Source organism: Orcinus orca, chromosome 3 (assembly GCF_937001465.1).
Source record: "Orcinus orca chromosome 3, mOrcOrc1.1, whole genome shotgun sequence".
NCBI classification, from domain to species: domain Eukaryota; kingdom Metazoa; phylum Chordata; class Mammalia; order Artiodactyla; family Delphinidae; genus Orcinus; species Orcinus orca.
Genome location: NC_064561.1, coordinates 92757756 through 92829844, shown reverse-complemented (window position 1 = coordinate 92829844; position 72089 = coordinate 92757756). Strand labels below are relative to the sequence as shown.

The window sequence follows — 72089 nt, the reverse complement described above, 5'->3', positions numbered from 1 at the left end:
GAGCCAGCAGGTCTAGTGGCTGCTACTGGTTCCATGTGGTCCACTCCAATATACAAAATTCGAATCATTTTTTCCCTGTAAGGAGATTAACGTTACCAAATCTCCAAAGATCCTAGTTCCCCAAAAGTGCTATCTTCAGATACAACAGCATTAGTTATGTGTTGTACATTGATTGCATTTACTTCATACCAAATTTTAAGAAGGGCATTGGATACCTGACATGTATCCAGAGGCAAGTAACAAGAATGGAGGAGGTTTCTCAAATTATCATATCTGAGGAACATGTGACAGGCTTGGTGATATTTGGAGAAGAAAAAGAAACACTTAGTGAGTTCACGCTAACTATCTCTAAATATTTAAGACAGTCATGTTGAAGACATTTTCTGTATAATTTAGGAGGCCAGGAAGGAAGCAGAACTAGAACCAAGAAACGGAAGTAAGCACCAAGGACAGATATTTTAACAAATGTAAGAAAGAACCCTCTAGTAATTGGAGTTGTTTGAAAATTAAATGAGCTGCTTTGAGAACTGCATAAGCACCCTGTCATTGGAAGCAAACGATCAGAAGGTGAAGGAACATTAATGAAAGATAGAGGCTCTTTCAGAGAAAATTGGACAAGGTGGCCTTTAAGGCCCTTTCCAGCTCCTCAGCACTTTGATGGAAAAGTAGAGATCTCTTTTCATTTTTTTTCTAGCTCTTGCTCTTGCCCCCATCCTCCCTCTACATCTCCTTCCCTTTACTTCTCCGTCTCCTTCTTGTAGTTTACACATGAGAACCAAGGGGACTCGGGAAGACGTATGAGTGCTTTAGACCTCACTCCTGTCCCAGTGTTGCCTCTCTCACCCCCTCCATTCCCATTCATTGCTATTGATAATCTATGTTTTCCCCAGTCTAATAAAACGTGTGGGGGGCAAGAACAGCTTCAAGTCCTCTTTCTTTTCCCTTCCACCAGCTCACCACCTCAAGCCACTTCTTATATATAAATTCTGGAGTCATTATGGCATGCACCTATTTTTACCAACAGTAGCTTCCAAAACTTGGAGTAATGATTAGTCACTTTAAGATAGAAATGAGTCATGTCTGAGTACAACATTTCTATGTTTAACAAAGTCATGCTTCTTGTTAATGAAGAAAATCATGATGGATATTTTGTGGTCCAAAGAATCTGTATCAAAGGAAGAAAGGAAACAGGAATCTCAGTGATGGGTTATTGCTAGGAACACTTCCTCTTATTTCTCTCCAGGAAGATAGGATACAGATTCTGGCCTGCAGTTCATATACATATCTGATGTTCTCTCTGGGCAAGATACTCAATGACTCTATAACTCCAAGCTTGAGGATGGCACCAAGGGATCCCTGAGAATATAAGCCTTCCCTTGGCTGGAACAGTTTCTCCCTTTTCCAGGCACACCCAGCCTGACTTTATGGAAAGTAATTTTGTTCCCAGATAGTATCATTGTATTTTCTCTATAAAAATAAGTGGGGGAGGCGGAGTCAAGATGGCGGTGTGGGAAGACGCAGAGTTAGCGTCTCCCCACAACCAGGGTGCCTGCCGGCCACTGGTGGGGGACTCTGACGCCCAAGGAGACAGGAGGAACCCCAGAGTGAACCAGTAGGACATAGGGGAACTAAGTGGGTTGGAGAAGTGGAGGCCAGACAGGATCGGCACCCCTGAGGCCGGGGAGATTAGGAGAGGCAGGTGGGAGGGAATCTCCTGGAAGAGCCAGAGAGGAGTGAAGGGCGATCACCTGGCCCACTTGGTCCAGGGAGCCTGCTGAGCTCCCAAGCCGGTTCCCCACCTCCAAAGCTGCATCAAGGCCACGTGGGTCCTTGGGGGCACAGGAGGGAAGCCAAGGGGAGACCAGGAGAGGCAGGCGGGAGGGGCCCTGCCAGAGGAGCAGGAGAGGAGCAGAGGGTGTTTGCCCCTCCCACTCAGGCTAGGGGAACCTGCTGAGCTCCCAGGCCAGTCCCCTGCTCTCCAAGGCACACCCACCCCCTCCCACCACATTGGTCCTGGGGGCATAGGAGGGAGGCTGGGGAGATCAGGAGAGGCAAGTGGCAGGGGCCCTCACAGACCCCAGACCAGAGGAGCAGGAGAGGAGAGGAGGGCGTTTGCCCGGCCCACTCAAGCCCAGGAGCCTGCTGGGCTCCCAGGTGAGATCCCCTGCCCTCTGAGACCAGGGGTGGGGGGCACACCTGAGCCCTTTCTGGTCCTTGAGCCTAAGCCCCACCCCCACAGCCCCCAGGGCCTTTTGCAGCCCTGTGGGTCCTGAGCATTGGCCCCACCCACTGCCCAAGCGTTGCCCATGCTTAGGCCCTGCCCTCCACAGCCAAGGCCTTCCCCCACCCCCTGCCCTTTTTTATTTCTTCTTTTTTCTTTTCCCTCCTCCTCTTTTTTACTATTGTGGTATTGATGTACCTTCCACTTTTTGATTCATCTATATTTTTATTTTTACATTTTTTCTAACATATCTGTTAGTTTCCTAGTCTAATTTTATTTTTTACTTTATCATTGTTCTCTTGTGTTTTTTTTCTGCCACCTCACGTGGCTTGTGGGATCTTGGTTCATGAGCCTGGGGTCAGGCAGAAGCTCCTGCGGTGGGAGCTCCAAGTCCAAACCATTGGACTAACAGAGAACCTCAGAACGCAGGGAATATTCATCAGAGTGAGGTCTCACAGAGGTCCTCATCTCAGCACCAAGACCCAGCTCTACCCAATAGCCTACAAACTCCAGTGTTGGAAGCCTCAGGACAAACAACCAGTAAAACAGGAACATAATCCCACTCATAAAAAAAAAAAAAAAAAATAGAAAATGAGACGACAATAAAAGTATGTCACAGATGAAGGAGCAAGGTAAAACCTACAAGACCAAATAAATGAAGAGGAAATGGGCAATCTACCTGAAAAAGAATTCAGAGTAATGATAGTAAAGATGATCCAGAATCTCGGAAATAGAATGGAAGCATGGATTGAGAAAATACAAGAAATGTTTAACAAAGATCTAGAAGAACTAAAGAACAAACAAACAGAGATGAACAATAACTGAAATTAAAAATACACTAGAAGGACTCAATAACAGAATAACTGAGGCAGAAGAATGAATAAGTGAGCTGGAAGACAAACTGGTGGAAATAACTGCCAAGGAGCAGAATAAAGAAAAAAGAATGAAAAGAATTGAAGACAATCTCAGAGACCTCTGGGACAACACTAAATGCACCAACATTCAAATTATAGGGGTCCCAGAAGAATAAGAGAAAAAGAAAGGGCCTGAGAAAATATTTGAAGAGATTATAGTGGAAAACTTCCCTAACATGGGAAAGGAAATAGTCAATCGAATCCAGGAAGCACAGAGAGTACCATACAGGATAAACCCAAAAAGAAACATGCCAAGACACATGTTAATCAAACTATCAAAAATCAAATACAACGAAAAAATATTAAAAGCAGCAAGGGAAAAGCAAAAAATAACATACAAAGGAATCCGCATAAGGTTATCAGCTGAATTTTCAGTGGAAACTCTGCAGACCAGAATGGAGTGGCAGGATATACTTTAAGTGATGAAAGAGGAAAACCTACAACCAAGATTACTCTACCCAGCAAGGATCTCATTCAGATTTGGCAGAGAAGTCAAAAGCTTTTCAGACAAGCAAAAGCTAAGAGAATTCAGCACCACCAAACCAGCTTTACAACAAATGCTAAATAAACTTCTCTGAGGGAAACACAAGAGAAGAAAAAAGACCCACATATCAAACCCAAAACAATTAAGAAAATGGTAATAGGAACATACATATCAATAATAACCTTGAATGTAAATGGACTAAGTGCCCCAACCAAAAGACACAGATTGGCTGAATGGATACAAAAACAAGACCCATCTATATGCTGTCTACAAGAGACCCACTTCAGACCTAGGGATGCATGCAGACTGAAAGTGAAGGGATGGAAAAAGATATTCCATGCAAATGGAAATCAAAAGAAAGATGGAGTAGCAATACTCGTATCAGATAAAATAGACTTTAAAATAAAGACTGTTACAAGAGATAAGGAAGGACACTACATAATGATCAAAGGATCAATCCAAGAACATATAACAATTATAAATGTTTATGCACCCAACATAGGAGCACTTCAATACATAAGACAAATGCTAGCAACCACAAAATGAGAAACTGACAGTAACACAATAACAGTAGGGGACTTTAACACCCCACTTACACCACTGGACAGATCATCCAAACAGAAAGTAAATAAGGAAACACAAGCTTTAAATGACACAATAGACCAGATAGATCTAACTGATATTTATAGAACATTCCACCCCAAAGTGGCAGAATACAAGAATACACTTTCTTCTCAAGTGCACACAGAACATTCTCCAGGATAGATCACATCTTGGGTCACAAATCAAGCCTGGGAAAATTTAAGAAAATTGAAATTGTATCCAGCATCTTTTCTGACCACAACACTATGAGATTGGAAATCAATTACAGGGAAAAAAAAACTGTAAAAAGCACAAATACATGGAGGCTAAACAGTGTGCTACTAAATAACCAAGAGATCACTGAAGAAATCAAAGAAGAAATCAAAAAATACGAAGAAACAAATGGCAGTGAAAACAGTATGACCCAAAACCTGTGGGATGCAGCAAAAGCAGTTCTAAGAGGGAAGTTTATAGCAATTCAATCTCATCTCAGGAAACAAGAAAAATCTCAAATAAACAATCTAACCCTACACTTAAAACAACTAGAGAAAGAAGAAAAAAGAAAACCCAAAGTCAGCAGAAGGAAAGAAATCATAAAGATCAGAGGAGAAATGAGTGAAATAGAAACGAAGAGAACAATAGCAAAACTCAATAAAACTAAAAGCTGGTTCTTTGAGAAGATAAACAAAATTGATAAACCCTTAGCCAGACTCATCAAGAAAAAAAGGGAGAAGACGTAAATCAATAAAATTTGAAATGAAAAAGGAGAAATCCCAACTGACAATGCAGAAATACAAAGGATTATAAGAGATTGCTACAAACAACTATATGCCAATAAAATGGACAACCACGAAGAAATGGACAAATTCTTGGAAACATACAATTTTCCAAGACTGAACCAGGAAGAATTAGAAAATATAAACAGACCTATCACAAGTAACGAAATTGAAACTGTAATTTAAAATCTTCCAACAAACAAAAGTCCAGGACCAGATGGCTTCACAGGCGAATTCTATCAAACATTTAGAAAAGAGCTAACACCGATCCTTCTCAAACTCTTCCAAAATATTGCAGATGGAGAAACACTCCCAAACTCATTCTACAAAGCCACCATCACCCTGATACCAAAACCAGACAAAGATATCATAAAAAAAAGAAAATTACAGACCAATATCACTGATGAACATAGATGTAAAAATCCTGAACAAAATACTTTCAAACAGAATCCAACAGCACATTAAAAGGATCATACACCATGATCAACTGGGGTTTATCCCAGGGATGCAAGGATTCTTCAGTATGCACAAATCAATCAATGTGATACACCACATTAACAAATTAAGGAATAAAAACCATATGATCATCTCAATAGATGCAGAAAAAGCTTTTGACAAAATTCAACACACGTCTATGATAAAAACTCTCCAGAAAATTGGCATAGAGGGAAACTACCTCAACATAATAAAGGCCATATATGACAAATCCACAGTAAGCATCATACTCAATGGTGAAAAACTGAAAGCATTTCCCCGAAGGTCAGGAACAAGAAAAGGATGTCCACTCTCACCACTCTTACTTAACATAGTTATGGAAGTCCTAGCCACAGCACTAAGAGAAAAAAAAGAAATAAAAGGAATACAAATCAGAAATGAAGAAGTAAAACTGTCACTGTTTGCCAATGACATGATACTATCCATAGAAAATCCTAAAGATGCCACCAGAAAACTACTAGAACTAATCAATGAATGTGGTAAGGTTGCAGGACACAAAATTAATGCACAGAAATCTCTGGCATTCCTATACACCAACAATGAAAAATCAGAAAGAGAAATTAAGGAAACATTCCCATTTACCATTGCAACAAAAAGGATAAAATACCTAGGAATAAAGCTGCCTAAGGAGGCGAAAGACTTGTACTCAGAAAACTATAAAACACTGATGAAAGAAATCAAAGATGACATAAACAGATGGAGAAATATACCATGTTCTTGGAATGGAAGAATCAACATTGTGAAAATGACTATACTACCCAAAGCAATCTACAGATTCTATGTGATCCCTATCAAACTGCCAATGGCATTCTTCACAGAATTAGAACAAAAACACCTCACAATTCGTATAGAAACACAGAAGACCCTGAAGAGCCAAAGCAATCTTGAGAATGAAAAACAGAGTTGGAGGAATCAGGCTCCCTGACTTCAAATTATAACACAAAGCTACAGTAATCAAGACAGTATGGTACTGGCACAAAAACAGAAATATAGATCAATGGTACAGGATAGAATGCCCAGAGATAAACCCACACACATATGGGCACTGAATTTGTGACAAAGGAGGCAATAACATACAATGGAGAAAAGACAGCATCTTCAATAAGTGGTGCTGGGAAAACTGGACAGCTACATGTAAAAGAATGAAATTAGAACACTTCCTAACACCATACACAAAAATAAGACCAGACACTATTAAACTTTTAGAGGAAATCATAGGAAAAATATTCTTTGACATAAACCACAGCAAGATCTTTTTTGACCCACCTTGTAAAGTAACAGAAATAAAAACAAAAATAAACAAATGGGACTTAATTAAACTTAAAAGCTTTTGCACAGCAAAGGAAACCATAAACAAGACAAAAAGACAACCCTCACAATGGGAGAAAATATTTGCCAATGAAACAACAGACAAAGGAGTAATCTCCAAAATATACAAATAGCTCATGGAGCTCAATATCAAAAAAAGAAACAATCCAGTTAAAAAATGGGTGGAAGACCTAAATAGTCATTTCACCAAGGAAGACATACAGATGGCCAAGAGGCACATGAAAAGATGCTAAACATCACTAATTATTAGAGAACTGCAAATCAAAACTACAGTGAGGTATCACCTCACACCAGTCAGGATGGGCATTATCAAAAAAGCTAGAAACAATAAATGCTGGAAAGGGTGTGGTGAAAAGGGAACCCTCCTACACTGTTGATGGGAATGTAAATTGATACAACCACTATGGAAAACAGTATGGAGGTTCCTTAAAAAACTAAAAATAGAACTACCATGTGACCCAGCAATTCCACTACTGGGCATATACCCTGAGAAAACCATAATTCAAAAAGAGACATGCACCACAATGTTCATTGCAGCACTATTTACAATAGCCAGGACACGGAAGCAACCTAAGTGCCCATCATTGGATGAATGGATAAAGAAGATGTGGCACACATATACAATGGAATATTACTCAGCCATAAAAGGAAATGAAATTGAGTTATTTGTGGTGAGGTGGATGGACCTACAGTCTGTCATACAGAATGAAGTAAATCAGAAAGAGAAAAACAAATACTGTATGCTAGCAGATATATATGGAATCTAAAAAAAAAAAAAAATGGTACTGATGAACGTAGTTGCAGGGCAGGAATAAAGAGGTAGACATAGAGAATGGATTTGATGACATGGGGTGGGAGGGCAAAGCTGGGGCGAAGTGAGAGTAGCCTCGACATATATACACTACCGAATGTAAAATAGTTGGCTGGTGGGAAGCAGCTGCATAGCACAGGGAGATTGGCTCGTTGCCTTGTGACCACCTAGAGGGGTGGGATAGGGAGGATGGGAGGGAGGCTCAAGAGGGTGGGGACATGGAGACTTGTGTATGCATATGGCTGATTGTCTTTGTTGTGCAACAGAAACTAACATGGTATTGTTAAACAATTATACTCCAATAAAGATCTATTAAAAAAAAATAAGTGGAATGAGTGATGATTAGGAACCTTGAAAAGTGTAACTTTTTGTTTAATTGCCATCACTGAGTATCCATTGCCCTAACAGTTCTCAAAGCAAGCCCTGTAGTTTTCACAGATGATTTGCAACTAAATAAGGTTTGGAAATGCTTCATCTTCTATTATTCTTGGAGAGTCAAAATGCACATTAATATATTTAAAACACTGAGAAGTCCTACAGGAGGGAGAATTGTTTTAATATGTTTAAACTAACATTTCCTCAACTTATTTGGCCAGGCAAAACCATTTTTTCAAAGACCATTAGTGGTACAGGACACTATTCTTCTGCTGGATATAGATGAGAAATGCTACATTATAACAAACCAAAGCTGGTACAGCATACATATAGCCCAGTACCCGACCTTAAATAGCACCCAACAGACATCTTAATTAAATCTTTTAGTTTGCATCTACCTGGCTGACAAAGTTAAGGATAACAATGACCAATTGAGTTGAATATTTGAGCCAAATAATCTCCTTTCCCCAACATATAGAACATATGAGGTAATATTGGAAAGATTTTTTTACCTTTTAAGAAAATTAAAATTTCAAATTATAAAGCAGTAAGACAAGAATTTACATAGGATACCTACATTAGTGCCTCTTCCTTGCTCCATCTCTCATGGGGGCAGTCAGCACAGAGATTTAAAGTGGAGATATTGTGACCAATTATATACTTTGTAAGTCTATTGGAAGTGTCACCTATAGTTTGGGGGTTGTCTCCTGCTGATATTGCAGAACAATTAGACCTTTCTACCACAAGTTCATGCAAAGCGTGAAAAAAAGTATCCATTTAAAAAAATACCATGTGGTTCTTTGTTTTCCTACACCCACTTACTTGAATTTTCCACTTACTGTGTATATTGTGGGAAATTTCTGGTTTTTCTCTGCTTTACTCATCAAAGTGTTATTTTTAGAGGTAATTTAGAACTCTCAGATGCCCAGAAAATCTATTTTCAGCTCTATTTTACAGAAGAGTCAAAAGTTTCATATAGTTAAGTGTAAATGAAATTAAGCACTCAAAATGTAAGAGAGTCTAATTTGAAACACAGATTCTCCAAGTTATGAATATGTTCCAAGGTTGGCAGAATATATGATCACATCTCTAAGGATTGCCATTTATACTCCAACACAAGCAGAGGTGAATTAATGCCTTTTTAGCCTGATAGCTAATAAATTGCTTTAGGTGAGGACATTTTGAATGAGTTCAATTTTATGGTGAGCTTACTAGTCACACTGATAAGCTGACAGTTCCATAGACTACAGAACTTTCTATCCTCTCCTTATGGAAATCCAGGGACATAGCCCTGGAAATAGGAATGCAGAATTTAGTAATATGGACTGGCGTGTTAGAGTAAATATTTGGAGCACTCAGTAGTTGCAGATACCACTTATTAAGCAATTACCTAGTGTTAGGTGCTGTGCTAAGCGTAATATTAATAACAATAGCTAATATTCAAAGCATGCTTATTCTGTACTGGGCACTATGATGAACACTTTACGTGCATTTTCTCTATTGATCCTTACAATTATAAACATGGACGAGCCTCATTTAAAATGAAGAAACTGAGACAAAACCCAGAAATTTTCCAGTCACATGGTTAGTCTAGAGGGATTAATAGCTGAGTCCAGAGGGATTAATTCCAAGCTACTTGTTTTCTCCTTGGCTATCCTTGGGATCTTCCTTTTTATTCCTGAAACGTGAACCAATGCCTCTCCTGTCTCAGTCTGTTTTGGCTGCTATAACAAAATACCATGGACTTATGAACAACAGGAATTTATTTCTCACAGTCCTGGAGTCTGGAAGTGTGAGGTCAGGAAGCCAGCATGATTGGGCGAGGGCCCTCTTCTGGGAAGCAGACTTCTTACTGTCATATAGTGGAAGGGGCCAGGGATCTCTCTGGATCCTCATTCATAAGGCACTAATCCCATTCATGAGGGCTCCACCTTCATGATTTCAGCACCTCCCAAATGTCCCAACTCCTAATATCATCACCTTTAGGGGCTGGGATTTCAACATATGAATTTTGTGGGCACTCAGACATTCAGACCATAGCGCGTCTCATCCTTCCTTGCACTGGTAGCCTTAGTCTTTCAGTCTACAGAACTCTTGAAGTTCAAAGAATAGTACTTGAGTTCTAACAAGTGCCGTGAAAACAGATATGACTCAATTCTTTAAGCTTCAGAGAGAATTAGTCCAAATTTCATTACAAAGTTCTTTAATTTTTTTCTGAGGATCCTGGGAGTGAGGCTGTTTTATTTATCTATTGCAGCATAACAAATTTTCTTAAAATTAGTGGCTTAAAACAATAATAATTATTGATTATTTCCCAAACTTTCTTTGAGTCAGTTAGGAAATGGTGGAGATGGCCTTACTCTGCTGCACAATGTCTGGACTCTATGCTGGAAAATGGGAAGATTGAGAACAGGAATCATCAGGCTGTATGCCCACAGTTTTAAGAGTTGATGCTTGCTCGTTGCTTAGCTGAGGCTGTTGGTCAGAATATAACCACACATGGCCTTTCTATGGTGCACAAGATTCCTTCCAAAATGGTGGTGTGGTTCTAAGGGAGACCCCCTGTGAGAAAGCAAGAGCCAGGTGGAAGCCATATTGCCTTTTTGGACCTAGCCTCAGAAGTCATGTGGCATTCCTTCCCCCGTGTTCTAGTGGGTGAGGCATTTATAAGGATCTACCAGGTTCGAGGAGAAGGAACACAGACTCCATTTCTTGAGGGATATGTATCAACATCACATTGTAAAAAGAGCATGAGGGATGAGGTATATGTTGGTGTGGACTTGTTTGCAAAGTAACTCGCAACAGGAAGCAAGAATGAGAAATTTTAAAATTTTCCAAGTCACTGATGACCCTTAGCTCCTGCTTTTACTGAGTTAGTTCCACTAATAAATTGTCTTTTTTATGTCCTCTCTCTATTCTCTACCACATACAATAAGACTTGAAATCAAGCCTGCTTCCATAATTTACACACACAAAGAAATACACTCCCTACCAAACAAACACTCACAAGCAAAAACACTCATTAAAGTCTTTTCTGTGTAGCAGACTTGACTGAGGCTTGCAGCAATGGATGGTATTTACATTGCAGCCAAACAACTTAAAATAGAATATTGGAAAACCCTAACATGAAAAGCCCTCTGGATCCTTTCCTATGTTCCAGGGCTCTCCTCCCTGGTTTCCTCTGTTTTCTTATCTATCCCTTCTCTCTCAGGAGTAATAACTTTAAATGCCTTCCATTTTCTTATAAAAATTAATTCACATTAGCTCCGCTGAATCTCCATACCCTATACTCAGCACGTAGACTCTCTCTTGTGTACGAAGACCCACTAGTGTATTCTGCTAAACCACACAGGCCATCTAAATCTAAGCCTCACCCTTGCTCCCTCCTCCACCTCTTTCTGCAAAAGGAAAAGCAAAGAGATTTAGTCCTTCATTTGTATGAATTGTTCCCTGTTTTCGCCCCTAGCTTCTCCATGGAAAAGGCAGAAGTTGCTACATTCATTTGTGGTTTTAAATAACATTTTCCCCCTCTGCATTGCACTAGCATGCATTGAATTGCAGCCAGCACTATCCACTTAAGTTTTCCATCTCTAATTTCCATAACATTCAGGGAAAGCTTCAGCCTCAGACTTTATGAATATGCTTCAGAACAGATCTTCTGAGGCAAAAATCACCATTCAATCAAGAGAGAGCCTCCAAGTCCCCATTTATAATGAAACCAAATAGGTGAACTCCACTTTTGTCCTCTCTCCTATAGCACAATTCTGGTTCTGTTGCACAATTCTGGTTCTGTTTGGGTTCCCTTTCCAAAGTCTATCCTTTGATCTTAGGAACTTTTAGAATTAGATTGACTCAGGAGAGGAAATATCTAAATACGATGGAGATGCTCTCTGACTAGTTCCTAAATAGCCAGATTCTGGAAGAATATTGCTTCCCATTTGGCAACTATAACACAAATTCCAACTATTTTCTCCATAGTCATGTCCTCACTACTCCCATAACCTTCTTCTTAGCAAATCTACCCAAACCCTCTCCTCTCCATTCCCACAGCCATGCTGAGAGGGAGTGCACCACATGATTCCACACGCTTGCCTACAGAGAAATAGTTTATGGTGGACGACGGGCTCAAACTCATCCAATCAGATGGTTTTCCTAGGACAATGGGATAGGACTAAAGGATAGTAGCTAACATAGTCTGAGCAAAGCAGAGCAAACCTCTCAGCAACAGCAGAGCACAAAGCAGATGCTGAGAAGTTTGACATGGATGCAAACCATTTGGCTTCCAGAACTGGAGAAAGAAATCTAGTTCCCCAAAGGCACCTAGTTCCTGCTTCCAGCCCCTTGAGGGGTCTGACTCTTCCTCTCGCCCCTGGGTTGGCTGAGATATCCCCAAAATGAAACAATAAGCTGACCCTTATTGCTTCAATCACTTTGTAACCAAGCAAACAGATTATTCTACACGGAATATTAGAAAGAAAATGGAGAGATATTTTTATTTTCATTAATTTACTTACCTACTGTCTTCTGGGCATATATATTGTAAGTAGTGAAGAATTATAAATCAAGGAGTTTCAATAAAGTGTGGTTGATGTTCCTCTCTGGTACTCTAGGACTGTTAAAAGGATAGAACATACTTTAATACTGAACGAAATGTCATTATGAACTTATCCTAGGTAATCAAAGAAATTTCTCAAGAAATGGTATGCTACTGAAGTATCTCTAAAGATATTTTGCATGAATTAACCCTTAGACAGTGAACTTTAAGGAGCCTCCATAGCAGGGCTTTGCAAGATGCTAAAGATTATGCTACTCGACAGTTTTCTCAAGAAATCTCTATCAGCTCCTTGGGGTGAGCATCACAGCAAAAACAAACAAACAAGCAAACAAATAAAAACAAACTTGTAAAGCATTTCTGAGAAATGTGTGCCCATTTCAAGAAATGGGGTCAAATGCATTAGTAAATTAAGAAATGGAATGGATTTGGGGAAAGCCTAAGTCACAATTGGAGCTGGACTCTGTATGAAGCTGCATGTATAATTCTTTATGTAAGGAATTCCTACCACTGACTGACAATGGGCCATGTAATGCACAAACAGGACATGGTTCAGAGGAAAGGAAGTAGGCTCTACAGTCACTAACTGTTAAGCAAGCTATTTAAGCTCATTGAGCCTGTTTCCTCATTTGTAACATGAGGATAACAGCATTATTTACTTCAGTGGGATATTGTGAGGGTTTAACAATACAGTGCACGTAGAGCACTTGGCACATGCGCTGATGTGCTCAATAAATCTCATAATACTTGTATAGTGGTTGTTATCTTCATTATTACAACTCTATCTGGAAATTCTGGTGCAATTTTCCCGGTATACGGAGAGCCTGATGTGCTGGCTGGAGACTGGCAAGCAACTTGCCTCTCCTCACCCAGACCACTCAGTTTCTGATGTGTGTTTGTATGTGTGTGTGTATGTGCTTGCACACACGCTAAATTGATCCGTGCTAAATCCTGTAGTTTCTGCCATCAGGCTTCAGTTTCTTTGGCTTTCTTTAGCTTGCTTTATTCATGGACAAAACAGGAAAACTGTTTTGATATTTTTCTGTCTAACCTTTAAAATTACCCACAAAACAATCATATTCCTGGACCTCCCTTAGCCTATTTGTCTCAGTTATCAGCCTCTCACATGAGCCCTCACACAGGCAATCAGATGACAATTGGACTAGATGGGAAAAAGTGACCCAATCAGCTAGCAGAATATTTTTGGAGCCTTGCCATACTTTAACTATGTCCCTGACAGTTTTGGAACTTTGACAGTCTTAAATCATGCACCTTGCCCTCAATATGTTTACTTTTTCTTTTTTAGATTACTCAAAGTAATACAGTCAGCATTTTTGGACTTAAAAACCGAGGTTAAAACATTTTTTGTTGCTAAATACCACTAGCATACATGTTTTGGTTAATGTGCAACTATAGTGAAGCATCATTTCATTTATTCCTGAGCGTCCCGCCTCTCTTACACTCCCACTTTCCCATTTAAAGAAAAATGTGTGTGTGTTTCCATCACATAGTACACAATTCGAATTGTTTAATAGGTCATACAATTAAAAGTGAGCTACACAGTTCCCTGTCAGAGACAATCACTGTTAGTTTCTTGTGATAAATATATACTTAAGCACACAAAATGTAACATACATAAATATTCTCGGCTAAATTTCCTGGAGAGAATTAATCTCTCAAACCCTAAGACATCAGTTATATGTGATAAATTAACTTTTCTCTTTGGCATCAGGATGGGTATTATGTACCATTCTTGGGAGAATTGAAGGAATAATTACAAATAATTTTCTGTGTGCTCTGGTTCAGATGAGGAACTCTAGGTGAGAAATGCTTTCACTTAACAATCTAGCTTGCAGATTATACACATGGATACATGTAGAGCTGCTGTCTTCCTCCTACACATCCTCCTACTCATCCTCATCCATTTCCATGTTCTTCCTCTTTTACTTTTTTTACTGAGGTATAACATAAATTGGAAAGTGTGTAAAGTGTGTCAATCTTCAGTATATAGCATGAAGAGTTTTTGTATATGTGTATACCCATGTAAACACCATTCAGATCATGATACAGAGCATTTTCATCACTTTAAAATGTTCCTCATGCCCCCAGAGTCAACCTCTAGTCTCATGTCAGTCACTACATTTAGTTCTGCCTGTTTTGAAACTTCATATAAATGAAACCATATTTGTATTTTCCTTCTTTCCTTCAACACATCAGAGAGATTTTCCATGTTGTTGTGTATAGCAGCTATTATTTTTATTGCCCAGTATTATTCCATTTTATGAATAGATTTGCTTGTTGATGGACATCTGGGTTGTTTCCAGTTTGGGGACATTTTGAATACACCTGCTAGGGACAGACTTACACATGTCTTTTGGTGGCTACATGCACTCATTTATCTTGGGGATATACCTGGGAGAAGACTGGGTCATAAGGTGGCCCTACATTTAGCTTTAGTAAACATTATCAAACAGTTTAACAAAGTGGTTGTTCCAACTTTGTTCATTCTTTTTAACAGATGAATAGTATTATATGATTTTTCCATGACATCTTTAAACTAGCTCACTCTTAATAGAAATATAAGTTGTTTCCAAACATTTGCTATTACAAAATGTGTTTCAAATATTGTCCTTTTATATAAATCATTTTTACAAATACAAGTTTATCTATAGGAAAAAGTGTAAGAGGTGAATTTGCTGGATTCAAGGATTTGCGCATTTTTAATTTTAGTAAATATGAACAAATTTTCTCCAGAGTGTTTCAGCTATTGGACACGGCCTCACCTCATACTCCAGACACAGTATATCATAAAATGTTTTGAACTTCTCTGTCCAACAGGTATAAATTATATTTATTTGTGGTTTTAATTTGAATGTCTCTTATGATAAGTGATATTGAGTATCTTTTATAAGTTTAAAAAGCATTAGTATTTCCTCATCTGCGACTTCTTTTAAAATATACTTTACCAATTATTCTCTGGGGTTGTTGCTCTTTTATTGATTTAGGGGAGCTCTCTTTACATTAAAGAAATGAGTCCTTTCTCTGTGATATGAGTTCCAAATATTCTTCCCCAGCTTGTTGCTCGTCTACTACCTCTGTTAATAATTGAAAGAGTAATTTGAAATATCCTTTACATCAGGTTTCTAAAGCATATTTTACAAAGCCTTAGTCTGCCCTTTCTTCCGCCACCCACAAGATGGGTCTTGATATTATTAGTGAGTAAAAAGTTTATTCTCATGTATGCTCTAAATGCATTCTCTGGATTATTAGAAATAATCTTGCCCTAATGCACACTCCAGAGAATTGAAAGTAAGCCTGCTTATAAAAAAGCAATTGGCAGACACACAGAACATGAGTATGGCTGCTAACTTAACAATTTTCTCAAGAAAGCAAAAGACAAGTTGCATTCTTCGTAAGATTCTGTGTTAGGGTTATTTGTTCAGCTTTGAAAAGTGTTTATATGGATAGTCAGATGCCTCATGCTTCCCTAGGGCAGTCCACAAGTCAGAGAGAGATTGGCAGGCACGGCACACTGTTCCCAACCTTGGTCAACTTGGAGTATCTCACAAAATGCCCTCAAAATGAGGCGTATTCTAAATAGCGATATCACTGAGATGCTTAAAACAGTTAGTCTCATTCTTCAAGATGATTTCTCCTCACGCACTGACCTCCTCCATTAAAATCATAGTGTTATAACCTAACATTCAGTCACTTTCTTCTCCATTAGATTCTTTGCGGCCAAGTACCACGTATTATTTGTATCTGCTTCCTATTGCCTCCATAACAAACTGCCACACATTTAGCAATTAAAACAACACCCATTTTTAAAAATCTCATAGTTCTGCAGGTTAAAAGCCCAGGTCACCATAGCTTGGCTGAATCCTCTGCTTAGTGTTGTAAGACAGAAATCAGGGGGTCAGCAGGGCTGTGTTTTTTTCCGGAGGCTCTGGACGTGAATCAGTTTCCAAGCTCATTCAGGTGGCTGGCAGAATTCAGTTCCTTGAGACTGTAGAGCTGAGGTTCCTGTTTCCTTGCTGGCTGTCAGCCAGGAGCTCCTCTCAGCTCCTTAAGGCCACCTGCCTTCCTGTTTTATTGCCACCGCACACCGCCCCGTTTTCAAACCCTCAGCACAGCATTGGCTCATTCTCACATTTGGAATCTCTGAATTTCCCCTTCTGTGACATCTTGCTGCAGCTAAAAGAGGTTCTCTGCTTTTAAAGGCCTATGTGACTAGCTGGACACAACTAAAATCATCTTCCCTTTTAAGGTCTGTAACTTTAATTATGTCTGCAAAGTCCCTTTTGCCCCATAAGTTCACATATTCAGAGATTTTGGGGGTGGGACACAGGCATCTTTGGGAGGCCATTAAGATGCCTACTGTACCTATTTTTTTTTTTCTTCCTCTCTCCCTCCTTCCCTCTTTATGTCTCTCTTTCCTCCTCTTTCTTCTTTATTCACAGCATCTAGCACAATGCTGAGTTTGTAATGTAAGGAGAATGAACATTGATGAGTTGAATGATCTTTTTAGAGTTCTTCATCTTGAGGCTTTAGTCTAAATTCTCAGAACGTATATTTAATCCAGAATTTGTCAGGTGGTTTATGAACCGCCAGAAGATCAGAGTAGAAAAAACACAAGGCGCTTCTCATCACCTTTCTCCTGCAACCTCGGATGAAGGGCCTGTCTGGTCCAAGAGTGTGGCTTTGTGTTTCTTAGTCTGAGCAAACACTTGGGGTTGTCCTAAGCACCTCAGGGCTGCTGTGCCATGCATGCCGGGCTCTGGGGACAGAACAGGTAAAACTCTGTGATAACACAAGCCAAATTTGGACTCACCGGAGTTTTTAGAAAAACAGAGAAGAATATTAGGCACTCGAGAGAAGGCAATCTGTTTTGGAACAAAGAAATACTGTGGTAGAGGAAGAACTTTAGATCACTGTAACCTTATCTTTGGTTCTGGGCTCTTCTTGGCAGAAAGCAGAGACATCTTTGCATGAGAATTTTGATCACAATCTACCCAGAGACAACTGAGAAAGACAAATTCTCAGCGTTCCCCAGCAAATTTCACTAAAGATAAATCCTTATGGTTAAATATTCTCAGTGGAATAAACATCTCCAAATTTCTTGAGCAAAGAGATTTTGACTAATACTTTAGCTCCGATGGCTTGGTTTGAGTGAAATAAAAGCACTATATCATTATTGTTTTTTTGCAATGGTCAAGGACTAGTTACCTTCAAATACTACTTACTATATTTGTTTTAGAGAGTTAGATATTTACTAGAGTTTTTATGTATGTTTACAACTCAATCTCCCTTTAGGCTGCACCTTCCTTGAGCAAAGGATTCATCTTTAATCCAAGGACATAGTACAGTGTTGAGTATATAATAGTTCCTTAATTTTTAAAAAATAAAGGCTCAGAGAATCAAATGAAAGTTATTTGCACTGTAACTTGCACAGTTGGATCTGTTGGATCCCTCAACCAGAGACATATGGATGATGTATAAACATAATTAATAGTTGAAAGAAAATGTGTTTATGTGCAGTAAAATTCTGGAATTATCAATACTATGTTGACTTTAGTTGAATACAGATAAACATGGAACCTAAAATAGATCATCTGAATATCATTACTCTGCTACCGAAGAGAAACTAAGCAGCAGTAACCATTAGTAACAAGATAACATTACCTCATCCAAAACTGCCATGCTATGAAACTCAACATCATTTGTATTATACCTCCATGATTAATAATATGTAATAAGAAAGATTCATGAAAAGGAACATTTCAGGAAAATAACATCTTTCAAGCTGAGTCAAAAGTTATTCCAGTTACGTTCTTCATGGGAAACAAAGCAACCCCCTACTCAGAGGGTATGATTATAGTTCCCATAAAGAACCAGAGGCATCCGTGTTAGTGTTTAGTGAGAAGCTGGATGAGACGACTTGGTTTTGCAGCTCTCACGCCTTACGCCTGTTCCTCTATGTGGGACCAGACTAAGTATGCTCACCAAGTGCATAAAGAAGTTCTCCCAAACCAAATGATGATTTGCTTATGGCAGCTGAACTTCCAGACTTTCAGAAACTAGAATAGTTCTTAGGTAGAAATGAGATTTCCCTTTAAAATAAAGCTTTGCATATTAATGATGGACATCTCAGAATCATTTCTAAAATTTAGTGAAACAAGCACTGACAAAAATGACAAAGGAAGAGTATTTCAAAACTACTGAAAAATTAAAAGAAAAAAAACCCTCCATCCTGTCATTTCTGATTGCTTATCAGGAATGCAAAAGTGAGGAAGTGAGCAAATAGAGTGTGACTGAAATAATTTTACAAATCATCACAGTTTGAGGGCAACTAAAGAATTTCATTTAAACAGAAGACCACACTTATAGATTTTCATATAATAATTCCATTCTAAGCTTTAAAGTCAAAGGATTTTAGAGTGTTAGAACTGGAAGGGATTTGGAGAAATTTCCAGTCCTGTTCTCTTGTCTTATAGATCATGGAATTCCAGTAAGTCAATTTCCTCTAAAACTTTTTCTAATTACAGTTTTTTATAGTGGCATTTATAACAACCTATAAACTAAGCTATTTTAACAGCTGATATATATTTTTAAATCATTCTGTAATCATGATTCTTTTGCTTCAGTTTTTTAGCTAAAACTGTGGTCATGAAGAATGTTCTTAGGGATTTTGATATAATTTTTGGTTTATATTAGGATAGGGAAATACTAAATTTTGATGGTGCAATAAAATCCTGCCTCTAAGTTTTCTATTGGATGTGTAATATATATAGAATGCATGTTCAATTGTTTTATATATATAAATATGTATGTATTACATATACACATAAAAGAATATGAAGCATCTAGTCAGACAGTCCTGCTTTCAAATGCTATCTCTGTCATTTAGTAACTGTGTGTGATCTCAGGCAATTATTTACTCAGTAATCCCAGGTCTGTGAAAATGAGTTTAAAAATGCCTAACTCAAAGAATTTTGTGAAGTTTAAGGGGGATTATGCAGATGAATGTGCCTAACACAATACATCTCAAAACATATCAGCTCAGGGCTTCCTTGGTGGCACAGTGGTTAAGAATCTACCTGCCAAGGCAGGGGACACGGCTTTGAACCCTGGTCCAGGAAGATCCCACATGCAGCGGAGCAACTAAGCCCGCACGCCACTAGTACTGAGCCTGCACTCTAGAGCCCGTGAGCCACAGCTACTGAGCCCACGTGCTACAACTCCTGAAGCCCACGCTCCTAGAGCCTGTGCTCTGCAACAAGAGAAGCCACCGCAATGAGAAGCCCGTGCACCGCAACGAAGAGTAGCCCCCGCTCGCCACAACTAGAGAAAGCCTGCGTGTAGCAACCAAGACCCAATGCAGCCAAAAATTAAATAAATTTTAAAAAATTTTACAAAAACCCATATCAGCTCAATAGCTTCTTCTTTCATTCCTTCCTTCCACCAGCACTCATCTGTCTTTACCTACTACTTAAACACATTCTGCATCATTTCATTATTTGTAAATGAAGTATTACTACTATTCTCCTAATAGCTGTAGGAAAAAATTTTTTTAACATTAACCTGGATGAGAAAAATAAATGTAAACACTTTTGTTCTTTAGGTGAAAGCAGAATTTTCTATATTGAACATTTCTTTCCTGGGAGAAAAAAAGGTTCCATGCATGAGCTTTGGAAAATACTTTGAAACTACTCATTCAAATCACGATGTAGCGCTTTTTTCTCTTGCTTACCCAGGGAGAGGGAATAATTGGGAATAACTTGTTATTTTTCCTTCCTGAAGTCTAGTCCAGTTAGCATCAGCTTCATTTCAACTTTGGCACTAAATCAAACTTGAGCTTGATGTGGTTAAGGATTAAGAAAAATAATTTTAACACCTCAAATGAATTCTAAAGCTAAGAGCTGCCTTTACAGCCTAAAGAGAGAAACTATAGTTTGCTTTTATAATCCTCCACAAGTTCTGTGCACATTTGAAGTTGAATATTGATAATTTATTAAACATTTCGTAAAACTTCATTATCTTGAACCATTTGACCACTTAAAACTCTATTTTTGAAGAAAAACTTGTTCTTTTATACTTATACACTAAGCAGATATTTTATCTACTTAGTGCCAGGTTTTATGTCAGACATCAGGGATCCAAAAATCAAAAGTAATCCCAAAGTCTGGTGATAAGACAAGCAGACACAGTGAAGTCTTACAATACAACATAACACATCCTAAACTAGAAGAATGCTACCTTTCTGATCTCATCCTTGGTACTCTTTTCTCTCCCTCATTACACTCTAGTCACATTATCTCAATCACACTTTTCCTATCCTTGAACACCCCCACTGATTCATGCCTCAGTACCTTTGTACTTGCTTTCCCCTCTCCCTGTGATAGGGATGCTTATCCCCCATATCTTTCAATTGCCGGCTCCATCTCATTATTCAGGTCTTAGCTCAAGTGTCAACTCAAAGAGGCTATCCCTGAATACCCCTTCCCTCATCTTGCCCCGAGTCAATCTTTGCCACATCATTTTTAAAAATTCTTTATCTAAAAATGCCTTGCTTACTAATTTTTTTTTTTTCTTTTTTTTTTTTTTTGCGTTACGCGGGTCTCTCACTCTTGTGGCCTCTCCCGTTGCGGAGCACAGGCTCCGGACGCGCAGGCTCAGCGGCCATGGCTCACGGGCCAGCCGCTCCGCGGCATGTGGGATCTTCCCAGACCGGGGCACGAACCCGTGTCCCCTGCCTCGGCAGGCGGACTCTCAACCACTGCGCCACCAGGGAAGCCCTTGCTTACTAATTTTTTACTTGTATCTTGAATATGTGATTGTAATTGTAGAATTACGTTCCATTAAGATAGTGCCTGGATCTATCGTGTTCATGGCTCTATCTCCAGTGCCTAGCCCTTTGCCTTGCACACAGTAAGCAGATGCTCAATAAATATTTGTTGAATTGAACGAATGGTGCCATGAGGAGTAACTGGGGCCATCAGGAGAACTTCACACAGAGGGTAATGCTGAACTTGAGGCTTGAAGGACCATATTTGAGATATGGGATTAACACCCAAACTGCAGACTGTTTAGAAGGATTTAAGGAAGGTTTCCACCATATGTGAATGAGTATGTGGAAGTGTGACCATTTGCATAAACAGAACAGAAGATGGCCCCATACTTCCAAGGGAGATGATAACTTCAGTTTTGGATAAGGTGAGTTTATGATGCCTGTGAGTCATTCAGGTAGGGATGTGTCATGGACACTTAGACAAAGGGGAAAAGGTCTGTCTTGGAGACAGAGATTTCCACTACTTTTTTACCTTGTAAAGCCACTCAGGAGAGTTGCCAGTGAACTACTCCTAAGCATAGATCCTTCAGGGACTGCTTTAATAATTTTTTTTTTTAATTTGCAGCACATTTTGTGAAAATTACTGAAAATGTGCTGAAGCCAGACTTTGAAACATAAAGCTAGACTTTAAAAGCTTAAATTTTGTTTATCTCATTAATTTATCTCATAAAATCTTCCTTCATATATGTCCCCAAAATACACCTTTGTCTAATCTCAGTTTAGCCTAACTCAAGTTGAAGCATTGACTGCATGGATTCCATTTATATATCACCAATTTAGGCTTTGTTCATGTGTGTCCTTAAATCCCTGGGATGGGGGAGAAGTTAAAGTAAATTGCAACTTATGAAAAAGAACTCAGGACATTTTAAACTGCAAAACTATAAAAAATAAATTTGTTGACAGAAGGAACAAAGAAGGTTCTGAACTTAGCAACCAATGAAAAATTACCATTCGTATGATTTACGACAGAAATTTTCTCCTCTTGTCCAGCTCTTCCAGGGAAAAAGCTCTCACCAACCCCTCTCCTGGGCCTTCAGCCCTTCTCCCACCAGAACCGGAAGGACAACCGACTCCCTGGAGGAGAAATCAATGGGCTGCTAATTTGAACTTGAGATTGTGAGGAGGAAGCAACAGAACTCCAGGGAGGATGAAAGGAGGAGTGGGGGAGGCAAAGGGCTAAGAATGCCTAGTAGACAATGGAAGGGAGGGAGACTCAAGGAGAGAAGCTTTCAGATGTCCATCCGGGTGGACTCAGTGTGTAGGAGGCGACTGAAGATGCATAATGGAGAACCACCTTGCAGCACCCTCTGCACTTGTGATCTTGATTGTCTAAACCTAAGAATTTTCTCTCTACTAAGGAGCAGTGTTTAACCTTTTCAGGGCATAGTTAAGGGATTACAGCTGGATGCTTTAAGGCTCTGATCTTTTGGTGCAAAATGAGGCAAATCCATGCAAATGAAGACCTGGGAGTTTTTCTTGGACTCTTCTGATTTCAGCTTCTTAATGTGCACATTCTCAGCATTCTCAGGAAAGTCTCATGGGACTTTACAATCACAGAGTCAAATTCTCACTGTTTTATTATGATGCCTTTGAGAATCAACAAAAATAAAACTTTACCCTCTCTTAAAAAATGCTTAGGACACATTTTTCAACTCTAGAAAGATGTTTAATTTAGGGCCAACGCCAAAAACACGCAACTCCAAAACTAAGATGAACCTGAGGTTATGAAATCTTTGCCCTTTTAAAAGGAACCGTAAGGATAGGTATGTAGATGAATATATATGTGTGGTGCGCGGGGCGGGGAAGAGAACCTTAGTTTTTCAGTTCTGTTTTCCGACAATACGTCATTACCAGTATTTGGTGGAGTAACTGGCACATGGTGTCATTCAAAACCATTTGTGAAATAAGTTAATCTCTTCAAAGAATCTCAAGTTTACAAACTGTTCCACCTGCAGAACCATCTCTTTTCTGTAAATTGCCAGAATTTATGGGGTAGAAGATGGAAGATGAGTCGGTGAAAAGGTCAAAGAAGCCAGAGAGTAAAGGCTAAGAAATTAAGGGGAGTCAAGGAGTGAAGGACTAACCAGTGTCCATTGGATCTGGGAATTTCTAGGCCTCAGGGCACAGCAGTGTGGGTACAACAGCATGATGATTAAGAGACAGGATTCTGGAGTCAGACTTCCTGAGTTCAAGTCTCAGCTCCACTCTTTACACTGTATGAAGTAATTGGGTGGCTTTCTCTTCACCTCAGTTTTCCATCTGTGAAATGAGGATACAGATGTAACAGAATTGATACAAGGACTCTATAAGCTAACTTTCAGCCCAGGAGGAATTCTTGTTTCTTTTCTTTCTTTTAAATAAATTTATTTATTTTATTTATTTAATAAATAAAATTTACTTATTAATTTTGGTTGGGTTGGGTCTCTGTTGCTGCACGCGGGCTTTCTCTAGTTGTGGCAAGTGGGGGGCTACTCTTCATTGTGGTGCGCGGGCTTCTTATTGGGGTGGCTTCTCTTGTTGTGGAGCATGGGCTCTAGGCGCACGGGCTTCAGTAGTTGTGGCACATGGGCTCAGTAGTTGTGGCTTGCGGGCTCTAGAATGCAGTCTCAGTAGTTGTGGCACACAGGCTTAGTTGCTCTGCGGCATGTGGGATCTTCCCGGACCAGGGATTGAACTCGTGTCCCCTGCATTGGCAGGCGGATTTTTTTTTTTTTTTTTTTTTTTTTCCCCAGTACGCGGGCCTCTCACTGTTGTGGCCTCTCTCGTTGCAGAGCACAGGCTCCGGACGCGCATGCTCAGCAGCCATGGCTCACGGGCCTAGCCGCTCCGCGGCATGTGGGGTCTTCCCGGACCGGGGCATGAACCCGTGTCCCCTGCATTGGCAGGCGGACTCTCAACCACTGCGCCACCAGGGGAGCCCGGCAGGCGGATTTTTAACCACTGCGCCACCAGGGAAGTCCCGGAATGCTTGTTTCAAATGCTATTTTCTGGGGAATTGAGGGCTTTTGGTGAAAATTAATGCAGTCTGGTCATGGTTTAGATAGTCCAATCAGTGTTACTAGCTAGAGTTGTGATCCTAAGTGACTTCTTTTAATTTTTTTGCCTTTTTCCTCATTTGTTAAATAAAATAATAAAATCTGTTTCTTGAAGCTTATGAGATATATACTGGAAGATTTTTACAAGATAAAAAGAAAGTACAACAAAAATATGTGAAAGTATTATTATTTTTAAATTCAAACACTTTCATCATTCTTTGCATGTGTATTCCCATGAATTCCAGGGAACTACAACATCTGATGTCTAAAGTTTCTGGCAAGGGTTTACCTTCTTGAGTATCTCCACAAGGAGAGGAAGTAAATCACTTCAATTTTTTAAAAGGAGAACTTCATACTAAAGGCAAAAAGCCTTCTGGCTTCCAATCAGCTGTTTCTCTCTTTGGTCAGCCTCCTCCTTCCATCTCCATTCTCGACTAAGTGGTCAGATGAGAAGGGTGATGAGGTGAGGAAAGTGCCTTAACGAGGGTTCCCCAAACTATAACCCTGGGTATCTCAGGTATCTATCTATTAAATCCTGAAGTCTGAGGATGACAAATCCCACTGTAAGGGGACAGAACTTAGCTCAGCTGTCAAGGTGCTTGAGTTAATTTCAAAAATAGATTTAGTATGTATAAAATTTTGTTTTAACCATGGCACAGTATCAAGGGATATTTAAATCTGGAGACTTTTTTTGTTACTCCATGTCCTGAATAAGGTGAGCACTATCTTCATATAATAGAACGGTGTACGTTCTGTCAGCTTCTTAGAGCATGTTTCTGCATTTTCCCAGTGTTATGGAGAATATTCATTGATTACTTTAATCAGTTTTTAAAAATTCACAATTTCCCCTTCTTCTTTGTTAAGACGAATTAGGTAACACACACACACACATACATGGGCACACACACAATGGGATTTTTAAATTCCTTATACTTGTTTTGGAACAGCATTTACCACTCATATTATTTTTAAAGTTTTGCACCACCATTCAGATAAGTTTTAAGGCAAGCAGAAGGCTAATTTTAAAATGTTTCATATGGGTCTGTTCTGCATAGTAGGATCATCTGAATAAATCTTCCTTTGAGACATTCCTTCCATTTATCTCTTTGTTTCTACAACAGCCAGCTTGTTCTTCACCTACAGGAGGGCTAACTTGACTTTTCCAGGGACTTTCAATTATTTCTAGATGTTGGGCAAAATACAAGACTGAGATCACCATGATTTTCAAAAGTTCCTCATCTCTTACATTTGTCCTTTATCTTTCAAATGCTATGTTCATCATTATGTTTGATAGAGTGACGTAAATTGGAAGTTATCCTATATTCACTTTTATGTTCAGATTTCACAGTTTGCTAAATATAAACCTATTTTTCCTCCTTTCATTGCCAATGTCCCCAACATCAATGGCTCAGTTCTTGATGTTTTGTGTTACTTCCTGAGACTTACTGAATTCTCAGATATGAAGACACTTTTCTGAACATATTCTCAGTGTGGGTTTCTCAGTGGTGGAGTAGAGAATCCTCATCTGTGCTGCCTTCAGCAGCTGTGTAAATACAGCTGGAAACTTGCAAGTGGACAGCGTTGATTGTAAATTGGTTTCCTTATGTGTTTTGGAATGCTGTTCTGAGAACCATGAACCCTGAATTTCAGATGAGTTTCCATCGCTACAACTTTCATATACATATTTAATATTACTTTCTGGGTTTGGACAAAGCCTTGCCCTTAGTGGACATGTTACTTCTTTAGGCTTAGGCTCCTTCTTGGACTTTTTATTTTACAATATCCTAAAACTCATGACAAACAGAAATATTACAGATCCTTTAGTCTTCTGGATGTTTGGGGTAAGGCAGGTGTATTAGCCTACTAGGGTTCCCATAACAAAATACCACAGACTGGGTGGATTAAACAACAGAAATTTATTTTCTAACAAATCTGGAGATTGGGGTGTCAGCAGAGTTGGTTTCTTTCAAGCTTATCTCCTTGGCTGGTAGATGTCCATCTTCTCCCAGCATCTTCACGGGGTCTTTCCTTTGTGTGTGCCTGTGTCTTAATCTCCTTCTTATAAGGACACCAGTCACATTGGATTAGGGCCTACCCTCATGAGTCATCTTACCTTAATCATCTCTTTAAAGACCCTATCTCCAAATATAGTCACATTCTGAAATACTGGGGGTCAGGACTTGAATATATGAATTTTGGAGGGGACACAATTCAGCCTATCATAGGAAGGAAGCAGGAGGAAAAGGGAGGTAGTGATAAGAAAATTACTCAAAGCTTGCTGTTGGAGTATTGAGTGTATGAGTTCTACACTCAACAGGTACAGAACTGAACTTATCATCACCTCCTTCTCCTCCCAAATCCACTCTTCTTGTTTTTTCTGTTTCAGGAGGGACCATCGTCATCTAAGCAGTCACAGAGCCAGAAACCTGGAATCCTCTTGGGCTCTCTTCTCCAGCTAATCCCTGTTACTCTATTAAACCCCTAATGAGTCCTGCAATTCTACCTTGGAACGTATCTTGACTCCTTCCCTCATCTCCTTTCCCATGGTCTCTACCTTAATTTGGGCTATTTATAATTACTCACCTGGATTACTGTAATAATCCCCTAATTCATCTTATTTCCTCAATTCTGCCCTTTCTCCCTACTAAAATTCATCCTCCAAACTGCTCTAAGAGTAGTCTTTCTAGGAAAAAAAAATCTGGTCATGTCACTTTCAGATTGAATTTCTTTAATGGTTCCACATTGCTTTAAGCATAGAATTCAAATTTCTTATCTCTAACATGCAATATAATTCTTTCCCTTCAGTCTGATGGTCACATGCTTATTTCTGGGTGAGCATTATTAGACCCAGGCAATCCAATACGCTGATTGGCTAAAATAATTAGGATCTACTCCTTAGGGTCATCTTCCCTGGAATCATGGGCTGGATGGGGGAAAGATGGGGCCCAGGACAAAATCAGGGTTTCACTAAGAATGTGGAGGAGGAAAGAGACAGTGGGTGTCAGGCAGGTAACCAGTAATGTCTTCAGTCTGTTCCTTCATGGAATTCGCAGCCTAGTGGTGAAGACAGAAAAATAAAGGCAAAGTTACAGTGCAGTGTGATAAGGACAATTGTAGAGTTTTGCGCAGGGTGCACAGTAAGCATGAAGACTCCTTTGTAAATTAGACCAGGGCTTCAAAGAAAGTTTCCTAAAGGAGGTGATACACAACCCAAATTTGTGAAAAATGAGCAAGAGTTAACACATTGAAGAAGAGGAAAGAGGCATTGTGGCAGCAGGAACAGCAAGTGAAAAGGCCCAAGAGTCATGCAAGAGTCACTGGGGAGCCACACATCATTTGGGTTGACCAGAGAGGAACTATATATGTCATATAAGTTTTATTCTATAAAGTTTCCGATAATACTTCTGTTGTATTCTATAAAGCTACTGTGTATGTACTGCTAACTAAAGGCCAAACACGGTATGCAATTCCACTTAATACAGCACTCTGGGGTTAGAATGTAAACCCCAACCGAAAGATGAAGAAACTCAGACTAAAAGGCTAAAGAACTTATACAGGGTCATATAGACCTGGATCTAACCACTTTTATTCTAACTTTTCACTTAGAATTCAACCTCATGAAACTTGTTACCTCAAGCAATGACATAGGCTGAAAACAAATAGAATTGTAGGAATATACATTTGGATATATTTGAGAACCAGATATCTAAGAGAGATTGAAGGAAAACCCTGTTTCTAAAGTACAACTTCTCTTTTTGACCAAGTCCTCTGATGGACTATTCTTTGGCATACATGTCAGGGATAGAACACAACGGTCAGTTTCTGACTCAGGGTTCTTCTGTCACCTGGCTGTCATCAGTCAGCGATCACATTTCTTAGCTCATGATCTGCCCCCGTCTCCGCTGGAATGTCTCTTTCCCCCTTCTTCAATTTGCTGCCTTTTGTTCATTCTTCACAGATTCAGTTTAAGCATCACTTCCTTTAGGAAACTTTCTTTGAACCCCTGGTCTGGTTAAGAAAGGAGGCTTTGTGTTCACAGTGTACCCTGTGTAGAACTCTACAACTGTCCTTATCACAATGCACTGTAACTTTGGCTTTGATTGTTTCCCTACCCCCTCACTGCAGTCTGTACAGTCTAAGATAAGGACATTGCGTTCTTCTTTTTCCTCTTTCCTAAGAAAACCTCAGTTTTGTTCAGGTCTCTGTCCCTCCTGCATGTGGTCCACATAGCTCAAGAAAGGCTACCTCTTTCCTCTCACGAATGGATCTGGTTGTTTAAGCCAGTGATTCTCAACCAGAGGTAAGTTTTCCCCTCCAAGGAACATTTGACAATGTGTGGACACATATTTGGTTGGCACAGCCAAGGCTTGCTCCAGGCATCCACTTGGTAGAGGCCAGAGATGCTGCTAAACATCCTACAATGAACGGGGCGGCCCCCTATCGCCTCCGCACTGGGCCCCTGGGCCCCATCAAAGAGTCATCTGGCCCCAAACAACAAAATACTACTGAGGTAGAGGCACTCTGGTTTAAGTCGGTGTTTGTGTGACTTTGTTTCCTGATCGTTAATGGTCTAGGGATGAATATGAACCATACGGATGCAAGGGACTGATATACCATGAATGGGAAAAAGATGGGATGATAAAGCTAGAAAGCTGGATTGTGGTTACATTGTGGCGAATTTTAAGTGGAAGACTAAGTATGGTCTTTGTATTGTAATGGAGCAGGGAGTAAGTACCGTGATTGAAAAGTATTTCAGGAGAGTAGGTCTACCATGTCACCCGCAGGATAGATGGGAGTGGGACGGGGCATGACAGCCAGGAGCGCCTGAGACAGCTATTGTTACATTTCCTGAGTGAGGTGACATGGTGGGTGGTCCTATTTAGGTCCCTAGTGGTTAGTGTAGTCTCCTACACCTAGAGGGACTCAAGAATGTTTCTTGAATAGTTGGTTTGCAACTGTTTTCTGGAACACAGTAAATAGATTATGATTCTGACCCAGTGTTCTTATTACTTAAAAGATCTGTGTCACCTAGATGTCTGTGATTACACGTGGAGAAAAAATAAAGTTTAATAAATTCCAAATTTCCCTGTGTTTTGAAAGGACATCATCTTAGGTAAATTTTGCATAAACACTAAAGGCAGTTTGTGTGTATGTGTGTGTGTGTGTGTGTGTGTGTGTGTATGTGTGTAGAAATGTCTTCTTGTAGAAGTACCTTTTGAGCATACTTTCCTGGGATAGATTTTTGGTACATGTGGCAGTGCCCTGTTGGGTTTCGAGTCTGACTCTGAGGTGAATGCCCAAGATCTCAGTGTTGGGGTACCCTTTACCAGCTTCCTGGGGCTTCAGACGTGCAGAGGCAGCCCCCAGGCTTCTGCCCTATCCCACTGCCCCGTTTACTCGGCAGACCTGCCTTCCATCACTTTCCTGTCTGGTGAACACCGGCCCTGAGGGCATTAGGGAAGTTCACTGAGACTTGTTTTTTCCCTTTGTTCCTAGTAATGGTTCCAAGGTAAGTTTTTTGGGCAGGAAAACGACTGTGATGTTTTAGATTAATTCAGGGAAGCTCCTAGTGGACCCCTTAAACATCGCACCCACTGGCAGCCTAATCAGTACTTGCTGCTTTGGTAGTGTGCAAGGACATCTATAGTCCTGGCAATAAGCTTACAGAGAATTTATTCTTTATAATTGAGTGTAAAACATTGCTTTTTAAGGTGTGCTTTTCTGTACTCAAAAAAACTTAAGACTAAAAAACAAGACATTCTATAAATATATGTTTAATAACTTAGTTTTGTAAGTCCACCCCCCCTTTCCTTTTGATTGTTATAATGGAAAACATTGCTTTCAGTGATTAGAAGTAAAATGTTGATGGCAAATTTAAAAGACATTACGATCCTTTATATCTTTTTTCTCTTGGCAAAGCAATTTAATTAGGAAATAATCTTGTCCTCTAACATCTGACAATTACCATAAAATTATATCCCACTTGGTTGGCAACGAAACCAGTTTGTTCGAATTTGTAGCAACATTTTGAGCTTTTACATTACTGTGAAAAGACAGTCAGATTTTAAATTAGAAAGATGAGGTTTAAAAAAAATCAGAATTGCAAAGAACCGCTTTTAAAACGCAATCTCCAATTTTCAGAAGTATGATTTCAGTGGGGCTGAGAGTGGGGAACCTACTAAATCCTTCAGGGAAGGAGAAGGGAGCACCTGGGGAGGGTGCTGATCACATCAGAGCTCAGCTCTTGCTGCCTGTGCACGCACGCGTGTGTGTGTATGTGTGTGCCTGCGTGTGTGCGCGCGCGCAGCCACAGGGCCGCTGGGGTGCTCGGGCCGCGGGCTTCCTCGCGGCCGGGAGCGGGGCGCGCGTCCCCGGCTGGGCAGACCCGGGTCGTGCGCAAACGCATACAACGCCGGCTCTTTGTGTGTCTGTGTGGCTCCGCGCCGCCGCGGGCACCATTTTCTGCTCGGCTCGGGACAGGCACATAAAAGGGAAGGCGGCTGCCGCCCGTCGCCGTCCTCTTTCCCTCAGATGCCCTCTGCTGCAGGTTTATTATTACAGTACGGGCCGCGCCGCCTCTCCCCGCGGCCTTGGCCAGCCGCCGGGCTATGCAGCGCCCTGGCCGCCTTCACGCTTGGCTCGCCCCCAAACCGCCTCCTCCGCCTCCTTATTTGTCTGAAAAGCAACCGCACGTCGAGGCGAAGAAGCCCGCCGGGGCAACAGAGGCCGGGCCGGCGTGAGTGCGCGCCGCGCTGCGGGGGGCGGGGCCGGGGCGGCGCGCCTGTCTGCGGGCCCCTTTGTCCCCCAGGCCCGGGCCAGCGCAGTGGGGGCAGCGGGGTGCCCGGGGTGCCGAGGGCCGGGGCGCGCGCTCGTTGGCCGCTCGCCGACCGGGCCCCGAGTCGCCGATTCCTGCCGAGTAAGCAGTCTGGCTCCGCCGCGGCAGCACAGTGGCAGCAAGGCTGGGGCGCTGGCGCCGCACCAGCCCATCAGAATTAGCTCATTGTTCACTAGCACACTAGCAGCAGAGAGAGGGAGAGAGAGAGAGGGAGAGAGAAAGAAACTGACTCTTAGAGAAAGAGACACACTCTTGGAGAGAGAGAGAGCGCGAGGCAGGGAGACCTTCCCCTCCTTTTTCCAAGGCTGCACTTCTTGGAAGTGAAGCTGGTTTGGGTTTTGTTTCCCTTCCCCCTCCTCCCTCCTCTTCCTCCACCCCTTTTCCCTCCCCCTGCCCCCTCTCCCCATCCCCCAGCTGTCTTTCTAGCATGATACCCTTTTTCATCCACATTTGTGTTTCAGGTGTAGAGAGGAGAGAGTGAACAGGGAGCGGGGCTTTTGTCTGTAAGTATATGCCATTCCCATCCCCGGCCGGGAGCGCTGCTTTCTCTTTTGTGTCGATTTCTTTCCGTTGCTCTTAGCTGGACCCTTCAACCCTGCAGAGTTCATGCTTCTTCCCTCTTAATTTTAAAGAGCTGAAGCGTGTACTTGGAGAAATTCTGGCATTTTGGGTCCTACTGCATTAAGGCTGGAATTTAACTTGGGCTTTTTTAAAAAAAATGCACAAGTTAAGAGGGAGAATTCTTTTGCGAAGGGGTGGGGTTTTTTGCTTGTTGGTGTGGTTAATTTTTGTTCTTCTTGCTCATAAAGCATTGTTAGGAACTGTTTTGTTTCTTTTCATGAGATGCACTTTGGTGCATGCAAGCCTCCCCCCACCCCCCGCGCCTTTTATAAAATGAATTTGTGTCCCTCCATCCTTAGACTTTATTACTCTTTCAAAGCTGCTGTCGCCTCCTGGGGTCTTTCCAGGCATTCGATCTTGCAACACTTTTTTTTTTCCTGCATTTTCTTATAAAGCAGTTGAACTTCAGGGGAGGGAGGGCTTAAAAATAACTGACTGCTTTTTGCTTGATGATGATAATAATCTCATTTGCATTTATATGTATCTGTAATACCATTATAGGAAAACTCGAAGAGCTTAAGATACCCTGTTAGAGAACTTTTAGTTTTTCCATTCATCTTAATTTTTGTCTTAACTTATGTTAACAAAAGAACTGTGTTCTGATGACACAAAGGTTGAGAGGAAAATCACTGCAGCATGTACATTAATGTTTATTTGGTTTAGGGAGAAGGGCATAATGGTGTATATTCCTGACTTTTCCCCCTCAGTGTAGTTTTTTTTTTTTTTTTTTTTTTTTTTTTTAAGCACGGAAGGTTATGTAATGCAGTGCCATTTCCAAAAATATCCACTCTGAGGCATTACACTACGCGGTGGAAGGCTGATTCCTATTCTGCTGTCTTGATTGCAAATATACTGCCAGTAGTATGTCTGGGAACAAAGAGCAGCCAGAAAACAATCTATTTTTATCACTTGGTTCTACTTTTAAGTTTGAACTCCTGCAATTTAAAGATGAACCCAACAATAAGAATAGCCCAGGACTCTGGGAAGCTAGGTACCAGGGATTCCTTTGTCCCCTATTTAAGCCTACAGACCGATTGAAAAGCTCTTTCAGAAGCCCCAGTGGTTACAATAATTTGCATGTAACTTAGCTTAACCACAGAAAATGGTTATTTGTCTGTAGCCTCTAAACAGGCTTTCTCATTTGCTGACCTGTGGTGTGGCAATTTGTCTACTGTATTTAAACATATTTTGCAGGTTGGTTGGTCTCCTTGGACTGAAGAGAGGGAGGGTGCAAGGCCAAGACTGTTAAGGATTCTCAAAATGGTAAGCATTGGGCATCAGAGGAGATTCTCAGTTGCTTCTTATTAGTCTTTATTCCATATAAATATCAACCACCCACCTTCATCCTGCTTGAACCCTCCATTGTTCCTACCCCATCTGACCTTTCAAAGGTTCTGTCTCTAGCCTGGGGAGCTTTGCAGTACAGCAATTTATATGAACTGGATGTGGTGAATTAGGGATTAGGTCTTTTGATTTTCAATCATTTTGAATAGAAAACTGAAATTCCTCTTTCAGAAGGGGCGATTTATTTAACTCCAACAACAGAAACCATTCTGTTCTTTAAGAAGAGTGATATGTTGTGACATGCGTGGAAGAGGTGGCAGCAGTAGGGCTCAAACAAAGCAATGAGTCTTCTGTTAGAGATAGCCAGAACTTATCCCCCAAAATAGGAGTCTGTGTCCAGCTAATCCAACAGCTATAGAATCTGCTGTCTTTAAAAGCAATATATACATAGAGCATGGACTTTTATATTAATACACTGTCTATTGTATCTCTAACATAATTAGTGTTTTTTTGTTGTTGATTTATAACTTCATTTATGAGAGATGTCTGCTCAGTTTTAGAAGATAAGCATGTTATCCTCTAAATGAAAGTGTAACTATTTCTGACAAGCATTATGATCCACAGAGGAGGAAGTTAAGTGTTTGATGACTGATTAAAGAAATAGATGAAATACACGTTATAAACAGTTGAATAAGTGTATTAATTTTCTTTGAAAAATTTCCTCTATGGAAATAAAGTTGAACTGAAAAATAGAACAGAAATGTCATGAAACTTTTCACTTAAGTACAGCATGTCCTCCTGCAGATGTTTATGCTCTTTAAAACACCTCTTTGCCACTTAGAGTGTGTGATTTCCAAATTTAGTTTTCATTTTTTCTTTTAAACGAGGGAGGAATTTAATGAATCAAAATTGAATCCGATGTACTTGATGTTTTCTTTGAGAACAATCCAAGTATAAGCTTCCAACGAGAAAAATGAATCAGAAGCAGTTAAATGAATTCTGTTTGAATTCTGTTAATAAGTAAGCTCTTATTTTTTGTATGTGCCTCACCTGTAATTTCAACAGGTGGGTGTCAAAGCACCTAATCAAATAGATCTTGTTTGGGCATAGATTGATAATGACCAAATTAAGGAACTTAAGGTTGGAGGCAAAAGGGATGAACAGAAAATTAAACTAATCAGTAGGTTTTGTGCAAATGGTTCCTAACTCCATATTAAATTCCTAACTAGCCATTGTCATAGAGTTCTAGGATGGTAATAAAATAAACTGCTGCAAAGTATTTTTGTTTATTTAATTATCTTTTACTGTGACTGGCCACATCATCATGTCTTATAGCTCTTTATCCCAGAACCTTACCCTTTGTGTCGCCATAGATAGACCATGAAGATTCATGTGTGTTGTGATATGTCAGGTGACCAGTTTGGTTGAACATCAGTTTGACCACTGACTCTGCCAAAACTCGCCCTATAGATCAGACTCAAAGAGTAAATATCATGTTTCCATAGTAGTGAGCGGAGTGAGCTTTGTGGAAGGCAAGCATGTGTGCCAAAGCCGAGAATGAAAGTTGGAACGATTTGCATGCCGAAGAGCAAATTCGAGTTATTACTACATGTTGTCAATTTCTCACAGTTGTCGTTTATGTATGGTGGCAGAATGAGAAATCACAATTTGTTGCTCTTGGAAGGATTTTGAGTCATGGAAAAATTCTCACAACTTTTTGGTGATCCTTTCATCAAGATGTCAGTCCCTTTTGGCACAAGCCCATTGCCTGAAATGAAACCACCGACAGTTATTGTCCGTGGGTGATTCCAAGTAACTTTCTAGCAATTCTCTTATTCCAGGAGGTCTGAGGTCTTCAAAGTCTTTTCACATTCTAATGTTAAAAAAAAATGTTTCGATTGTGTTTTTTTTAAAACTGATATTAGAGGGGTCTTATACCTCCTTTTCTCCTTTTTGGAAAAATGAAGTTATTTTCTTTCCTTGATTAAAACAGATTACTTTGCTGATCTCTGTAACTGGCTTTTTAAAGACTTAGCCCGTATACAGTAGAAACTAGTACTAGGGAAGCAATAGAGTTAACACCTGGCCACCTCTAGAAAATATACAAACATGCCTTTTCTGTTAAATGTGTATTTCCATTTACATAATTTAAAACATTAAAGAGGATCTAATTTCAGTGTATTTGAGCTGCTTAGTAAAGGGCCTATTCCAAATACAAATTTATAGTCAGCTCATTCCAGAGTAAGAAATTAACTAGTAGACTCCAGAATTCAAAACAGAGTGATTCAATATTTAGACATTTGACATACCCTAAAGTGATGTTTCACAACGATAATTTGAAGGCACTAAAGAATACTAATGTGCCTTTTGCATTACCAAAAAAATACAACTGCTTTGTTGACACTACAAGGCTTTAATCACATTGTATTCTGTGTAGGGGACCCTTTGGGCACAACTCCAGGGGGCACCATTTACATAGACTACAGTTCATCTGGGGTTGTGCCTTTTAGGAGGACTGTTAAAAGTTTTAATTTTGAGTGTGGTTTGCCTTATCTTAGTTTCCTAGAATTTTTTTTAAATAACTCATCCCTCAGCTTTTTCAGTTTTCTAGTAAACATACGTTTTTCTAGTCCCCACCCCACCCCCTTCTTTGCAATTAACAAGATATTGTGAGTCTGCAGAAATCTTCAGCATTTCTTTAATTTATACTTGGCTTTTTGTTAAATTTAATTTCTAAGATTATATTTTATATGGGTCCTTGGTTTTTACTTAGCTGTTTTATTTTAAAGGTACTTGCTTCAGGTACATCACTGAGAAGAAAATACTTCAGAATGAGCAGATGGGTCTTATTGAATAGTTTGAAAAACTAAATTATTTAATTCAATGTCAAGAGTAAGTCCTTATTTTCAACATGACTACCCTCTGTGCTGTAAACTTGCCTCCAAGTATGGATGTGCCATGGATTCACAGTGGCATAAGCATGGGCTCATTATGTTTTAACAGAGACCTAGGAATTGGAACAATTTTAGATTCTCTCTAAGACCGATGCTGAGCTTTTCAAAAAGATGAGTTGACTCCATTGTACCATTCATAGAGCTCTGCTTTCTGTACAGTCTGTGAAGTGGCATTCATGGGCTTACAAGGAGACTCTTTCAATAATCTCTCCATTAACATAAGGTTTCCTTGTTTGAAGAAAAATACAAAGATTGCGGAGGGATGAGGTCCTGTTGGTAGCTGTGCCGTTGGGTTTTGGAATGTAAATTTACAAGTTGCTTAGTGATTCTTGATTGTGGAGATGCTGAAAAGTACCTAGGAGGGTAATTTTAGATGGTACTATCTTCTCTTTCACCAGGCCTTCTAGCACACTGTGAGGGGAGAATTGGGAATTGTTTAGGGAATGAGGACAGTAGGGATGGTCTATCTGGGTTTAGCCCCAGTCCTGCTTCCTCTTGAACTAAATAGATATTTCAGGCAGGAGAAGATATTTAAGCAGAAATCTTGGAATAAACAGTTATTTAAAGCACCATTCTATTTTTTTGTTTGTTTCTTCTATTTTAACCTGATGCAATCCTTAAAAACTGGCATGTAAATCAGATCTTCATAAATACACTGAAGGAATTCACTTTATTTTAAACCCTAAGATGAATACTTTAAAATCAGAAAATACACTTCTAAAATATGAATACTTTAGTAAGCCAAATGAGTAACCTCCAGATTATGAGTCTTATACATCCTGTTCACTTACATTGGACCGACTGGGAGCCTTGGAGTGAAGTACTGTGGCCTCCTTGCTCTTGCACATATTTTTTTAAATGCTGTTTCTGGCTGGAAAGTCTTTTAAGGTCTTATTCTCACAACCAAAGTGAAATGGAGGGTTGAGATAATTATCTGAATAATTATGCTTAAAACAAAAAAAATGTTGATTTTTGTCTGATTCATCTTGGCTATTCAAAATGTTGCTGGAGTGAGGTAGGAGTGGGAGGGATTTGCCTGAATTATCTGAATAATTCCTTTCTTATTCAGGAAAAACTAGCAATAAGGAAATCTTACCAGCAAATCCAATTTGAGTATACCAGAAAATATACTGCATGTACATGGACTGTGTCATCTTAGTTGATCAAGATACATTTAAAAAATTCTAATTTTAAACCACTCCTTTGCTTTGTACTGGAAAACAGGTTAACCATAAATCTCAGCCCACAGCTGTAGAAATTATGGTTACTAAAAATATTACTTATTGGTTCTAAATTTATCTGAAATGGGTATTTCTGGACATGTTTTGCACCTAAGGACAGCTTCAAGAATCTCTCATCTCAGTGGTTTAAAAAACAGCAGTGATCCTGAAACTGATCTATTAGCGCATGACAGTATTAGCAGCTCTAATGGTTTGGGACTTAAGCATTAGCATGGCTCTCAACTAAATTCTAAATATCAATTCAGTTATTAGTAGCAGTGACATGGTATTAACCTAGTGTAACACTAGATTATACTCTCTTGCATTATTTGTTAGTTGGACCACATACATTTCTTTCACTGACCAGCTAAATTATAGGCTCCCAGAGGGTTTATAAACTTCATATATAGTGCTTAATAAAGTATTAAATATATGTTAGAAGCTCAGTAAATATTTGGTCTATACATGCTAATACCTATTAAGTTGGACTTTCAAGAAATTCATCGTTAATGACTTAATCTTGTTTAGTTTTGGTGGACTAGAAGTAATTTGTATCCTTCCATTCTTCTAAAGAGCTAGGAAGTTGAAGTGAGTGTAATTTTAGTTTCCACAGCAAATTATTTTCCTTCCCCCCCTTTTCTTTTTTAATGTACCTCAATGGCATATTGATTGTTTTTAATAAATTTATTTTATTTTATTTTTTTTGGCCACGTTGGGTCTTCGTTGCTGCAGGTGGGCTTTCTCTAGTTACAGTGAGTGGGGACTACTCTTTGTTGCGGTGCGCAGGCTTCTCACTGCAGTGGCTTCTCTTGTTGCGGAGCATGGGCTCTAGGCACGCGAGCTTCAGTAGTTGTGGCACACAGGCTCAGTAGTTGTGGCTTGTGGGCTCTAGAACGCAGGCTCAGTAGTTGTGGCGCATGGGCTTAGTTGCTCCGCGGCATGTGGGATCTTCCCAGACTGGGGCTTGAACCCGTGTCCCCTGCATTAGCAGGCTGATTCTTAACCACTGCACCACCAGGGAGATCATCCATTATTTATTAACAGGAGAAAAAAAATGTGCTTAAGCCATAAAGCCACTTGCCCAAAAAGAATGGCTTGCAATTGCTCACCTTTACCAGCATTTAGAACCATACTCTGAACAACCTGGTACGATGCTAGTTCTCCAGGTTTGATCTAGCTGTGGTACTCAAAACTCACAGCAGCTTCTCCTGCAGTCCTAAAAATCCCCTCTGGGATCCAGGAGGACCTTTGCTCCCAGTTTTGGAACTTTAAAGAGTCTTTACTTATTTCCAGTATAATCTCATTCTGTGATATTATGAAAGTGATCCCAAGAAAACAAAGATGCCATGTCTGAAAGTACTGAAGAAAATGAGAAGAGTAAAAAAAAAAAAAAAAGAAAAGAAAATGAGAAGAGTTAGCAGTAGGGTTATGCATATATTCCCATGTCAGCTGAACAAGTTTTTGTTGTTGTTGTTGTTGTTGAGCATTTTCTTTATGCTTAGTTCTTTGCATTATGGAAAGTGCACAGTTGGCCAGTGGCCTCAGTGGATTTATATTTTAGTTGTGGCAAGAAGACTAATATGCATGACAAACTTAAACATTGTCTTGCAGTATAATCTAGTGCTAAATTGTAAAATGCAGAAGAGTGGTATTATTGGGGACTGGGGATTATAGGCAAAAACTTTTTTTTTAAGGAGGTAGAAATTCAGCTAGACCCAGAGATGACAAATGTATGGCATGTGTGCCACCACTGACTCCTGCTATATACCTGTGCCAGACATTGCTAATCAGTGTCTTGACACTTATTATTATTATTCACCCTGAATATGATTTCCGAATTCTCACAATCTTGTTCTGTTAACAACTGATTGGAGTCGGCACAAAATTTGAAACTTAGAAGCTCCTTGAGAGCAGGTACTATGCCTTCTTAAGATTTTTAGGGCTTAGCATCAATCCTTAATAAATATTGAGTGAATGAAGAATTAAGAATATTCCGGTAGATTTAGTCGAGAGAAAAGCATATTTCTCATAAAAGAAAAGTATGCTTACGGGAGTGAGCATAATGCGTTTTTACTACAGTAGGGAATGTCCTCCTCCCTGTTTAGGGCCTCTGTGCTCTCGAAGACAGACCTCACACACTCGACCTAGAGGTTGAGGACTTGATGTGCTGAGCCAGAGGAAGCCACTGAGCGGGCATCTTGGAGATGGCCCGAGGCTCTCACTCAGGTTCCAGCCTGTCTCAGGTTCTTTGCGTTTTGATTGTGCCCAACAGAAAAGGGCACACACACTCACATACACCTTCTGATTGATTGTAAGCTTAATTTACTGCTGCCTCTCACTCTCTTTGGGTCAGGGTGGAGTGGTGGAAAAGAAAGAAGGTCCCTAGCTGGAAGGAATTGGGAAGGGAGCATACGCTTAACCTCTTTCTTGGGAGAAGGTGGCAGCACTTCCACTGATAAATGCCAGAGGGTTCGTCAGTGTCCACTTGGCCAGAGAGGGTGTTGCTGCCATGCCAGCTGCATGAAAGGAGGCCCCATGCGTCCCTTCTGTGAGGCTAACTGGGTGTAGCCATGTGCTAATCAGTTGTAACCACACGCACCCAGCTGGTTCTCTCTCTCTACTTCTTCCTGATTAGCCAGATGTACGTATTCAGAGTTCAAGCCAACACTTACATCACCATAATAAAATTGTTTACAATTTGAGGCCTACAGGCTGTTACTAATTTAGTCAGTAGTCTAGTGACCATCATAAGGGAATCTTGTCACATGATACACAAAAGTTGGGGAAAGCCAAGACCAAGAAGGATTTTTCTGGAACCTCTTCTGGAAACAGCACAGACTCAGAAGGCATCAGCTGCAAGGTTTTCAATATGAAACGATTTTACCAGCTCCTTTGGCCCCTTCAGATGAGGTTGGACTCATCCCCTAAGTCTCTCAGTAAGTGACATAGGTAAGCACTCTTCCTTGAATTCCTTAAGCCTACTCCCACCTCATACTTTCAAGTTTTTTTTTTCAACTTCGGTGTTTAAACCTTCATAAGTTTAATTTCTGTGGCTGGGCAGCCATGCCAGGAACTATGTGAACTCATCTTTTATTTCTAGCTACTATAGCATATATTTTCTTAGAGGGACCAGGCCACTTGTTATTCTGAACATGCCCCAGGAGGCCCTCCCTCTGTGCCTTTGCTTACTCAGTCCTAGAAAGAATGCTCCTCCTGACAAAATAAAGCTCTTCTTCCAGACTGAATTTAAATGACAACTCCTCCATGAAACTCACCCCAGGACATCCAGCAGGGATGATCTCATGCTCCTCTGTACACTCATCACACAACAGTCTACTTGTAGCTGGCTTCTTTCTGCATGCTTTTCTACCCTCCAAGATTGTAAACTTGAAACACGAGCACTGACCACTAGTAAGTGAACATCAGGCCTCTTTTTATGATAGCAGTTGAGGCTGTGATGCCTCATTTTTTTCCTTTTCCTCTACCAGGATGGTGAGTTCAGATGTGGGAAAGTTTCGTCATTGAGAGGGAACTCTAGAACAGCTAGTGAAGTTGATTGGCATTCTTTTCCTACAAAGTAGAAGGAACCCCTAACCTTCATGGACCTTAGAATAGATTGCACCTCCATGAACCACTCTGACCACTGCTCCAGTACCTGTGTAGGAACTGGCACACTCTTAGTAATCGATAAATGTCTGTGGAATAAATGAATGAGTCAGAGCTCAGGGATACGTGGAGATCTGTTATTTCTGGGCAGAACCGGGTGGTTCACCTTGAGATTTACAACTAGTAATAGCCCAACACTTTGCAGGGTCGCGACAGTGCAGATTGTAGAATGTATGACCCAGGAAATGAGATCACCATGGACAGGTGATGAATTTGCTGCTGAAAACCTCTCTCACTGAATAAAGAAGGCTCAGTGTTTGTTAGGGAGGTAAAAGGGGAGAGTTAAGTGAAGTCTAAGCACAATACAAAACCAGCTCTATAGTTCTGTGCTCCCTTCCTCTACACTTCTTTAACAGAAGAGGCCCTGAGAGTGTCCAGAAGGTTAGTTCAGTGTGGTCTGCTGGAAGAGGACTCTCATCTTTAGGGTGGAGTCACACATCCATCCAGAACACTGGCTGTGGGGTGCCGTTGTGCTCCAGGTTATCAATGGTGTTTTGCCAGTGGTCCCAGTTTGCCTCTCAGCAGTGTGACTAAGGCATTCATGACGGTGGAGCATCATCTGCTCTGGTTTCACAAGGGAATGAAATCTTCATAAGTGAAATGATTGCCTCTTATTACCTTAGAATGGTTTCCAGTCTAAGCTTTGTGCCTGAAAAGTGTTAGGATTATCTAGCTGGAAGTATTTTTAAACCCTTGATTTTACACTATCCTTGTTTATCCTCACTTTCATAGACTAAAATACAAACATAATTCGTGTTTGAAAAGGAGAAGGAGAAGATATTTAAGAGAATGTGCTTGATGAAAGGAAGGTCTCTTTGCCCCTTTTAAGCTGAAATTGGGAACCAGAGCCATTGACTGGAAAGAAAGGGAGAATGGCTGAATAGTTGTTGCCAGTGAAAATATGAGCCAGAGACTCATACCAATAGGCAATTAAAACAAGAGGGAGATTCATAACGTGCACAGAAGTTTTGGTGTCGTTGCCCGGTTCTAGCTCTTCTCCCTTCTCCACTCCAGCCCTTACTCAGATCACCATCACACACCAGTGTCCTTTGATTACTGGGGCAGGTAACAGCCTTCCTGTCTGAATTGTGTTTGATACAATTCCAGCAGGGAAAAATACTGCAGTCCAGTGGCTGAACAGGGAGAAATCTACAAAAGTTGGGTTTAAAATGGGTCCAGGCATTTTGAGGTCACTTTTATTGGATAAAGTCAGTGTCAGATATAGAACCCATTCTTGGACAGGAAAGAGTAGAAATTAGAAGATACTGCATGTTTGGCAGCCAGCGTTAAGAACTGTCAAGGAAAAACTAGGGTCTGTAGTTAGATGAATAAAACTTATTGACTAAGATACTTATAAACATGACCCAAGTAAGGGATTGTTATCAAGTACTTTACTAAGAAGGACTGTTTCATGTCCTTCATTGTCGTCACAGTGAAAGTTACCAAAAGGCTTACTGAGACCATGAGGGGAGAGTCTGTTCTTGTGCACCTTTGCCAGGTGGTTGCTGAACCTGTGTGCACTGTTGGCAGCACATGGTTGAACATTTAGCCTAGTGCCTGCTGCGTTGTAGGGACTCAGTTAACACTGGCTGAGAGAATGAATACTGGGCAGGGAACGGACCCACTGTTTGAAAGATGCGATCTCATGTACTTTCTGTGGTTGCATGGCTAAGAGAATTAGAATTTGAAAAGATGAATTCATTAACTAGCCCTCTCCTTTCCTGAATAGATATCCAGGATTTGGTGGCTTAGCTCTGAAAAACCTTTTTGAGAAAAAAAAAAAAGGGTTTTCTTTGCTACTTTGGCACTTCCAGCCCAAGGTCATGGGACATTTTCTTTGATAATATGTTCATTCTCTAGAGCTGAAAGCTACCTACTAAATATTAAATGCTTCACAGAAAGTAAGTACTTGGTAACTATTTCTTGATTTATTGATTGGATAGTCAATTAATATATCTACTCAACCAATTCAGTTAATAGAGCATCAAAAATTCTGCCTACATCTTCTTGGAGCCCTTCTCATCTTTGTAATTTTGATCCTTAGTCACCTGGATTTGACTGTTTCCAAAGCCTAGGTGCTCTGGACCGCAACTAAGGCTCCATTTCATGTGCCCTGTGGAGACTTAGGTCTAATTATACATCACAGAATGCCTCTGGCCTTTGGATATTTTGTTCATTTCTTGATAATAGAATCTCAAATTGTTCTGATCTTGTTATCAAGGTCTGGGAGTCAAGTCTCCATATCTTTTCATTTCATCTTCATTAAGCCTATGCTTTTTTTTTTCATGAGGACTCCTTTTGAAACTTTAATTTTCTTTTACAGGATTAATTGTCTACACTGTCACAATCAATTCAATCAGAAAGTCAATTAAATTTGTTTCTTTGGCATCATATAAACAATTCATCTGATAGTTAATGTGAATTTTTACCATATTGATCAGTATGCTTACGTTGTTCAGACAAACCCAGAGGGGCACTATGTCTTTGACTGATTGAATACAGTACTCTGCCTGTAGTCTGAGGATCAGATACTACTTTCCTTGTTATTTTCTATTTGTCACCTTCATGATAGAAATAACTAATAATTGGCTTGTTCCCTGATCTCTATTTTTCCATTTTTCTGTCTTTAATACTGACTGCATTTCTACTACATTAATTAAAACTTTCCAAATGGAATCAGGTTAAATTTTTTTTTCTTTCTGAATTACCATTCTTAGTAGTTTCCACACTGCCTCTCTGGTCTAATAAGTGTTTATTTTCTTCCTCTTCAACTAGGATTACTTTATATGTAGTGTATGGTTTGTATATCTGTATATCATTGGTAAAGATAAGAGTTTAATTCTCCTTTGACTAAACAGTTTGTTCTGAAATTGAAATTTTGAAAAGCAGAGTTACAGTGAACATGATTTCCAAGGCATCTGATGAAAGAAAAATATTCTGGATTAGACTGTCCGTTACTAGGCCATCAGAGAAGAAGTCGTTTGAGAGTTCATTTAGGGGTCATATGAAAACCATTTGTTTCTCAGCAAATGCCCTTTGTAATTAGCTGCAGTGTTTGCTAGATATTTATATTGTGCTGAACATTTCCTTCCAGGGAAAACTGAAAAAGACAAAACTGTGGTGATGAGTGTTGCTGGGGTTTAATTAGATCCGCAGCCCTCATGTAGCCAAGCGAGGGTTGCTGCTCTAAGAGTAGTCTTTCCCCCACTACTGTAGTGACATGTGGACGAGCACACCCTCTGTGCCCTCAGACAGTGCTGATTTTTTTAGGTAAGTTATTTTTGAGGGCAGCTATTTATCAGAAACACAGCTGGCAGAGTAACAAATATTTCTGAGAAAACTACTCTTGATAGTAGGTGTCAGAAATCTATCTAAATTTCATCACAAGGGCACTAAGTGGAGATGCTCAGCACCTACTTGGGGGTTGAAAACAGGCCCCAGCTCTCAGGAGCCTCATGACACCACTGCAGGTAGCTCTGGGGAAATAGCAGAGAAGATCGATATTGAGGGACCGTGTTCTCTGAGAAGAGAGACTGGGTTTGCATCCTGTCTTCTCCATTTCTTGGGTGTGTGATCTTGGGCAGGCTCCCTGACTGCTCCCCCTCAGCATTCTCATCTGTCAGACTGTGAGGGTGACGATAATAACAGCTACCCCAGATCCACTTAGTCCTTGTGTGCTGGACCCTGTTGCCATAGCTTTACAGGTATTGATGCACTTCGTCCTTGCGACAGCACTCTGAGGATTAAATGAGTGTGCCTGGAAAACATGCCTAAAATTAAAAAAAAAAAAAAATTACAATGAACTCTAGTATGCATTGCCATGGGAAACTGTGGGTCTCCAAATTTACATACTCTGCCCGTGTGGGTTCCAACAACCCTCATGCATTGCTCACAGTTCTCTTCCTTTGGAGTAGTATAGTTTTGCTGATTGGTTTGCAATGGAAGAAGGACTGAGGGGGAAAAGCCCAGAAGATGTCAATGTCAATGTATTCTGTTGTCGCAGAATGCAGTCAGGACTTGGAATGAAGTTCTGAGTTTCCAAAGCTGGCTTTTTCGCGTCAGTTGGAATATGTGATCCCTTTCCCAGGGAATTTAGCCTCCTAATTTGGCATTCCTTTTGCAGTTATCTTCACAACTCTTGAAGTATTTTTTGGGTGACTCCCAGTACCGAAACACCTTGTCTATTTGGGTTGGTGGCCGCCCCCATAGGTCTTCTCTGCTTCCCATGGTACTGCCTGGCTGAGGCTTTGTCAGGGAGAAGACTAATACTGAATCAGACCAAGCTGTACTCAGTGGGGCCGAAAATCCAGGTGGTGTACAGGGGCACGTCCATCCTAACCTTATTCTATTCCTCTTGTACTTTTAGCTTTTTGCCAGTTTTCATAGAGGACAGGTTACTGGAAGCCTCTTAGTGCCCTGTTTGTGACCTAAACACTTACAGCATGCAGATACGGATCTGGCTATATTTTCCCCCTTTTTAAAGCCAAACTTCTTATAAGAGAATCAACTAGCCTCTGATTTAAACCAGTTTTAATTACACCCTCTCCACAACAGAAACCATTTTCCCTCCAAATTTGGTGATCTGTTATGATGCTGTTTGCTGTTAAAGAGTTATCAGTCTTTGAATGACCAAGACGGTGCAAGACAAGCACTGAACTGTGAAATGTGTTTTGCTAAATGCTGAGCGGTTTGCAGCTGCTAGCAGAAGAGGGTGCATTGATGGAAAGCGAGAATAACTTCTTTCGGAATGAGCACTGTGGGAGAAAATACACACTTTCTGGAAAAGTCAGTCTTGCTCATGTCATCAATAGGAATGCTTTGAAATGTCCACAAGCTCATCAAAAGCAACTGGTTATCTCATCATTCATCCAGATCAAGAAGAACTCCAAATCCTTATGTCCAGATAAAAAATACCTACTGCACTAGGCTTTGATTGAGGGCTTTAGCGAAAGAAATCTGAGTTTTGAGGACTTATTCTTCCATGTTGTTGGTGAAAAAGTTTTATAAGATTTTAGTGGATGGTGCAGTAACTTCAGGACAAGAGGAAAGAAAAATCAGTATTCTTGGTGAGTAGAAATCAGACTTCTTATAGTTGTTTGAAACCCAGCATACCTAAAATTATTCAAACCAGCTAATAAAAGCAAGTCTAGATGTTTCCTATTAACCTTGGAATGTGCTTGGAAAAAGTCCTGCTAGTTCCAGATGTCTAGTATTGGAAAGCATATCAACAGCGTGACTCTCATTTGTGGCAGAGAATACAGTTCAAAAATTCCTAAGTGCAGTTTGGTGCACTGGGGCCCAATATGGTTTTCTTTCTTTCCTTCCTTCCATCCTTCCTTCGTTTTCCTGTTTTTCAGTCTTTTGCTCTCTCTCTTTCTTTCTTCCTCTCTTCCCTCCCTTCATTCCCTTTCATCCTTCCTTCTTCTTTTCTTTCACCTTAAAAGTAGGAGAAACATTGCAAGATGTGGTGTTTTTCTGATTTCTTGGTTACAAATGAAAACCAATTTATATAAGGGAATAAGGTGGTCCAGACTTAGAACTCAGACGTGTTAAGTAAATATTTATTCTGGTTCCACTCCAGGGAGGTAAAGATTTTATTAACATATTTGTTGAGGTCATGGGGCAAGGAGAAGCTTATGCTGTGCTTAAATGCCTGACGGGGCTTTTTTTTTTTCTTGCTAGTTAACAAAGGCCAGTATTTTTTTTCTGCTGAAAAGAGCAAATGTCTTGTTTTGTGGCCTGCACTTTCTTATTGTTCACTCACAAACTGCTTAATCTCAAACTAGAGTTTTTAAAAGCTGCTTTATTTTTTCCCTTTGTTCAGAAAATCTCTTCTTAGATATCCCTTATGAGATTTGTTTCCAAGCTTTCTTCTTGTACTTTTTCTCCTGGTTTACTTTGGGCTGTTATCAGCTTTTTGTACTTTGTTTTGTCTTCATCACTGAAAAGAAAAGTCGCCCATTAAAAGTCTAGATTTGAAGTGTTGAACTTAATTCCCGGAGTCCAGTCCACATTTTGGCTCTGATTCCTGTACCAGGCTGACCTCCAGCCCAGGGGAGGGTGCCTTGGCAGAAATCTGAGAATTCCTCGATCAGTAACTCCCTTTTTTGGATTTATGGAGCCTTTAGGTGGATTGCTTTGTGTTAGGCACGTTCCTGTTGGAAAGGAATGAGGCTGGGATGAGAGGAGTTTGCACAATACAAACGTTTGCAACTGACCTCGGGTTCAGCACACTGAGTTCGCCAGCTACTGCTTCACCCCTGCCTTGAACCACACGCCATCCAAACCCCCCAAACTCACATAGCGCATGGTTTCAAAGAGGGGTGACAGAGCAGAGTTGGGTAATGTTGTTAACCTTTTGTGACTTGCTCCTGACTTGATTCCTGGCTCCTCTAACTAAGTCTTTGTTCTTATTCATAGAAATCAAATTTTAAAAGACTCAGCAGCCAAACAAGCAGAATATTATATTGTGGAACAGAGTGACTGTGAAAGCTCTTTGTGCTGACGATTAATTTCACATGTAAACACTTTCATTTTGTTGCCAGTGAGGAGACTTCCTTTTCCTTTCTCTGCCTAGTTGAAATCTAGAAATGAAATTCCACAGCTGTCAGGCTCCCACATATTCATCAGCGGCCTCTCAAGATGGCTTCACAACCAGCAGAGGGAATCTAGAGGATTCCACTATTAAACTCTACACAGCTTGTTTCAAACACCCCAACTCACAAAGTAAAGAGATATGAATCCTTTGCCTGCCTGACCTGTAATCACGGGCAGTAGCATAATCTGCTGCATAATAGTAATAAAATGTGGACATTTTCTGTGCCCATAGTAAACATACGCACCCAAAGCAAAGTTAATACCAGTGGGCTTAACCAGTTTGTGAGCCATGAACCCGGTTGTCTCTCCCACCCTCATTTCTACAGATTAAGAACTTACCAGGCCATGGAAAAACCGGGAGTGTCAGCAAGTGTTGTAATAAAGCAGTGCCCTAAAAGGCCATGCCTTCCTTTCTAGCAGGAGGGCATTTGTGGTTGAGTGCAACAGTCAGGTGTTTGTAAGTCTTTCTCTGTGATTACCCATTGTTACCACAGCCAGCTCCTGTGTGTGTGTGTGTGTGTGTGTGTGTGTATTTAAGTTAGGTCGCTGCATGTTTCACTTAGTTCTCGAACCAGAATGTTGGCCAACTTAGGGACCAACTAACACTTTTATTTTACTTTCCAGAATCTGCAGAGGTGACGTACTCTATCTGAATGACCCAGTGTTCTGCATATTTATCTTTTGGTCTTCTAATTGCAGGTCATTTCCCCCACTGTGTACTCCATCTCCAAGCAGCATTCACAGGGTTAGGCAGATCTCTAAGAGTAGGTCTCTAGAGAGACAGCTCAGTGCATCATCTTTTGGCACCATCTAATCTTTGATGTAATGCTGTTCAGAGAAAATGACCTTGTAACTCATTTATGGTTTCAGTTTACATTCTGCCCTCTCCCATGACCAGTAACACCTGGGAGAAGACTGACTTTTGAGGGAGATTCTTAATAGCACCACTTCAAAGGGTATTTGCAGAAATGAAGAGCATGTATGTGCACATAAATTCTCCTTGTATTACAGTACTGGGTTTCACAACCTCCCAGCCAATTAGGCAGAATAGAACTTGGCTCCACGCGCGCGTGCACACACACACACACACACACACACACACATTGGCAGAGAGATGATAAAATATACTCCTTTGCTGCTCAAAGAATTAATTATGCAGGTTGGACATCTGCCACTCTAGTTCCCTCTCCTAATTGCTGGGGGTGGGCACCTATCCTTGGTAAGTCATAAAAAGGCCATTGTTTAAGCACATAGAATCCCACTAAGGGTAGAAAATAATATTATAATTATGGTCATTAACAAGCAAGCCATGCAACATCTTCATAGCAGGTTTCTGAGAAATTACGTTAACCAGCGAAATAAGCAGCATATATGTCTGTGGTATATTTAGGCTCCGAATAAAGCCATGACCCTGCTTTGAAGATTGTTCTCATATAACAGTCTCCCCAAAGAAATATTGATAAAGACAGTAAATGAGCAGGGGAAAATACGAATTTAGAAACAGGTACTAAATAGATATAGTTCAAAATTTACATGCAGTTTCGTAGAAGTGATAGGAAGCATGTCAATTAGATTGATTCTGTATGTGGACTATACTGTTGGAAAATAAATAGCAAGTTTTGCCATGAAAAGCTTGAGAGGTTAGAAAAAATAATTTGAATGATAATCTAGTTGGCATTTTGAGGGGCCAGGGTACCTTGCCTGAGTGGTCTCTGATTCCTCCACATTTTATTTTTCTAATTTGGCAATAATCATTGCAAGCTAATTGTCTTATAGACTTTAAAAAATGAAGTTATTTTTCACTATGCATTGCCCTGAGAATAAAACAAGCCTGGAAAGAAAGAAGGAAATAAAGATTACAAAAGGGAAAAACCATGAGCATTTTCTTCTAAACTTGTATGCAGTGATAGACAATTGAAACTTAAATGCCCAACCATCAAATACATTTAAGGGAATGAGGAAGAAATAGTACCTTTTCTCCATAAAACTATATTAGTGGGTTAAAATATATAAAGTATACTTGAAAGCAAAAAAAATTGGTTTTAACTAAGAATTGCTCATGGATATCTAAATACATATCTATCATGATTAGTGTATTTAAACCAACATGATTCTTCATGTTCTGTTGTTTCTAAACATAGTCATCAATGAGATAAATGTGGCATTATAGAAAAAGACGCATTGACTAACATATTCAATGAGCATAAACACTCAACCTTCCCCCGAATTCAAGCAAAACCTTTGCATGTTCTCCAATTTGAAACATTAAAATATTTCATCCCCTCTGTATTTTCACAAATACTGATGTTTTCTTAATTGCTGAGGCTATAGCTTGCTTCTCTGATTCCTGACATCTGGAAGAGCAGTATTCGAGAGGGTTTGAGGATTTTACTTGAGCAAAAACAAACAGTTGTTTATTTTATATATGGAAGACAGTTTTAAGAGAACACACTTCTCTTGTGAAGACTAAGACAAACTTTGGTTTACTTGTTTAATAAAACAACAGTTGTGAGGGATTCCCATGTGCTTACATTTCTGAGGTGCTCACACCACCACCACCACCAAGAGAGAACTTGGTGAAGTTTAAGAGAGGAAAAGTTAGTTTAACCGGTCTTCATGAAAAACACAAACTTGAATCCAGAAACCTGAATGCAAGGGATACAATTTAAACCATGTGTCCACTTTCGGAGCATCAGTTGACTAATACCAAGAAGAATGAACAGCTTTGGCGTCCAGCAAGCACAGATGCTCTCTGGAAAGATAGATCAACTTACCTTCTTTTCTGACCCACATATTATCAGCACTCAGAAGCCTCTATCACAGGATCATTGTCAGCTTCTGATATTCTGAACTAGGTAAGAAGCAGCCTGTGGGGTTGCATCTGTGTCGTTACTATTGTGGCCACTGAGAGCTGTAGCGAGATCTGGCCATGGAGGCGCCTCCCCCCACAGAGTTCATTACATCCTTACCCCTCAGCCTTCTGTCTTCCTTGGCTTGCATCTGGCAGCCATCACATACCCTCCTAGATCCCTCGCTGCCACCCTTACTTCCTCTCTTGACAGCACTAGTGGATGTCTTGCTAAATGTTGATTTTGTTTGTTTTTTTTAAATCTGTTGATGGATATTCCAACCTCTATTACAGTTGACATAACCTATACATTTTTAAAAATTGCACTTAAAACACACTGTGTTAGTTTCCTAGGGCTGTCAAAACAGAGTACCCCAGACTAGGTGGCTTAAACAACAGAAATTTATTTTCTCACAATTCTGGAGTCTCGAGATCTGAGGTCAAAGTGTCAGCAGGGTTGGTTTCTTCTGAGGCCTCTCACCTTGACTTGTAGATGGCTGTCTTCTCCCTGTGTCTTCACATGGTCTTCCCTCTGTGTAGATGTGTCCTGATTTCTTCCTCTTATAGGTACACCAGTCATAATGGATTAGGGCCCACCCATATGATCACATTTTAACTTAATTACCTCTTTATTACCCTATCTCCAAATACAGTTACATTCTGAAGTATTGGGGGTTAGGACTTCACATTTGGATTTTGGGGGAAACACAGTTCAGCCCATAGCACATGCTTTAAAATGATCTTTTAGAGCATCTATCGCCCCTGCTGTTTGCCTCCCCTGCCCCTTGATTTGAGTTCCTAGGAGTCAGGAACTCTATTTCTCTTCTTGTGATATCCAGAGTCTTTCTGTGTGCAGCACGCTGCTGGTATTTCACAAACTCATGGTGAATGCCCGCATGGACAAACGTATTCTAAGTTATTTGAGAGTAAGGATAATGATTGTCATTGATTTTTTTCCTCAAGTCCTTCATGTTAAGAGTCTTCAAAACACCACAGGTATAGGAATGAACAAAGCTGTAATGTAGGTAGCATATATTTCTAATAATCTACCACCTTTTCCCCAAACCAAAAAATAAAAGTTTAACTACTCCCCTTTAGATTCTGTGTCCAGGGATATACTGAGTTCTTAGAGACCAGCCAGACAGGTGTTAAGAATGTAATTGAGATTCTTATATGTCCCTGCCATTTTGGGCTTAAAATTCTGACTCAGAAGGAGACAAGATGAATTTACCACAAGGCCAAAGTGACATTTATTTTTCCTAACATATACACTGATTACTTTATGATTCACACACTAAGAAAATGCCTAATTAGAAATGCCCTTGGTCAATCTGTAGCTAAATTAATATGTTTCAAAAGAACAAATTTGAAGTAGGGAAGGAACTTTCCTTAGTCATGGATTTGCCGGCAGATACTCATTGGCATACAGTCGCTGGCTGTTTTTCTTTAAAAAAAGGAAAGTTCTTGGAAAAAAAACTTGTAATAAGTATTGTAACAGTAAGTATAATAATTTCTGAGGGGTAAGCTATTTTTCCCTACAGATCAGACTTGGGTGGCTTCAGTATTCATGTTTTGGACCTAGAAGTTAAATGCTAATGTAGTGTCATTTTGTTAAAGTAGAATATCATAAAAAAGCATAAGAAAACAGATACAACATTTACTTGATTTTGCTTTTCATTGCATCCATGTGTCTACTATGTTTCTACATGTATTTCTATCAATGTTTTTGGTTTACAGTAGAGTATTATTTCTTGCTGATACGTGTCATGTTTTTAATTATACTTAAAGCACGCCTTGAAAAGCAGTAATGTAGAGATGTCATCGTCTTTTATCTATTTATTTGAGTGAATTTACAGTAGGTCCCAATTTGAGATCTCCTATAATTTCCCAAAGTGGGATTCTGTGTGCTGTAACTTTCTTTTAAGCCTTAAACAAAGCTTGTGTATCTAAGATGGCAGTTTTGTTCTTTTCACCCATTCCTGGTTCAGGGGAATGTCAGTGGTGGCTGTTTGTCCCAGACAAGGCAGATGGTGGCATTCTCCTAGAAGGAACTGAGCAGAGCAGGGAAAGCTGAGCAAGAGGCAGGAGTTTGGGGTTGGGGGAACCGCATGGCCCAGAAAGCAGACCCCGTCCGAAGTCAGAAAACAGGCCCAGTTCTTGCAGCATGAGCTCTCAAATATTTAAGACCTAAATGTGTGTGGTGGCTGTGGACTGGTGTAATTTTGAAAGAGAGGTGGTAGGCAATTTGCATTCTGGGATAATTCGAGGGCATCAGGATGGCGGAAAGAACCCAGCTTCAGAACCTGGGAGCCTGGCTTGAGTTTGAGTCCTATCCTACACTGTGTGACTTTGGGCAAGTCATGTGACCTTTCTGAGTTTCAGTTTCCTCTTCTCTGTAATGATAAGACCTATTTACAACCTACCTTCAGGATAAATTAGGTAATGCATGTAAGATTGCTTCGTACAGTGGGATGTGCCATAAATGTCCCTGGGGTTGAGCAAAGATAGTTTCTGTTAGACTCTCCCACAAAACAGGCACAGCCGTCACATTTTGTGCCTCAGACCCCCTGACCGAAGTGACTGATGGGGACATTGAAAACATTGCAGTCAGCCCGATGATTAGGCTACCACATCTAGTGCTTTCAAACATAAACAAAAAAAGACATACAAGTCTGTTAACCAATTAATGAGGTGTAATTCTTAATATTATTTATTAAATGTGAAGCTCATTTACAGCATCTAGAGAATCAGATCTGGAGGGAATCTTACCTAATTTTCTCCCCTCCCTTCAAGCAGGGCTGTATCAAATGTAAATTAGCCCTGACAGATGGTTGTTGGATTCGGTTTCTAAATTTCTTAAAGAAGATTTCACAGTTTTCCTCTCTAAATTCTTTTAGTAATTTAACAATTCTTATGCCAAGTTCTTCCTTACAGCTGACCTAAATCTGTAGTTGTAATTTAAGTCCTTATCCCCTCTCCTGCCTTTACCAGAGATGGAGAACAGCTAGTCAGCAACCTTCTTAGGATCGTCATAACCCTTTTTAATATTGAAAGAAGAGTTGCTCAGTGGGACTCACTCTCTCCACCTCGTCCCACCCCTGCCCCACCCCCATATGCAACAGCTAGCGTTCTCTGAATCATTCATGGCGATGCCACCAGTCCCCTGCCCTGCCCCTCTCTGAGACACTTGGCTACTTTCAGGTAGCTGGGCAGAGTATGTTGTCAGCGGACATGTGGATCTGGGGAGGATGCAGGCTGCTTCTTCCTTTCCTCCATATGTTTTGTGCATAATTGAGCCTTCTAATAAATGAATCAGGATTTAACAGTGTTTGGTGGGTACATGACACATTTATCTCATAAACATGGAGTTTTGCAAGGATGCTTATCACAGGTTGCTTTGAAAATTAGGCCTCCCCAGTGCCTTCGTTTGCTCAGGCAGTAAGCCACGAAGCTACCACTTTGCATGCTAAAAGATAGCACTGATTGATATCTCTGCTCTGCTGGACTTGGTCTTGGAAGACATTGAGCTAAAACTCTCCTGAGTGCAGTGTACATTCAGAAGCACACTGACAGTCTGAAGAACTGACGGGCTTCCCCAGCACTCTAAGTTGCAATTGGCAAATAAGTGACCATTGAGGGGAATTGAGCTCATTAAGCTGTTCCCAAGTGGTTTCAGAGTGGATCCAGTTTTTAATCTGAATGTGTGTACTTTTATATCTCTCTAGGTTTCTTACCCAGAGCTTTCTGTCTGGGTCAGTCAAGAACCATTTCCAAACAAGGAAATGGAGGGAAGGCTTCCTAAGGTAAGATCTCTAGCTGACATTTTGTTAAGGTTTTTTGGTTTTTGGTTCTTTTCCATTTAGAAACAATTTCAAAACCCAATTATTTCTAATTTTAATACTCATTATTGTCTACTATAAGAATCCATTAACCTGATACTATTATGACCTTGGAAATAACATATACTACAAAAAGAAAAAGAATATCCTAAAGTCCTGTGACTCTTACAGTTCATACTATCTTTCTTTCTTGACAAGTCCAAAGTCCAAAGCAAATTTTCATTTAAGAATCATGGAACCAATTTGTCAAATGTACCTTTTGCAGGTTTTTATTTTGTTCGTTCCATTCCTGGGTGGATAAACTCAAATATGAAGATATCTAACTAAAAGTTATCTTAAGATTATAAGATGGTGACAGTTTTGTCTGGTAATAATACCTGACTATCTGATAAGATTACCCATGAAACAAAACAGAAAGAATATAAAAAAGCTGTTATATTTTTTCTTATAATTTTTAGCCTAAAAATATTTTCTATAAACATGCTTTCATTGTTCAGACATCTTAAGGCGTGACAATTCTCTGCCTTAAGAAAATTTGTAAAATTTACATTTTAGATTTTAGCAGCATTTCAAAACAGCAACAACAACAACAAAAACATTTACCAGTTTTTACTGTAGATACCTTTGGACTTTCCCGTTAGGGTAAATATCAATTTGACCTTAAGCAAGGAGGACTGTACTTTTTACCACTGACCAATTGATTTTGCAATTAAAAAAAAAAAATAGAGTCCATTGAAAATAAAATTTCCATTTAAAAATTTCTTAAGTGTAATTGACCAATGGAGAGGACTCCCCAGCTACTACTGTCATTTCAACTTTGGGAAACTATCTTACTTACCCTTAATGGTTTCAGCAATTTCTTATCTTTTATTAACAGGCAGACATTAGTTAAAGAGATTATGTCTACTGGCAGTTTGCACTGGAAGAAAACAGTTCTAAATCACTTTTAATCTTTCAGAGAATTTCTGAAGGTCAAGGTTGAAATCATTGGCAGCAAAGTGGGTGAACCAAATGATTTGGGCCCTGCCTGACCTAGAGTTGCTCTGATCTTGTAGAGTTGGAGTGGAGCTGCGCTAAAATACTGGAGCTTTACTTAAAACACACCCACACCCCACCTCCTCAGCAGGACCACACCACCGGGGGCGCCGTATAGTCTAGACATTCTTTACTGGGCCACCTCAAGGCATAATTCCCCTGAGTAGCTGAGAGGAAGATGTGATTATGGAAGAGAAGGGGGAGAGTATAGTCTTTTCATTAATTCCTGCCCCATTGAGGCATCCAGAGGTCCTCTCTTTGATACTGGTGGTATCAACCAGAGGGGTAGACTGGGCAAGTTCCTCAGTGAGGTCAACAGTGCCTCCCTTTCCTCTTGGAAGGCCAGTCTGTGTCCTAGGCCTTCCCTGCATTGAGGTATGCTCCAGGGGGCTGGCATAGTGGATCCTGGAATTCAGGTCTTCTGTTATTTTGAGTTCTTTCCTCTCTAAATGTATGAATAGTATTTCAAGCATAATATATTTGTCCTTTTTCTAGCTGTTGCCTTCTGGAAAAGCACGTCTTTGCATAATCATATGGAAAACAATCTTGGCTTACTTGGCCCAAAGCACATTATTGAGTAACTGGGGGATTCATGTACTAACAGTCATGAGCAGAGAGGGCCATCCTACATGAGGTACATCAGCGAAGGGACGTCTAGGAGCACATCCCCTCCTCCAGCCTTCTGGATTACTCAAGTTCCTCAGTCCTGTAGGGACCATTATATGGTGGATGATAGAGGAAGATATGACACTGTGTGTATGAATTCTTGCAAGGCCTTACTTGTGGGGAGTAAGACATCTTTGTGTCTCCTCTTCAAATTACCTCCTCCCCTTGCTGCAGAAGCTTGAAATTCCTTTAATGGGGGCAGAAATATCTTTTTTTGTTGTTAATGAAGGACAGGAGGTAGGGACTGAAATCTAGTAAATTCCAGCCTCCAAAGGGAGTATACACAGAACTTTATCTCCCCAGGAGCTCCCCAGGGTGCCTCGTAGCAGAACTCCCTGCATGGTTTACCACTACTGCCTTGTTATCCTCCAGTTATTTAGGTGTCTCCCATACAGCAAATTAATTAAGGGCAGGCTGGAGGGACTGCTTTTGTCTCCGTTGACTTAAAATCTAATAGAGTGCTCAATCCATATAGTAGGCACACAAAACATGAATAATGAAGGGAAGACATGCGTGAACATTTTGGGTCCTTGAAAGAGAAAAAAATAGTAAACGTGATAAATTCAAATCTGAAATAATCTCCTTCACATTTTTTTTCCTGAAAGGACTTCTTTCCCAGTTACCCAGATCCCACCCAGCTCTTTATTTCATTTTGTTGTATATTTTTTTATGGAGATAAGAGATTAGTAAAACTGAGACTTATATAAGGACCAACTGATGTTCTATATATTCACTTCACAGTAAGTCTGAAGGAGGCAGTGTTAAGGCCAGCCATGCAAAGAGTATAGCTGTTGAGTGAAATGTGTTATGAACTTTGATTTCCCTTTCTAGGCCTATGACAGTTAACAGCCATTGAATTCTTCATTTGCCCAAAACTTAAGCTTGTCATATCCTGAACCATGATGCTAACTGGTTGATAGGGGAGGAGAAACAGACATTAAAGACATCAGGATTACAGTGGATTTCTTTTTTTAAGTAGTGGGATTGCATGCCAAAATCTCAAGATTGAAATTATTTTCACAAGTGAAGGGAACTGCCCAATACAATGCTTTTGGATATTTATCTAGATCCTTAAGTGTGTGTAAATGATGAATTATATTTTAATTTAATTTTCTGGTTTGGTTCTGTTGGTATTTAATGATACCAAAACAACCTCTAAATCACAAACTAAGACTGGAGCATTAAAGTACGTACTGAGTGGATTTCATATACGTTCTAAAAATGTTACATGCTCTCAAAGTCTGAGATTTTTTAAACATATTTAGGTATAACAGATGTTTAATATGGGAACCCTATACAGTAAATAAGACTTCTTAAAGTTGAATTATCTGTTACATTTAGTTCACGCTGGTGGCTGCTGAAAACATTTATTTGGTTTCAAGTTGCTTGGAAGTCCCTGACTTCTGAATTTAAAAAATTTGAATAAAGTAATTTTCAGATCACAAAGCAAGATTATCACTTTAACCCAAGTACTTATATTCAGTCAAATTGGCTTATTATAACTATCCTGTTAGAACATGTAACCTGAACAAAAAGGAAAAGAAAAAAAAAACAGATCTTTTAAAACCATAGTGGATAATTTTTTTTGAGACAACTCCAGTAATTAAGTGTTAGGCTAAAAGAGACTCTTGTCAAATGTTCACTGTATTCATTTCTGAATGAGGCATAAAGTCTAGTTGTGATAAGACCTTTATTTTGCATCATCGTTTGGGCAAATGGGCTTCATTGTCCTGTCCTCTTGCTGTTTGGTTGTGATGGGGAGCTTCTCCCCGTGGGTACTCAAAGGATCATCAGTCACAGTGCGTTTGGATTCTCCTAGTCAGAACCACGAAACCCTCACTCATCAGGATCGTGAGGAGAGACTAGAAGAGCCCCAGTCAGTCCAATCTAGCTGAATCTCACTCTCTTCTGGCCTTGGTTTCCCACTAGTTTCCTCTTTTCTGCAGCTGCCACCTTCCCACCCCCAGCCCACATGATTTCCCTCCCAGACACTCCCCTGCCTTTGGTACCCACTTCTGGTTCTTACTATAAGGCCCATAGGGACTGTCCCAGTTGCTTCTAGAATAAACTGTACATAAATTACATTTGTGCAGTTGTGGCATGCTTTAAATATTTTTATTATGTATTAGAAAACAAGTATCCCCACCACGGCCGCTGAACTCTTTAAAAAAAGTGTTAGCACTCCTAGGAACACCTCTCACCCAGTCTTTTGTCGGGGGTCCTATCGGGTCCTGGAAACTGTCTTCAGGAACCTGACTCTGGGGAGTGCTGTCTCCTGCATGGCTGGGCCCAGCCATTAGGGATGTGCTTGATGCCACTGCAGCCACGGCAGCTAGTGTTTAATTACTTCATGCCCCGACAGACCTAATATTTACATTCAGGTGAACTGTGTTTAATATGTAAGCTCTGCAAAACACCAGGAGTTCAGGGATAAAAGGCGGGAGAGAGAAGCAAAAGTTTTCAAATGGTTTTAGGAGCGTGACTCAGTGTGTCTCTTTTCTGTGTGTGTCTGTCTGTGTGCTCTTCAGGGAAGACTTCCTGTCCCAAAGGAAGTGAGCCGCAAGAAGGATGGCCAGACCGAGGCTGCCTCCCTGCATCCACTTGGCAGCAGTGAGCTCCACTCCCCGGGAATCAGTTACCTCCTCTCTTTTTAATCACCTCCATTTGTATTACACATGGTGTATGGGTATTGATGAGGTCATGGTATCATATATGGGATTTTTTTCTGTGTAAATCATCAAGTATAAGAAGAAACTATGGGACTCTGAGCCTTGCTTTAGAGAATTACAGTGGACAAATAGGTATCATCAAACCAGTTTTTAATCATTCTGACTCAAGTGAAAACGCTCAGAATTTCACACTGTGAATCCACGTTTACAACCCTTACAGGTGGGCCTTCAGGCCTGGTTTGCTACGACGATGTCTTCCACAACTCAAACCCCCTCTGCTCTCACACAACCGGTCCACTTCTGCCTTTTCACTCACACAGCTCCCGACTGCTTCTTGCAGAGGCTGAGAGTCCCCATTTTTTTTTTTTTTTTCATTTAGATGTAACAAGCCTAGTAGTTTATGTTCATCAATTGTCTGTATATCTCTATATTTTATCCATGTACTCTTTCGATGTATAGAAGTAGTTTGAAACTCATTGTTTCCTTGTGGTAAGTGATCGAGATGCTGCCACAGGACCTGAGACACTGATGAATGGTGCTATTTTGGACTTTCAACATGCTCCTTGGCAAGGTAGCTCTGATGGAGTTATTTTTTATTTTCATGTTCTAAGAAGGTGTTGGTACTCTGTTTCCCCGAATGTTGTTCTCTAGACTGGATTGACTTGTTCTCCTTGTGTCTTCAGTGTGGCTTTCTTCTTCAGCGTTGTAGGTTGAGTGAGTGCCACCACAGAGCGGTAGAGACCCATGTCTCATGGGCTGGCACTCCTGGACACGCAGTCACTGTAGCGGGAGCAATCACAAAACTGTAATTTCCTTACCAAATCTCTTCCTTTCCATAGCCTCGCCTGCCTCACTTAGAGAACGAAAAGCAATAATTTGACAGGCATTTTTAGGTGTCTCTTTTGGTTCTTTTCATTTGAAAGAATATTTGGGGAAGAAAGGGCAAACTTTTTTTTTTTAACAAATGCCCTCTGAAAAAAATCTAAAAAACTGACATCTCAGTAGGAACATGAAAATTAGACCTTTCCCAAAAATTAGGTTGGAAAAAAATGTTTTTACAAATTTTTTTTTTTTTTAAAGGCAGAGCACTCTCTTTCGGCAGTTCTGATAAGCAAGGTGTAGATTTTACATTTTTGTCCTTGCTCCCAATGAAATGGATAAACAAAAATACAATCAGACAATACCATCCACTCATGGAATGTTGTTGTGTTAGCCAGTCTGAAAGCCCACCTTAATTTTTATATAACTGTCTTTTAGCTCTTCCTTTGACAGGGCAGGCTTTGTTCTGAACTGTCCCGCTTCTGACTGTTACACATCAACCGACGCATGCACTGCACTTCTTCGTTCTCTTCTCGCTCCCCCATTGGCCTGAGTTTCCTGTGCATTTACCCCCCTCCCTCCTTTGTTAGAATAGGTATATCCGCTGTGTAAATAGAGCAAGAAAACAGTATTCTGCATCTGTGGCATTTCCGTAGAGTTGCAGTTGTGTACTGCTGAATATGCAGGCTTTTGTAGCAATGTGATCTTTACTGATGCACTCACAACAAGTACCCAATGTATTTTAGCTATTTTAGTAGTATTCAATAAATATGCAAGCTGTATGGTAACTGGCTTGGCTCGTCATTGGAAAGGCCTACTTTTGAATGCTTTCACTTGTTCATGTTAATTCATGTGCTCTCAGAGCCCCAAAAGTAGACCCAAGGACAAATATCAAAAGAGATAGAATCAGCTCTGCCTTTCATGCATTTTCCCTTCTGAGGGTTTTATGAGATTAGGGGCTAGGCAGTGGCTCATTAGGATGGTATTTGCAGAGCTGCCTCTGGGTACAAAGGAGAATTAAACCGAAACCCTTTTATTTCTATATTTTTTCTCTTTCAGGGCACTCCCACACACCTCAAAACACTCTTTTTTACCCCTTGCCATAAAGACCTACTCTGTGGTATTCTTTACCCATCTCAAAAGATACCTGACCTTGCTGCTTCATGGAATATTTACACACACACACACAAAAGTGTACAAATATATAAGACAAAAGGCTTTATCCACTTGTAAGTGGATAAAAATTTGAGATAGGATTTTAAATCATGAATTCATATATAGCCAGCTACCTGGAATCTAGCAAATGATAAGCTAACATCACAGCTGGGAGGAGTTACATCTTGTCTTCTTGCCCTGGTTAAACTGGAACAGGAAAGGTGATGAGGCCAGGCCAGGAGGACGGTAGGCTGGGTTGCTTTATGCCCCTCTGGGTTAATCTATTGCCACATAGCAAATTACAGCCATACTTGACATCTTGGAACAACAAAATTTGCTTGTCTCACAGATTCCATTGGTCAGGAATTCAGGAGCAGTTGAGCTGGTGTTTATGGCACAGGATCTGTCCTGGGTTTGCAGTCAAGAGGTGAGCAGGCTGCAGTCATCTGAAGGCTTAAACAGGTCTGGAGAATCTGCTCCCAGTGTGGCTTGCTCACATGGCTCTTGGCAGGAGAACTCAGTTCCCCCATGCATGGGCTTCTCCACAGGGCCACTCAAGTGTCCTTATGACCTCTGGCTTCCCCCGCAGTGAGTAATTCAAGAGAGAGCTGGGAGCAAGCCATAATGCCTGTGACCTATTCTCAGAATCACTATCATCCATCATATTCTATTCATTAGAAGCAAGTCACTAAGTATAGCTCACATTCACAGGGAGGGAATTAAGCTCTACCTCCTGAAGGGAGGAGTATCAAAGAATTTGTGGACACATTGGAAAACCAGCACACCATCTGAAGTTAAAACCTCAGGGTAATTGTAGGCCAAGGGCTGGAAGTGAGAATGGCTGAGAGCAGACCTATAGATATTTCTTTGATTGAAGAAGGTTTTACAGTCCTTGAAGCTCCAGAGACTGAAGGCAAATGAGGAGAGCATCCAGGAACTATAATACTATTTACTAATCCAAGTGCTATCAGCCCTGAAAGGAATATTTAGAAAATGTTAATGGAAGCTGTAAAAACAGGGAAACTGAAATAAATGATGTTTAAAAGTCCATCCAACTAAATGGCTTGGGTTTGATGATGACAACTCCCTCCGTCCCCATGAAGCTTGAAATACTAGATAATTGACCATGCACTTCACTCTAAACTTGCAGGACCCACGTGTGAATCAGCTACGACTTGTTCAGGGTTAATAAACTGCTGAAGCGGAGCTGGAGCTAAGAAACTGGAGCAGTAGCTGGAGTCAGAGCGGGAGACCCAAACTTTAGTTAAAGACTGCTTTGTTCTCTCTCTAGAGGTAAAAATATCACCCAGTTGCCTTTGGGCGGACAGAGATTGGTAACTAACAACCGCGGACCAGATATGACCTGTAGACTTGTTCTGTTTGGCCTGCAATGTGTTTTATAAAAGTGTTGATTTAATTGCCAACATTTACAAACTGGAAGATTTCACATGAAAATTCAGGTTTTGGGCTTCCCTTGAAAAATGGAAGCTGAGTAGCAGCCTCCATCTCTGGTGAGGCCTGGCCCCTCCATTATCCAGTCTCACACAGCTAATCTCAGACCCCGTCTGCGTTGTTCGTTTACATCACCTGCCTCCCTCTGTTGGCCTGTGAGTTTGCAATATGAAACTTCTAGTTTCAGAAGATGGTGGTGTGCTTATTTGCACCAACAAAGAGCCAGGGGATCTTCTAATTTCTGTTTGATAGCTGGAGCACGTGCATGTCTGTGAACACCAGACTGGAAACAGAGGCTCCTCATTACTGGTCCCTTTCAAACAGGGGCTGCTGCAGTTCCCTCTGCACCTCTGGGCCCTCTTCAACTTTTCAGTTACTCTCCTCCAGTGACTGAGATCCCCAAGCTATAACATCTTGGACTGGGTTAGGTTAGGCTACATACAGGTCTGATAAATGCATGGTTTTCAAGCCGGGGTATGTGTAACTCAGAGTATGTGAAGTCTTTCCGGGGAGTACATACATGCTCATGGATAGTTTTAAGGAACTCATTTCTAGATCCTCTATGCAAACTAGACGTGTTCCTAAGATTGTTCTGCTGAGAATGAGTCTGTATTCACAATAGTCCTCTCCCCACATTATATGAAAAAAGATACAGGTCTCATACATCCCAACTCTTAATATAACAGATTGCCTTAATATGACACAAAAACCCCAGATGTGGCAAACAAAGAGAAAGTTTCCTTTAATGATTAATCATAAACCCATAGTGCTTTGGGCTTTCCCTTCTTATACACACAAACTGATAGATTAGAAAATACGGAAGTGAGGTGTTTGGACTCATTTGGATTTTCAGAACTCAGATAATACTGGTAAAGTGGAGTGATGGAAATAATGACAATTTTTATTTAATGCTTTTTCCTCTTTCTCCTCCTGACTCTTGTCAAAGAATGCCTTGCACTTGAGGGAGAGTCCTGAGAGAGTGAAGCAAAGAGAAAATCAGTAGGAGACATCAACTACCCAAAATGGCTTGTTCATGTAATTGTAAGCAATTTTTTTCCACTATTCTCCATGCTTATCCCTAGGATATTTCTTACCTGGGAGGAAAGTAACTTAGAACAGCTAAAGCAGTATAGGTTTGCAATGCTGATTATTTTCAATGCAATTAGGATGCCTTTTGAAAATACTCAATTTTTACACGATAAAATGGATAACACTCAAGAATAAAAACTTTTCATATGGATTCTTTCAGACTTGATGTGCATTCGTTAATAAAATTATCAAAAACCTGTGGTATCAAAGCATAGCATGAAATATTTGTTTCAATTATAGTCAATTCTCATCGTATTCTGTCTTATAAAATGTTTAATATCTTTTTCATAACAACAACAAAAAATATTACGTGCTGCTAGACTGATTAGCAGCCTAGAACCTTTCTATTATTTGTGGTGTTTCTGATTTTTACACTAGTTCTTACTTATTCTCCAAAGTCAGTCAGCAGCATTCAGTAACCTCACACAGTTTTACTAGAGATACATCATGCCTTTCGTCATTCTTCTTGATTGAGAAAGTGTATGGATCATTTTGTTTTTATAACTTATTTAAGCATGCAATAAATTATATTAGCTCTATATCATTTTCATTCTGATTGGTTTTAGTGATCAATTTCACAAGATATGCTTTTAATTCTCATTGATTTTTATAATAATCCTCAAAATAGCTATTTGAATTGAAAAATGAAGTCAAAGTTTTTTTTTCTGACAGAAAGTGAATCTGATATGACTAATTGGTCTAACAGTGAAGACTGGCTCTGCCAATGAGGTTTGTGATGGACATGTTCCGTAAATGGGCTGAATCTGCAACTCCAAGGTAACAGTAATATGGTTAAGGGAAGAAATAAGATTACAATATTTTATCCAAAAGCATTATTTTGGCAAAGGTATAATGAAATTAGTAATATATCTGGTTTTCCTTTCATTTCTGATGACATGGGATTTAAAAAGGTGGGTCTAGGTGAAAGCATTACAGCATAATTAACAATCATTTGGTAAATCGTAGCAAAGATCTTTCTTCCCAGAAATTGAGAAAGTGAATTAGATTCTAATGACGAGAAGAAATCTCTTTGCAAGTCAGGGTGCTTTCCAATTCGTTGCTTATAAGAAAAATGCATAAGGACCTAATCAACTTGTCAGGTGACAGGAGATTAGAAATATTTTTTGATAATAGATCATTATATGAATTTTGGCATATAACATGGAAGGAGATCAAAGAGTTGAATTACATTGCTATAATAAAACACTTTCAATTCCTACAGTTCATAGCTTAAAAACAAACAAACAAAAGAAATAGAATTGATGACAACCCCTGTCTCATTTTAGCAATAAGTAATATCCATCCACGGATACTAGAACTAACCAAAAAAATTCATCGTCTCATTGAGGTGCATTTTCATTATAATTTCAATTTTTGTGTTTAATAATTAATATAATATATGCATGTAGTTTTAATTAGTAGTGAATTGCTAATAATGCTAATTCATCCACACAGATTTCTTTAATGCTTACAGTTTTATGGTCACAGAAGATAAAAGTTTTAAAATTTAGATACTTTTTTTATTGCAGATAAATGTGATAGGGTGATCAATATTTATTAATATAAGATTCTTAGAGGGAACTGGAATAAAAATTTAAGTTCATGAAGAAACGTCAAATTTCTGCAAGTTAAAGAATTGTTTGTTTTTAAAAATAAAATTATGGATTATCAATTGCACGGTGTTTGGATTTTATTGTATACATTTATGAAAGAAATTCAACTTTTATGTTAAAACAGAAACATTTACAATATACTCCAAATTATAACCTTTGAAAGTATTTAAATTTACGATGAAAACCTTTACTATTAACTTAAAAATTGCATGATGGAAATACTCTATTAAGATTCTCTTTTTTTAGAATAAAAATGTTTTAAGATCTCTGAGCTAGAGCTAGATAACCACCTATCCACTGGGCTTTGAGGAACTCACTCTTGGCCAGAAATACTTCTCACCCAGCCCCAGTGCCTGAATTCCCCCATTATTCTTCTGAATGAAGAAGCCTTGAAGTTTGCTGGCCATGAATTTAGTGCACTGCAGGGAACAAGACTCCCAGGGAACACAGCAGGAATGAATTTTGATGGCAAAGGGAAAGAAAGATCCAGACTACCTGTCAGTGGATGGTCCACCGAGGCCCTACTGCACAGGGAAATGGCAGGAGAAAGATCTCAGAGATCGGTCTTCCTGGGCTTCGAATTCAGTAAGTCGGTAATTCTTCTCAGAGCCTTTACTTCATTTCCTTACAAGGTCAAATCTCTTTAGTGCTAATCCTTTTCTTCCAAATTCTTTTAAACGCTTCGTTATAGCTCTATCTAGCATATCCAGAAGGCAGGGGTGGTGGTCAGTGGTCACAGGAGAAGGGGGCCCAGGTCAGTGAGAGGTGAGGTTACACAGCAGGCTCCCAATCCTTGAGTCCTTGGGACCCCAGCACTGCTGAAGAAAAGCCCATAGAGCGGCAGGCAGCTTGGGCATCAGGGCAGAAAAAGGGGGTCATCTTCTTTTATTGTGTGTGTGTCCATTAGGCTTACCTCTGAGCATAACTACATAGAAATAATGTGAAATTGATCTATTCTCTCTCACAGTACACAGTGCCATTAACACATAGCTTAGCTATTTCCCTGGGAGACCCATGCAGCTAACGTGAAAGCCTCATGGAATAGAGAATCTTAAGAATGCATTAATTTGCTGATCCTTCAAGTTGGGCAGCTTTAATTATTACTTGGAACCTTTCTGAGCCTAACGCTTGTATTACTTTCCACCCACCCTTTGGTCCTAGCTGAGTTCTCAGAGCTACAGAGGTTAAGTGGGCTCTTTCTTCCACACAACAGCCTTTCGTGTCCTGCTCCCTCACCTTTTTCTCCTCCAGGCACAACTGCCTTAGTTCCTTTAGCCAGTTCCCCTGTGATCTGTTTTCTGGAGCTTTCAACCCCTATTGCCCTTTTACAAGAACCCTTGTTTGTGGCTGACCCAGCTCTTTTTTAAAAATGATGGCCGAGGTCTGGGAAGGATCAAGGGTGGAGGCTTACACCAGGGACACATTATATGGCTCGCTGGCCATCGGGGTGTCCTGTGACGTAGCTAAGCTGAGGGAGCAGGGGTCCCGTTACTGTCCCTACAGCTGCTGTAGAGCCCCTTGCTCTCTGCTCCCTGACACTTGGGGCAGCCCCACTCCCGAGCCAAGTCTCCGTACGCCCCTCACCATAGTGTTGCTCCCAGTGCCCCTGAGAAGGAGGAAGACAGTCACGTCTTTTCTCAGAGGCCCTAGACCTCCTCCTCCCTCGTCTCCCTGGTCTGTTTATACCTAAGGTTCTGGAGAACTGGGAGAGGGGAGCAAGCAAGGGTAGCCACTCAGGCCTCTTCAGAGGCTGCTTCCCTGGCTCGCTCCTTCAAATCCCAAAGCTAGCTTCTGAAAAGCAAATGTTCCCTGCAGAGCTAAGGGGCACGGCTTTCTTGGAGAGAGGGGTAACTGGGATGCTCTAATTTGTCATTAACAGCTAGGATCTGCTTTGTCAGATGTGATAATGAAGGAGCATTTGACATGAGTTCTTGAGGAGGGCTAGCTCAGAGGGACATTTAAAAAGTGTGGTAGCAGCTCCTGGGAAGTGTGAAAAATAGCCGCTTGCTCATTGTCTGTGTAGGACACTTGAGGAGCTGCCACTTATATCACTTCACATATGGCCCCTCTGCAGTGATACGAGGTCAGAATCATTAGCTCGGCTGAGGGAAAATTAGTTGCCCGGAGTGGAATAGCTTGTGTAAGATGGCAGAGCCTTTTCCTTAGCCTTTACATTTCCTACACACTCTTACGTGGCATTTGGGGATGCAACACGGTGTTAAACGTAGACTTAGCGTGTTGCTCATCAATTCCATACCTAGGTGTACAACCAAAGAACTGAAAATATGTGTACACAAAACACATGTATATGGCAGCATTATTCATATTAGCCAAAAAGAAGAAATGACTTAAGTGTCCCTCAACTGATAAACAGCTAAACAAATGTGATATAGCCACACAATGTAATACTGTGCAGCAATAAAAAAGCAATGAAACACTGATACATCTACAACGTGGATGAACCTTGAAAACCTTATGCCTAGTGAAAGAAGCCAGTCACATAAAGTTACATATCGCATGATCTTATTTATATTAAATGTCCAAAATAGGCAAATCCGTAGAAATAGAAAGTAGATTAGAAGTTGCCAGGGGCTGAGGAAGGAGAGAATGGAGAGTGACTGCTAACGAATATGGGTGATTACCATGTTCTGGATTTACATAAAATGTCATGGTTACACAATCTTTTGAATATACTTAAAACTACTGAATTGTACATCTTAAAAGGATGAGTTTTATGATATATTAATTATGTCTCAATTTTTTAAAATTCAACAGTAAAAAACCAATCCAATCAGAAAATGGCAAAAGACATGAAAAGACATTTCAACCTAGAGAATATACAGATGTGGCAAGTAAGATTTGAAGATTGTTCAACATCATTAGCCATTAGAGAAATGCAAATGAAAACCACAAAGAGATACTACTACACACCTATCAGAATAACTAGAATAAAAATAGCGCCAACACCAAGGGCTGCTGTGGATGAGGAAAGACTGCATTGCTCATACATGGCTGGAAGGTAAAAGGTTCAGCCCCTTTGGAAAACAGTTTGGTAGTTTCTTAAAAAATTCAACATGCAACTAACGTATGACCCAGCTATTGCACATCTGGCCATTTATCCCTGAGAAATGAAAAGTTCTGTTCATGGAAAAGCCTAGGCCTGAATGTTTATGGCAGCTTTATTCATAATACCCTCAAACTGGAAACAACCCAGATGTCTTTCAATGGGCTGGTTAAACAAACTGTGTACACCCATATCATGGAATACTACTCAGCAATAAAAAGAAATGAATTATCGATACATGCAACAACCTGGATGAACCTCCAGAGAATTAGGCTGAGTGAGAAAAAGCCAATCCCAAATGCTTACATACTGTATGATTCCATTTATATAACTTTTTTTAAATGACAAAAGTGTACAAATAACAGATTAGGGGCCAAAGAGAGGGTGTGGGCAGGATCAAGTGATTAAAAGCACAACATGACACTTCCCTGGTGGCACAGTGGTTAAGAATCTGCCTGCCTATGTAGGAGACACGGTTTCAAGCCCTGACGCAGGAAGATCCTATATGCTGCGGAGCAACTAAGCCCGTGCGCCACAACTACTGAAGCCTGGGTGCCTAGAGCCCGTGCTCCACAACAAGAGAAGCCACCACAATGAGAAGCCCGCACACACACCGCAACGAAGAGTAGGCCCCGCTCGCCGCAACTAGAGAAAGCCCACGCGTGGCAACAAAGACCCAACATAGCCATAAATAAATAAATAAGTTTATTACAAGGAAAAAAAAGCACAACGTGAAGGATCCTTGTAGTGATGGAAACGTTCTGCATCTTAACAGTCTCAGCGTCAGCGTTCTGATTGTGATACTGTGGTACAGTTTTGCAAGATGTTATGACTGGGAAAACTGCGTAAAGAGTACATGAGATCCCTCTGCATTAGTTCTTACAACTGCATGTGAGATTACAATGATCTCAAAATAGAAAGTTTAATTTTTAGAATAGAGGAAGAAAAAAACATTGAATGGCTGCCGAATATTCAATTATAGCAAACTTTCTTACCTTATCTTACCTTATCTATGATGAAACTCTTTGCCGCCAAGGCTGTATATGTATCTGTCATGTTTCCTAATTATATTTTGCCAAACTGCTTTCCCAAGAGCTTGTACCAACTTACACTCTTATCCACAGGGTAGGCACAGATACCTGTCCTACGACATCCTCACCAGACTTGCAGTACTCACCTGGTTTCCAATCTGCTAATTTTGTAAGAGTAAAATAGTGCCTCGTTGCTTCTATTTGGGTCTCTTTTCTTTTCTTCTTTCATATTAGTGAGGATGAACATTTTTAAATGTTTATAAATCATTTATATCATTTTATGATTAGTCTGTTCATCAAGGACCAAGGGATTCCTCTGACTCTTCATGCATGAAGCAATGGGCACAGGAAAACATTATGAGCTGGTTAAAAATTGATTGCCATTTATTAAAAGATACAGTAAAAGTAACAGGTTTGGGTGTTAAGGAAATCCTCAGGTGAAATATAACCAAGAAATGGGGAGATGAGCAGACATAACCTGGGCAAGGTCAGAGTTGGGGTCTAGACATCATTTAAGCCTAGGAGAAGTCAGGAGGTGATTTCTGTATAGATAGAGATATTACATGAAGAACTTCACAGATAAAGAGTTGCTTGTAGCCTTTCCCGGTGGAGAAAAGGAGCACAGAGGTGGATAAATATACAAAAATTGTGCAAGAATCAAATGGCATAGAAATTCAAACGGCAGAAGCTAGAGAGGCGGCCCAGGGTACAATTTTAATCCCAGAAACAAGGTCCTAGTCTATTCTTTAAAACAAATACGGGGTGAGGGTTGCTTGAAGATGCGTGTGACTGTGCATGTAAAGTGGGGAATGGGAAATGTCAGATTGGTGATCGTGGACTCACCTGAAAGAAACGTGAAAGCAGAAAATCATCTACACCGCTTATAACAGGAATAAAGAGGTAGCAGAGACCTTGTGACTGTTTTCCAGGAAAAGGACACAGAGTTAGAAATGAAGAAAACAGTGATCTCTCTAGACCAACCTTCTCAATCTGTAAAAGTACAAGACTAGTGGACCCTCCTGTGACCACACATGGATAATCACATCTAAATTACACCTGCCAGGAAAGAAAAGGGGCCAGTATTGTAGAATCTGTGCTGGAGAGAAGTAAAGAGACCTCTCTACATCTAATCTTCTACCCTCAGCAAGAATCTCCTTTGAAACCTTAGATAAACTCCTGGTAAGACCAAAGACAGTTTCATCTTGGGTACCGACCTTGATAGGAATTTATTTCAGCAAAAGATACCTTCATCTATTTTTGTAATGCTCTAATTGCCAGAAAATTACTTCTTTGAGTTGACTCACTATTTTCCCATTTCTCACTCTCACCCATAAACTGTAGTTCTCTCTCTGGAATCACACAAAACAATGACAATAACAGTTTATATTTACTGAGTGCTGGCTATTTGACACCATGTACATTACATGCATTCTTTCCTTTAGTTCCCACAACAACCTTAAAAATAGGTAATTTTTATTATACCTGCCTTACAGATGAAGAAATGGAAGGCAAAAGAGATTATGTAAAATTCCCAAGTTGATGTATAAGAACAGCCAATATTTGAATTCAGACTTTTTTTCTAAAGTATTTTTTTAGGTTCTGCTAAGCTGCCTTACAGGTCTAAGCCTGTGCCCTCGTGAGAGCCCTGTTAAATTTTGGAAGCCAGCTCCTCCCTAAGAGGTACAGATTTCTGCCATCAAAATATTGTTACATCTGCTTCTAGAAACATCTCCATGAAAAGTATGGTCAGATGCCATAAAAGGACAGAGAACTGGCATTTCAGATTGTATGAACTGTTTTGTGCCTATTTATTTATTTATTTTTTTTGCGGTACGTGGGCCTCTCACTGTTGTGGCCTCTCCCTTCACGGAGTACAGGCTCTGGACGTGCAGGCTCAATGGCCATGGCGGCTCACGGGCCCAGCTGCTCCGCGGCATGTGGGATCTTCCCGGACCGGGGCACGAACCCGTGTCCCCTGCATCGGCAGGCGGACTCTCAACCACTGCGCCACCAGGGAAGCCCCTTGTGCCTATTTATTAATAGATGTTTGCTTAATAAACGTCTGATAGACGTGTGGCAGAATTTGTTTGGAGACCTGCTTTCATTATAAGTTGGTAGTGACTTTGTGGGGAGGTAACTAATCTCACCCATTTCTATTATCTACTAAAACATCTGCCATTATTCACAAAAACAAACTAAAAAGAACCTCAGTGAATGATCAAACTGGCTCAGGACCGTTAGCAACAATTGGTCTTAAAGACAGGTTTTCCAGGAGTGAGCATGGTATGTCAAGGGATCTGATCAGTGTAGAGTGGAGAGAGGTGATGGGCTCCCTCTCTCTGGACACTGACCTCTCTGCTCAGTCCAAGATCGTGGTGGCTCTTGGCAGGTTCAACATCAAGAGACCTCCACTGGAGCTTTAAGGACTCAAACTCCAGCCTTCGTCATTTTCACACTTGCTGCTGGTCCATCCCAACTTTGGACAAGCTAACGTGAGGTTTTGATTCACTCAAGGATAACTTGTCTATGTAGAAAAGACTATTCAGGTGTTGATTTTGTTCTCAAAAATCGATACTCACTTAGTTAAAGTCACTGCTTTTTAATAACCTCATTCTTCCTTAGGCTGTAAATTCAATGTATAAATCCTGTTATTCTAGTTATGCTTAGCAATTTTAGCAATCACTCTAATGGCCTTTGAACAACATTTGATCACATTTAAAACTAGTTAATTAAACACTTTCACATATTTTACATTGCATTAATAATTTTAATATATTTTATTTCCATTTAGAGTAATTTGTTTGCCTGATTGGCAAACTTTCCCAAGTACTAAGTAATTCATATAAATCTAATAAATTACGTTTATAAATATTGTGAACCCTGAGTTATCTTAAGTGGTACTGTTGTATCATATAGTTAGTAAGAATTCCACTGCAAACCAGAAGTCTGAATCAGTTACTTAAATATTTTACATTGAAGTTACAAAGCTGTCATTCAAATGCAATTCTCAAACATTACAAGTATGCAAAATATTGAATTTTAAGTTTCCTTGATGCAAAAATGTTGATATTATTGGGTTTTAGTTTTCTAAGATATTCCTCTACTCAATTTTCAATTCTGAGATTGAAAAATGCTTACCTTTCAAGGAGGGCAAGTACCATCGTTGTTAACTGATGACTAGCGTTTTTGGCCTGGACCTTGATGAGATGC

At 40.1% G+C, this 72089-nt stretch overlaps 1 protein-coding gene across 3 annotated transcripts; it reads left to right on the top strand.

Moving 5' to 3' along the window:
• The first annotated feature begins 30190 nt into the window (after positions 1-30190).
• Positions 30191-60263, top strand: NREP (neuronal regeneration related protein). Of its 3 annotated transcripts, none has more exons than XM_049707515.1 (5): positions 30970-31158; positions 31719-31760; positions 33073-33141; positions 54173-54250; positions 58516-60263. In XM_049707515.1, the coding sequence occupies exons 3-5, from the start codon at positions 33139-33141 to the stop codon at positions 58639-58641; spliced, it is 207 nt and encodes a 68-aa protein (XP_049563472.1). In that variant the 5' UTR covers positions 30970-31158; positions 31719-31760; positions 33073-33138; the 3' UTR covers positions 58642-60263. The 3 variants fall into 3 exon arrangements, with proteins under 3 accessions (XP_033279671.1, XP_049563472.1, XP_033279672.1); XM_033423781.2 differs by lacking the exon at positions 30970-31158 and adding an exon at positions 31231-31338; XM_033423780.2 differs by lacking the exons at positions 54173-54250; positions 58516-60263 and having other exon boundaries at positions 30191-31158; positions 33073-33143.
• The last annotated feature ends 11826 nt before the right edge of the window (positions 60264-72089 follow it).

Excerpts from the sequence above, each read along its gene's own strand:
- NREP (XM_033423780.2), top strand. The coding sequence starts at position 31,031 with ATGCAGCGCCCTGGCCGCCTTCACGCTTGGCTCGCCCCCAAACCGCCT. Across the intron at positions 31,159-31,718 it reads GCAACAGAGGCCGGGCCGGC|GTGTAGAGAGGAGAGAGTGA; the intron begins GTGAGTGCGCGC and ends TTTGTGTTTCAG. Across the intron at positions 31,761-33,072 it reads AGGGAGCGGGGCTTTTGTCT|GTTGGTTGGTCTCCTTGGAC; the intron begins GTAAGTATATGC and ends CATATTTTGCAG.